The following is a 56,756-nucleotide window of genomic DNA, read 5'->3' as shown; positions in this document are numbered from 1 at the left end:
ATGCCAGCACTAGAGTGAAGGGTAGGAGGAAATGGCAACTGCATGCCATTTTGAGGGAAATGCCACTGAAAGAAGGCTAGGATCTCAGGTCAATTAGAAGAGTCTGGCTTTGAATGAGTAAAACATTTGTAAATTACTAAAAATAAAAATCAGTGATTTTCCAAATTAATATAAATGAAAGAATTTGCTATTGCCAAGTTTTACCAATAGTTTGGATAGTTTACTGCCTCTTGGAGAGAGAAACATTTAACTTCCTGTGATCATGGCAATGAATATACACTATTTGTATACTATGAAAAAATTATTTTAAAATCATGTCATCTAATAAGCATAACTGGATCAGTGCATATACATTAGCTGCTTTCTAACCAATAATGATCACTACACTGGCACAATTGATATTTTAACTTAGAGGGACTAAATAACAATAGTACAAACCATGTATATTTTCAGTTAAAATATACATGGTATATTTCCTGGTAGCTCAGCTGGTAAAGAATCTGCCTGCAATGCAGGAGACCCTGGTTTGATTCCTTGGTTGGGAAGATCCCCTGGAGAAGGGATGGGCTACCTACTCCAGTATTCTTGGGCTTCGCTGGTGGTTCAAACGGTAAAGAATCTGTGTGCAATGCAAGAGACCTGGCTTCAATCCCTGGGTTGGGAAGATCCCCTGGAGGAGGGCATGGCAATCCACTCCAGTATTCTTGCCTGGAGAATCCCCATGGACAGAGGAGCCTGGTGGGCTACAGTCCATGCGGTCGCAAAGAGTTGGACACGACTGAGTGACAAAGCACAGCACAGCTTCCAAACAGAAGAAGGGTTTGGTTAATAGTTATTCTTAGTGACCATTTCCTAAACTCAACATTTTCACACCCAGACTCTATGGCTGCCCTCTGCCTTACCTCTCTGCCACCTATCTTCTTGTTCAGTCCGGAAGCTGGAGAGCCTCTCTGACCCCTGCCCATCTTTTTAATCCTCAACATGTGGTCACTATGGCTGGTAAATTTTGGGAAAAAATGACTCTGAACTGCATTCTGCCATATTGTTCCCATTATGTTTTCCTGACTCCGCATCTCATAATTTTTCACCTGGGCAATTCTAATACCTCATGACTGGTCCCCATCCTCTAGCCTCTTCTCACTCTGGTTCTTTTTCTACATTCATTCATTTATCCATTCAAGAAATATGGGCTGAGTGGTGGCAACCAAAAAAATCCTCTGCCCAAGTGGAGCACACATTCATGCAAAGGGAGACAGATGTAATAACTTGGTAAGGAATGGAAGGCCAATATACAGGGCCTTGTTGTTAACTGTGAAAATATTGGCCTTCACTCTGAAGGCCAATAAACGAGGACCCAATGGAAGGCTATGTGCAAAGGTGACCTGACTTAGTTTTAAAAGGCTCGTTCTTTACTGGGTGGGTAATAAACTAGGGGTGGCAAGCAAGGGTTGAAAGAGAGAGATGGCTTAGGAGGCTCTGGTGATCATCTAGATGATAATAATTCAGATGAGATGGCTTGGACCAGGGTGACAGCAACAGAAGCGGGAAGTGGTGTCAGATCCTGGATATATGTCAAAGTTGAAACCAGTGAGGTTTACTATTGATAACAGATTGGATGTGAGGCCCGAGAGAAAAAGAAGCATCCCTGATGATAGCTCCAAAGTGCCCAGCCTGGAAGGACGGAGTTGCATGAACTGAGACGGGGAGGGCTACAGAAGAAGCAGACTTGGGGAGGAATATCAGGAGCCCAGTTTTGGAAGTGATAAATGTGAAATAATGATCAGACATCTCAACGAGGATGCTGAGAAAGGAGCTGGATAACTAGGCCTTGGGCTCAATGGGGAGATCTGGGCTAGAAATATACAATTGAGAGTTGCTGGTAAATAGATGGATGTACTCATCAAGAAGTGAATGTAGACAGAGAGGAGCAGGGGGCTGAAGTCTGAGTCCTGGGACTTAATAGCATGAACAGGCTGGGCAAGAGGGGACCCAAACAGGAAACACAAAGAGCAATCAGTGAAGTAGGAAAAAGTCTAGTCTAGTCTGGTCCAGGGGTGTGGAGCCCAGTGAAGGAAGTGTTTCTAGGAGACCGGAGAGGTCAAGTCACATAAGGATTGTGAATTAACCATTCAAGTTAGTAATTCTAGATGTTACTCAGCGTCACTTGGGGTGTTTATCAGAGCAGTTTTGGTGGAGCGGAGGGCAGGGGAAGCCTGGCTGGACTGAATGTTAAGGAGAGGACAAGAAGAGGAATTGGTGACATTGAGTGGGACAACTTTTTCAAGGTGTTTTGTAAGGAAGAGAGAAATGGGAAAGGAGCTGGAAAGAGAAGTGGGGTCAGAGAGGGTTTCTCAAAGGAACCCTCCCACGCCATTGGTGGGAATGGAAATTGGCGCAGCCACTGTGGAAAACAGCAGGGAGGTTCCTAAAAATAGTTGCCATATGATCCAGTAATCCCACTCCTGGGCCTATATCAGCAGAAAACTCTAACTCAAAAAGATACATGCAGGGAATTCCCTCCAGTGGTTAGGGCTCCAAGCTTCCACTGCAGGGGGCACAGATCCCGTCCTTGAATGGGGAACTAAGATCCTGCTTGCTGTGTGGAAAAAAGATACATGCACCCTTCCCTCCATGTCTGTACTACTTATAGTAGCCAAGGTATGGAAGCAACCTAAATGTCTATCAACAGATGAATGAATAAAGAGTATGTGGTCTATACATACAATGGAATACTACTCAGCCATACAAGAGAATGAAATAATGCCATTTTCAGCAACATGGATGGGCCTGGAGATGATCATACTAAGGGAAGTAAGTCAGAGAAAGACAAATATATGGTATCATTTATAAGTGAAATCTAAAAAAACGATACAAATGAACTTTTTTATGAAACAGAAATAGACTCACAGACATAGAAAGCAAATTTATGATTACCAAAGGGGAGCTGGAAGGAGGGATAAATTCAGGATTTGGGAGTAACATATACACACTACTACATACAAAGCAAATGAGAAACAACAAGGATTTACTACATAGTGTAGGGAACTGTATTCAATATCTTGTAATAACCTATAATGCAAAAGAAGCTGAAAAGGAATAGTCTATATGTATAACTGTACATCAGAAACTAAGACCACATTGTAAATTAATTATACTCCAATAAAAATTAAATTTAAAAAAAGATACTTTCTCAGGATAGGAGGTATCACAGGATGTTTGTAGGCTAATAGCAATGATGTAGTAGACAGATAATGTTTGTTAATATAGGCAAGAGGGGGAGAATTTCTGGAGCTTTGTCTTTGGGTAGAAAGGAGGGGGTGTGATGTGGTGCAGACGAGGAGGGCTGACTTTAGGGAGGAGAACCCTCAGTTCATTGGTGGTGGCATGAGAAAGGCAGGTACGTGGGCAGTGCTGGCAGGTGGGTAGATGTGGTGATGGGAGCTCAGTGGGGGAAGTCCCTTTTGATGGTTTCAGTTTTCTCAGCAACATTGTCATTGACATTAATTTTCTAAAATGTAGGTCTGCTTATGCCCCTCCATGGAATCAAAGCCTTTGCTAGCTTCCTATTTACGGTAAGGTGCAGCTGTCTTGGCTCCTGGTAACCACGGTCTTACTCTAACTCCTCTGGAGCCCCTGCCCTCAACCGTTACCTGTGTTGTGCTCTCCTGGGCTGTGTTTCCTGAGCTCACCAAACTGCTTCATGCTCCAGATCTTCGCACCTGCTGCTCCCTCCACCTGGGGGGCCCTTCTGCTTTCTCACCTGATGAGCCTCTACTCCTCTTTTAAAATCGAACTGAAATGCCCGATCCTTTCGGAAGCAGTCAGTGTCTCTCCCCTGCACTTCACGCTCTGAGTTCTCCGTAGTGCCTGATCACCAATTGTCGCCAAACAGGTTTGTGCTCAGTTACATATTCTCTCAGCACTTTATTTGGACTGACTTTTGTCTCCTCATTAGAGGTGCGGTATTTCAGATCCCTCCAACACCAAGCGCAGAGCCTTGTGCATGAAACAAAACCAACACAGCCAGACCGAGAGACAGAAACAGACAGACAGTAGAGCATAGAACCACCAACTGCCAAATCTCCCTTGTGGGTTACTGAAGGTATTGTTTCTGGTGTTCGGTGTAGTCCATGTGCCCTGGACGGCACAACTGCTAGAGTAAAGGACAGGACTCAGTCTATCGGATGAAACAAAAATCAGCAAGAATGTTTTGATGTCGGAAACTGGAAGTCCAGCCAGACACTGCCATGGCCGGTTGCCCAGACACGGTCACGCCCATCTCCGTAGGACAGCCATGGAAACTCTGCATCCGGGCAGCCAAGAAACAGGAAACCTCTAATGCTGGGGCCAGCCTGCTGCCCCAGCCCTGGATCTGGGTGTGGCTTGAAGCAGCGATGCTGTCTGTTTGAAAATTAACTAGCAGCACTCTCACACTCACCGATAGAAGTGACCATTGTCAGAACCCTTTAAAAATAGGTTTACTGCTTTTCTTGAAAAGTGAAAGTCATGAAAGTAATACAGGATCATTTTACTTCCCAAATACAGAAATGTGTTAATAGGAGAAGAAAGACACTTATAATGCTGCCTCCCAGAAAAAAAAAAAAAAAAATCACAGCCAACATATTGATGTTCATCATTTTTTCTGAAATTTTTCTCTGTGTATAAAGCTCCATAATTTTCATAATTCTATTTATTTAAAAAATAAAATGGAATCATAAATACATAGTTCTGTAGCTTTCCATTGTTCCTTTTTTGAGTCAAAGAATATTAATCTACAGCAACATTGTAAAAGCTGATAGTAGTCCATTGTATGGATGGACCATAACTTATTTGGTAAATTCTCTTTCTGCGTGTGTGTGCTTAGTCGCTCAGTCCTGTCCAACTCTTTGCAATCCCATGGACAGTAGCCCACCAGGCTTCTCGGCCCCTTTCTAGGGACAGTTAGATTCCTTCCTCTGTTTTCATTGTTAGAGCTGTAGAGAGGAGTTGAGAGCATGGACCCTGGAGTCTGCTTGGATTTTTTTATTTTTTTTTAACTTTTTGCTGGTTGACTTTCCACTTGGTGCCAGGCACAGAGTTATGGGGTGTCAGGAAGGTTCTCATGTGGCTTGAATAGTAAAGAAGGAGATCCTTTTAACTTCCTTTTTGGCATTCTGCTGTTTTGATATTAAAGAATGGAGCTGCTTCTGCTGGCTACTGCCCGTGAAGTCTTGAGGTGGGGAGCTGGGGGAAGGGGAGGGGTGGGGCAGGGCTCTTAGTGCCTAGAGCCTTGGAAGGAAGCCCAGTGGCTGGCAGTGGCCACTCTGGATGGGGGCCTGGTGTTGGTTTTGTTGGGCTGGCCACCAGGCTGCTGCTTCCTCATGGTTTTCCAAGCCAGGTCACAGGTGACCATGCCGCTGGATGCTGGGGGACTGAGGACTTCAACACTGTGGCCATGAATAGGGGTGTGGACTTCTTGAAAAAGAAGGTGGCCCATCAGTGCCCGAGTCGACCTTGAGGGGACTGGGGTGGTAGGGGCTGCTGTCCGCAGGGTACTGGGCACCTCTGCAAAAGCTGTTACTGAAAGTGAAACCCAGGGAGCCCTTGTTGTCATGGGTGGCCACCAGCCGAGCTGCTGGAGGGGCTGGCTGCCTTGCTCTTGCTTGTGGGCTGGTGGGAACCTCGACAGAAACCCATGGTCACGGCTGGCAGGGATGAGGGCACTTGATGATGGAGCTCGTTTGCAGAGGAGACCATGAGTGGCCACTCCGTGACCCAGACGTAGGGCTGCCTGCCCAGATTGAATCCCTAGAGCCACTTATTAGCTTTGGGACCTCTTGGCACTCAGCCTTCCTCTCACTAAAACAGGAATAACAATAGTATGCACTGTTATCATAGGGCTGTTGTAAGGATCCAATGAGTTAATGTATGTCCTGGATATAGAACAGTTTCTGGTACATAGTCAATTGCTGATGTGTTAGCTATTTTTATTATTATTATTGAGATGGTATTGAGATGAACACTCCTATCTATATCCTTGGAAACATTATTTTCTTATGTTACATTTCTGGAAGTGGAAATTCTGGGTCAAAAATTAGGTATATGTTAAACTTTCATACTTGTCATCCACCTGCCCTCCAGAAATGTACCAACTGATTGGGAGTAAAGATGAGGGTCTGAAGGAGAATTTTTAATTTTAACTGTATATTTCTGTATTAATTGAAGTTTCATCAGAAGGTACTCATGCATTACTTGTACATATACTTTTAAATAGTTTGCTCTCTTACCAACATATCTTTAAAAGAACACATATGATCTCATCCTCACCAACACTGAGCATGTCAGTTCTTTGTCAGTGTCAGCCTTTTAAATCTTCGCCAACATGATAGATGAAAATGTTATCTCATAATTTGTATCTCTTGCTCATTTTTCATATATTTGGGGAGAAATAGTTATGTTGCATATATTATGAAACTTAATTATGCCATTTGAGTCAATGACTCTACATCTGAGAAGTAAAATCAAGACATTATTAAAAAAATAAAATACATTTTTAAAAATTAAAAAAAGAAAATTGATGTGATACCCACAGATTTATGTAACAATGATTACCATATTATTATTTATAAGACTAGAGAATGGTTAAATAAATTATAAAGTATGGTATCATCTATGTGATGCTATGTCATGCAGTCATTTAAAAAATCATGTTTGAGAAGAGTTTGTAGGATATTATTTTATAATAAATAGGGGGAGAGAAAAATCACATTAAAAATACAAAGAAAAAAAGCATGAGAAGGAAATACATTAAATTGTTAGCAATACTTCTTTGGGGGTGATAGAACCTTAGGTAATTTTTTTCTCAATTTCTTTTTTTTTAACTTTTCTGTATTTTCCATATTTTTAATGGGTATGTTCTCACTCTTGTAATTTAAAAAAGGATCCCTTGCCTTGAATAATTACAAACTTGCATTTCTAGGGGATGCTGTGAATATTTAGGGGCAGAGAATATATAGGAAATCTCCATACTTTCTGGTTAATTTGCCAGGAACCTAAAACTGCTCTAAAAAATGGGATCTATTAAAACAAACAAACAAAACAGGCATTTTTCTTTCCCAGACATACATTTCTGGACACCAGGCAGGAAAAGCCCCACTAGAGAAGCAAATTCAGCCACCAACACAAGCACAGAACTCAGGCCTCATAAGATCACTCCAAAGTTATATAGGATTTTATAACTAGGAAGGGCGAAATGCGGGCGAGGTTGAATTTCAAGTAAATAACAGACATAAGAAAGAAGCTCCGTGTCATTTCTTTTCAGTTGAAGTGTTTGAGGTCATGGGCACCAGCCGAAAAGTCAGTGTCTGGGGTATTCTCAACTACACAGATCACCTCCTGACCTGAGAACCTTTCTCCCTGTGAGTTTGTGCCCTTCCGCAGAATCGCTCTTGAGATCTCCCAAAGCTCTTCCCCAAGAGGACAAAGGGGAAGAGCTGCCCACACGGTGGGCTAGGGTGAGACCAGCAGCTCACAGGCTATGTCTCTCCTTCTGTGATGTGTCCACACTTGCGGAACAGCAAACACTTCTGACAAACACCAGCAGGGCCACTGAGAACCAGTCAATAAAACAACGTTGGCCATGGGGAGTCCTTAGATAAGAGGCACCATGTGAAGCCCAAAAGATACTGACTCGTTCTCTTCCCTGTGACTGATGCTCAGCCCAAGGTTTATATGAGGTTTATTGTTATTTCCTTGATAATGTTCCTACCAAGTTTGGGTTGGGAAAATGTAGTGTTTGTCTTTGCAGGATTTTGTTCATTCACTTCCTAGACTCAGTTGGATTTCGACTGGACCAGCCTAGTAGATCACTGCCCCAAGATGCTTGGAGAAATATGGAAGGAAGTGCCTTATCCTGAAACAGCCTCTCCTGAGCAGATTATCATGAGATCTAAGGGCCCACCACCAATGCTTCATAATAATGATCACTTAATCACACGTTTATATACAAATGCATTTTTGCCTGACCTATAGTATTTCTGAACAGCTTTCCATCCAAGTCCTTAGCAGGCTCAGCAAGCTTTAGCTGCTACCTAAGACCTGTGCTAGGTGGTATATCTCAAGGACATACAGCGTTTTTATGTTCTACTAAGGTGTTTTCACATATGACCTCACCTCTGCTTCCTCTTCTTGGGGCCCCCTGCGTTAGTCTCCTGTGGCTGTGGGCAGGAGCAGAGGCGCCCGTTCATCTCCGGTCCAGCCCTGAGTAGCTCTCCCTGCTGCTCTGGCCGATAGTGGAAATGGTGAGAGGAGGTCAGACTGACGGCCCAGTAGGCACAGCCCTGACCATTGACAGACTGAGATATAATCACTTCAGAAGCCCTGGTGGTCCGTGTGACTTGTGCTTATGAATTATGGAATCATCTACTGGTGCTGGATCCACCAGCTCTCATGCAAGTTAACTTTGCCTCTTTCCTTAGTTTCTTTGTCTGTGAAATGGCGTTGATAACAATGCCATTTCCTAGCGGTTTGGTGAGGATTGCAGATGTTAACACATGCCCAGTGCCTGAACTTGTACTCTCCAGCACTGATAATAGGTGTTTCTTAAATTGAAGCTTCCTTTCCCCCTAGGGCAGGTCTGGGAGGCCCTATAGTCTTAGCACTTTAGCACTGGAATGGGCTTAGGGATGCTCTGGCACAGTGAGTGTTTCCAGACTTTTAGATTTCAATCATTAATAAAGTAATAATTAAAAAAAGGATCAGCCTGAGAGTTGCTGACACTTTATTTGCAGGTAAGGGCACAAAAAATAAGTGTACAAAGACTTAAATCTACTCTCATTTTATTTCATTAAAAAAGAATCGTAACCACCCTGTTTTTAAAAAAGAGGACTGGCATAATATCCAGCTTCATTAAAAAAACACACACACACAACTCTTTACATTGTCTTTTCTGAAAATCAGTGAAAACATCACTGACGATCTGTGATCATCAAGCCAGGCCTTTGCTTTTGGATGAGGCCACTGAAGCCCAGAGACGTGGCATGACATGCCCAAGGTTACACAGTGGCTGCCATGTGTCAGTGCTGTCTAGAACAACACAGCTCAGCGGGAGAGTCCCTTTCTTGTGGCTGAGATGGGTGCGCTGAGCTGACAGTCAGTAGGTCTGGGCTCCACTCCCAGCCATTTGCCCTCAAGCCACATTTTCTGCCTTGTCTGCTTCTCTAAAATAGGGATGGTCATCACCCCCTCACTCAAGACTGTCTGAGTATCTAATGAAAGAAGAGCTTGGAGGGACTGCTTGGAGGGACCTTCCTGGTGGTCCAGTGGTTAAGACTTCGCTTTCTAATGCAGGGTGTGTGGGTTCGATCCATGGTTGGGAAGCTGAGATCCCACATGCCTCGGGGCCAAAAAACCAAACCATAAAGCAGAAGCAATGTCTTAACAAACTCTAGACTTCCACATCAACAAATCTTAAAAAAAATGAAAAAACAAACCCGCTTGGAGATGCATTCCAGGGTATTAGAGAATGAGGTATTAGGAGTGAAAAGTTTCAGGGTCTGTGATTTGCTTAAAAGTGTTTCAGCCAACAAAAGGAGATGAAGCAAATACAGCAACATGTGAACAATAATTAATCTAGGTGAAGGGTGTATAGATGGGTATAGTTACCCTTATCTCTACACTTTTCTGAATACTTGAAATTTTTCATAGCAAGCATTCCATAGTCATCCAAAAAAGTACTCGAGCAAGGTAAACAGAAGAGACGGTGTTACTCACGGAGAAGATGCCGTCGGGGAGGTCCAGTCCTAGGCTCTTCAGCCAGGTGGGGTTCACCATCCAAGGAGCTGCAGCAGCCCACCCTTTACCAGCCTTGGGCACAGAGCCATGGTCAGGAAGTGATTTTGGTTTCCCTGCTTCCTCCCCAGGCAGGCCTGGTGCCTGTGGCTGGGTGAGGGAAGCCTCCCACCTCTTCTCAGTGCAAGGCACTATCTGACAGACCCAGCTCCGAAGCAGCCAAAGCAGCCGCAGGCACTGGGGACAGTGGGGGCTGCCTAGCACAGCCAACCAGTGTGGGGGGGCAGGAGGGGCTGATGAATATGCAGATAGAGGCCGGAGCTGGTTGGCTGCCCCCTGCCATCTCCCATTCCCACCCCAACTCAGATGCGCAGAAGAGCCAGCTCAGAGAGGACCTTCTTGAAACGCCATCTCTTCTGCTGTTGCCTAAGGATCCAGAGAGCCTCTTGAAATTTTGAGACTGAATTATCCAGCTTCTCCCATTACATAGCGCTCCCGACCTCTGCTTCCAGATTCTCCAGGGAGTCAGCACCAAAGGGATCATTTTTCTCCCTGTCCCTCAAGTTTCTTGAGGATATGGAAACCAGCTCAGCACCAAAAACATGGCATCTCAGCTCTGCAGGAAAGCTATGTGACTTCTCCCTCCAGCAGAGGTCTGGAAACCATAGGGGAGGTCATTTGCTGGGCCCAAAGCCCCCTTCTCTGGCAGAGCTGGGGAGAACTCACTCACCAAATCACTTCCCTGAAACATCACTTGAATTTTAGCAACTTCTCCTTTAGTTTGGGAAGTAAAGTGAATGTTGTGAAACACAGCAATGAAAATCGATGAGCTTAAAGCTCAATTCACCATGGATAAGTCGTCAAAACATAATGTTGAGTGAAAGACTTAAGTCACAGAATGATACAAGTACTGTGATTCCATTTATACTGCATTTAAAAATAGACCAAAATGTCTAGATTATTGCTGAGTACTTATCCATCCATTATTTTTAATTACAAATGAATGAAGAGATAGATGGATGGAATCTGGGTATCATGAGACTACAAAGAGAATATAGATACAGTCTCTATGGACCCCAGGCTCTAGCCGCATCTACCATCTGGTAAATATTAGGAAAAATGTAAGAAAGGATGTGAGTGTGAAGTTCAGGCCACACTTATGAATACTGGAGGATTTCAGTTAAAGAAAAATTAGACTGTGTGTATTATTTAGGCTGAGCTGCCCTCTTTGTGGGGCTTCCCAAGTAGCACAGTGGTAAAGAATCTGCCTGTTGATGCAGGAAGACATAGGTTCGATTGCAAAGACCCAACACAACTGAGCATGCACGCACATGTCCTCTCTGCAGTGGTTTTCTTTTTTTTTTTTAATTAACTGAGCCATTTATTCTTCCTAGAAATACATATTTTTTTCTTGTACAATTTGAAAGTAGATACATTTTTCCTCAGTCTAAAGAGCCAAAAACATGTGTACAGTTTAGGACACATGCATACTGAAACTGCGATGAAAACAAGGAGATGGTTAATATATAGTCCAGTATAGCAGGGGTTAACTCTGGGATGACCAGCAAGGAGGGTCACACAGGGCTTTGTCATTTCTTAAGCTGCATGGTGAGCATGGGTATTCTTTTTTATTCCTTTCCTTTAAATCACACACATGTATTTTATATGCCATTTTGAATATATATTTTACCATAAAAATTTAAAAATTTTCTTAGGACCCCTGCCATAAACACAAGTTTGTGAACTTGTAGTCATCAACTCCTGTCCCAATAGATGATGCTGTGTCCTGGGAGGCTTTAAATACAGAAGGTGTAAGCTGATTGGGGTGGACCTTGGGCTCCATGGGAGCTTATATGAGAATTTCAAGAAAATTAGTTTCTAGCTTTATCCTGTGAGATAAACTTTGCATGTTACCACACACATGTGTACACACACATGTACACTCCTACATGTGTGCAGTATCTGATACTGTAACATCTAATTAACTTGGGTGACGACTGAAACACCAGGAGAAATGCTTTGCCACCTTGTCCAGGCCTGAGCTTCTAAACTGTCAATGAGAATCTCAAAAACTAATTATTGAAAACTGCAAAAATTAAGTAGCTATTAAGAAATATTAACAGCTACCCCTGCAGAAGATTGCCACGACTCCTGATTACTGTTTTTGGATTCTTTTTTGTTTTGTTTTTGGATTCCTCAGCTGCATCCATCAGTGTTGTCAGCATGGCAGTATGGATTCATTCTACTTGTATTTATTGAGTACCTATGGAATACCAGAGGCGGCATCCTGTGCAGAGCATTCGGGAAAACACAGTCAACTCTTTCCTCCTGCTACTCTTCCCAGTTGAGGAGACAGACAGGTAAAAATGTCATTACAATGCAATGTAGAGACACAGGCACATGCTTTGGAAAAACGGAAAAGATGTTAATTTTGCTACATGGGATTCGGAAGGGATTCAAAAGGTATTTAGAGGATGATTAGGAGTGCCTAGGAAAAGGCAATGGCACCCCACTCCAGTACTCTTGCCTGGAAAATCCCATGGACAGAGGAGCGTGGTAGGCTGCAGTCCATGGGGTCACTAAGAGTCGGCCATGACTGAGTGACTTTGCTTTCCCTTTTCACTTTCATGCATTGGAGAAGGAAATGGCAACCCATTCTGGTGTTCTTGCCTGGAGAATCCCAGGGACGGGGGAGCCTGGTGGGCTGCCGTCTATGGGGTTGCACAGAGTCGGACACGACTGAAGTGACGCAGCAGCAGCAGCAGCAGCAGCAGGGGAACAGGAGTTGGGAACAGCCCAGGCAAAGATGTGAAGGAGTGAAATAAAGCTATTAAAGCTCAGAAGCTGTGAGAATGGGGGTGGGCAAGTAGGAAGAGGATTACAGTATAGCCAGTCAGTTCAGTTCAGTCGCTCAGTCGTGTCTGACTCCTTTGGACCCCCTGAATCGCAGCACGCCAGGCCTCCCTGTCCATCACCAACTCCTGGAGTTCACTCAGACTCATGTCCATCGAGTCAGTGATGCCATCCAGCCATCCATCCTCTGTCATCCCCTTTTCCTCCTGCCCCCAATCCCTCCCAGCATCAGAGTCTTTTCCAATGAGTCAATTCTTTGCATGAAGTGGCCAAAGTACTGGAGTTTCAGCTTTAGCATCATTTCCTCCAAAGAACACCCAGGACTGATCTCCTTTAGAATGGACTGGTTGGATCTCCTTGCAGTCCAAGGAACTCTCAAGAGTCTTCTCCAACACCACAGTTCAAAAACATCAATTCTTCGGCACTCAGCCTTCTTCACAGTCCAACTCTCACATCCATACATGACCACTGGAAAAACCATAGCCTTGACTAGACGGACTTTTGATGGCAAAGTAATGTCTCTGCTTTTCAGTATGCTATCTAGGTTGGTCATAACTCTCCTTCCAAGGAGTTGGAGCCCACAAAAATAAAATCTGACACTGTTTCCACTGTTTCCCCATCTATTTCCCATGAAGTGAAGGGACCGGATGCCATGATCTTCGTTTTCTGGATGTTGAGCTTTAAGCCAACTTTTTCACTCTCCTCTTTCACTTTCATCAAGAGGCCTTTTAGTTCCTCTTCACTTTCTGCCATAAGGGTGGTGTCATCTGCATATCTGAGGTTATTGATGTTTCTCCCGGCAATCTTGATTCCAGCTTGCGTTTCTTCCAGTCCAGCGTTTCTCATGATGTACTCTGCATATAAGTTAAATAAGCAGGGTGACAATATACAGCCTTGACGTACTCTTTTTCCTATTTGGAACCAGTCTGTTGTTCCATGTCCAGTTCTAACTGTTGCTTCCTGACCTGCATACAGGTTTCTCAAGAGGCAGGTCAGGTGGTCTGGTATTCCCATCTCTTTCAGAATTTTCCACAGTTTATTGTGATCCACAGAGTCAAAGGCTTTGGCATAGTCAATAAAGCGGAAATAGATGTTTTTCTGGAACTCTCTTGCTTTTTCCATGATCCAGCGGATGTTGGCAATTTGATCTTTGGTTCCTCTGCCTTTTCTAAAACCAGCTTGAGCATCAGGAAGTTCATGGTTCACGTATTGCTTAAGCCTGGCTTGGAGGATTTTGAGCAGTACTTTACTAGCATGTGAGATGAGTGCAATTGTGTGGTACTTTGAGCATTCTTTGGCATTGCCTTTCTTTGGGATTGGAATGAAAACTGACCTTTTCCAGTCCTGTGGCCACTGCTGAGTTTTCCAAATTTGCTGGCATATTGAGTGCAGCACTTTCACAGCATCATCTTTCAGGATTTGAAATAGCTCAACTGGAATTCCATCACCTCCACTAGCTTTGTTCGTAGTGGTGCTTTCTAAGGCCCACTTGACTTCACATTCCAGGATGTCTTCTCTAGGTGAGTGATCACACCATTGTGATTATCTGGGTCATGAAGATCATTTTTGTACAGTTCTTCTGTGTATTCTTGCCACCTCTTCTTAATATCATCTGCTTTTCTTAGGTCTATTTCTGTCCTTTATTGACCCCATCTCTGCATGAAATGTTCCCTTGGTATCTCTAATTTTCTTGAAGAGATTTCTAGTCGTTCCCATTCTGTTGTTTTCCTCTATTTCTTTGCATTGATCGCTGAGGAAGGCTTTCTTATCTCTTCTTGCTATTCTTTGGAACTCTGCATGCAGATGATTTTATCTTTCCTTTTCACTTCTCTTCTTTTCACAGCTATTTGTAAGGCCTCCCCAGACAGCCATCTTTCTTTTTTGGATTTCTTTTCCATGGGGATAGTCTTGATCCCTGTCTTCTGTACACAATGTCACGAACCTTGGTCCATAGTTCATCAGGCACTCTATCTATCAGATCTGGTCCCTTAAATCTATTTCTCACTTCCACTGTATAATCATAAGGGATTTGATTTAGGCCATACCTGAATGGTCTAGTGGTTTCTCCTACTTTCTTCAATTTAAGTCTGAATTTGGCAATAAGGAGTTCATGATCTGAGCCACAGTCAGCTCCTGGTCTTGTTTTTGCTGACTGTATAGAGCTTCTCCATCTGTAGGTGCAAAGAATATAATCAATCTGATTTAGGTATTGACCATCTGGTAATGTCCGTGTGTAGAGTCTTCTCTTGTGTTGTTGGAAGAGGGTGTTTGCTATGACCAGTGCGTTCTCTTGGCAAAACTCTATTAGCCTTTGCCCTGCTTCATTCCGTACTCCAAGGCCAAATTTGCCTGTTACTCCAGGTGTTTCTTGACTTCCTACTTTTGCATTCCAGTCCCCTATAATGAAAAGGACACCTTTTTTGGGTGTTAGTTCTAAAAGGTCTTGTAGGTCTTCATAGAACCATTCAATTTCAGCTTCTTTAGCATTACTGGTTGGGGCATAGACTTGGATTACTGTGATATTGAATGGTTTCCCTTGGAAACGAACAGAGATCATTCTGTCGTTTTTGAGATTGCATCCAAGTACTGCATTTCGGACTCTTTTGTGGACCACGATGGCTACTCCATTTCTTCTAAGGGATTCCTGCCCGCAGTAGTAGATATAATGGTCATCTGAGTTAAATTCACCCATTCCAGTCCATTTTAGTTCGCTGATTCCTAGAATGTCGTGCCATCTCCTGTTCGGATTAGAGCAGAGAGGATTTCCAGCAAATTTGGAAAACTCAGCAGTGGCCACAGGACTGGAAAAGGTCAGTTTTCATTCCAATCCCAAAGAAAGGCAATGCCAAAGAATGCTCAAAGTACCACACAATTGCACTCATCTCACATGCTAGTAAAGTACTGCTCAAAATCCTCCAAGCCAGGCTTCAGCAATACGTGAACCGTGAACTTCCTGATGCTCAAGCTGGTTTTAGAAAAGGCAGAGGAACCAAAGATCAAATTGCCAACATCCGCTGGATCATGGAAAAAGCAAGAGAGTTCCAGAAAAACATCTATTTCCGCTTTATTGACTGTGCCAAAGCCTTTGACTCTGTGGATCACAATAAACTGTGGAAAATTCTGAAAGAGATGGGAATACCAGACCACCTGACCTGCCTCTTGAGAAACCTGTATGCAGGTCAGGAAGCAACAGTTAGAACTGGACATGGAACAACAGACTGGTTCCAAATAGGAAAAGGAGTACGTCAAGGCTGTATATTGTCACCCTGCTTATTTAACTTATATGCAGAGTACATCATGAGAAATGCTGGACTGGAAGAAACGCAAGCTGGAATCAAGATTGCCGGGAGAAACATCAATAACCTCAGATATGCAGATGACACCACCCTTATGGCAGAAAGTGAAGAGGAACTAAAAGGCCTCTTGATGAAAGTGAAAGAGGAGAGTGAAAAAGTTGGCTTAAAGCTCAACATCCAGAAAACGAAGATCATGGCATCCGGTCCCATCACTTCATGGGAAATAGATGGGGAAACAGTGGAAACAGTGTCAGATTTTATTTTTGTGGGCTCCAAAATCACTGCAGATGGTGACTGCAGCCATGAAAGTAAAAGATGCTTACTCCTTGGAAGGAGAGTTATGACTAACCTAGATACTGAAAAGCAGAGACATAACTTTGCCAACAAAGGTTCGTCTAGTCAAGGCTATGGTTTTTCCTGTGGTCATGTATGGATGTGAGAGTTGGACTGTGAAGAAGTCTGAGCGCCGAAGAATTGATGCTTTTGAACTGTGGTGTTGGAGAACACTCTTGAGAGTCCCTTGGACTGCAAGGAGATCCAACCAGTCCATTCTGAAGGAGATCAGCCCTGGGATTTCTTTGGAGGGAATGATGCTAAAGCTGAAACTCCAGTACTTTGGCCACCTCATGTGAAGAGTTGACTCATTGGAAAAGACTGTGATGCTGGGAGGGATTGGGGGCAGGAGGAGAAGGGGACGACAGAGGATGAGATGGATGGCATCACTGACTCAATGGACATGAGTCTGAGTGAACTCCAGGAGTTGGTGATGGACAGGGAGGCCTGGCGTGCTGCGATTCATGGGGTGGCAAAGAGTCGGACACGACTGAGTGACTGAACTGAACTGAACTGAGAGAGGATTACTATATACCCAGAGGCCAGATCAAACTGAAGAGTTTGGACTTTATCCCACTGATAGGGAGATGCACCTATGGACTTTAAGCAGGGAAATGACAGGATTAGATTTGCATTTCAAAGACATCTTTGACACAGGTGTGGAGAATGAGTTAAGAGAATTGGGAGTGGCCTCTTGGGTCCTTTCAGGAAGCTTTTTAAAATAATGCAGTTGAAGGATCAGAGAAGGCAATGGCACCCCACTCCAGTACTCTTGCCTGGAAAACCCCATGGACGGAGGAGCCTGGTAGGCTGCAGTCCATGGGGTCACTAAGAGTCCTACACGACTGAACGACTTCACTTTCACTTCTCACTTTCATGCATTGGAGAAGGAAATGGCAACCCACTCCAGTGTTCTTGCCTGGAGAATCCCAAGGACGGGGGAGCCTGGTGGGCTGCCGTCTATGGGGTCGCACAGAGTCGGACACGACTGAAGCAACTTCGCAGCAGCAGCAGCAGGTGAAGGATGCTGAGGACTTGATCGGGGCAGTGGCAGGGCAAGGATGTTTTCTCTATTTCAAGTTGGGGCTTCTGCTGACCCCTCCAGAATTCCAGTGGAAGTGCTTTCAGGGTTTGCATCATTGAAGGCACCAGAAAGTTTCTAAGGACCAGGCAAGAGGACTCAACTAAAGAAACCCACATGAGTAGGCATCAAGTGGCTCATTCATTCATTCTTTTTTTTTTTACATCCATTCATTCTTAATTCAACCAGAAGCCTATAGAACACCTTTTCTATTAGGAAAGTGAACTATGAAAGTGAATACTCAGGAGCCTGGGGCTTTAAGGGGAGGAGAAGCTAAAGAATAGAGGGAGTGCCATGTGCTTTCACTTTGAAGCAGGGCAGTCCAATTCAGCCCAGAAATTTTTACTGCACATCTAAACTATCACAATCTCTGTTCTAGGTGCTGGGGATACATTATAGTTCAAAAACAAACAAACATATAGAGAAATCTGACTTGTGGTTACCAGAGGAAGGGGGATTGGACTTCCAGTTACAAGTAAGTACTAGGGATGCAATGTACAATATGATAAATTATGTTGTATGTTATTAATATATATGAATGTTTTAAAGAGAGTAACTGGTAAGAGTTCTCATCACAAGAAAAACATTTTTTTTTAATTTCTTTAATTTTGTATCTATATGAGATGATTTGTTGTTCAGTTGCTAAGTCATGTCCGACTCCTTGAGACACCATGGACTGCAGCACTCCAGACTTCCCTGTCCTTCACTATTTCCCAGAGTTTGCTCAAACTCATGTCCATTGAGTCAGTGAGTGATGCTATCTAACCATCTCATCCACTGCTGTGTTCTTATCCTCCTGCCCTCAATCTGTCCAGTATCAGGGTCTTTCCCAAAGAGTTGGCTCTTGCACCAGGTGTCTAAAGTATTGGAGCTTCAGCATCAGTCATTCCAATGAATATTTGGGGTTGATTTCCTTTAGGATTGACTGGTTTGATCTCCTTGCAGTCCAGGGACTCTCAACAGTCTTCTCCAGCACCACAATTGGAGAGCCTCAGCCCTCTTTATGGTTCAACTCCCACAACTGTACATGACTCCTGGAAAAACTATAGCATTAACTAGATAGACCTTTATCCGCAAAGCATGTCTCTGCTTTTCAATAGGCTGTCTAGGTTTGTCATCGCTTTTATTCCAAGAAGCAAGTGTCTCTTAATTTCATGGCTGCAATCACCGTCTGCAGTGACTTTGGAGACTTTATTAAGTCTGTCACGGTTTCCATTTTTTCCTCATCTATTTGCCATAACGTGATAGGAATGGATTGCCAAGATCTTAGTTTTTTGAATGCTGAGATGATGCTCGCTAAACTTTTGTGATAATCACTTGATGAGATGCATAAATCTCATCAAGTTACGCTATCTTAAATTTATACAGTGCTGCTGCTGTGTCGCTTCAGTCGTGTCCGACTCTGTACGACCCCATAGACGGCAGCCCACCAGGTTCTGCCGTCCCTCGGATTCTCCACGCAAGAACACTGGAGTGGCTTGCCATTTCCTTCTCCAATGCATGACAATGAAAAGTGAAAGTGAAGTCGCTCAGTCGTGTCCGACTCTTAGTGACCCCATGGACTGCAGCCCACCAGGCTCCTCCGTCCATGGGATTTTCCAGGCAAGCGTACTGGAGTGGGTTGCCATTGCCTTCTCCGTATACAGTGCTACAAGTCAATAATATTTCAACAAAAACTGTAATTTTAATAAATGGCCGGAGATAAAAGAAGTGAACAAGATAGCCCAGGTTCCTAATCTCATGGAGTTTATATTCTAGGGGTAGAATGACAAATGAACAGCCTCCAAAACGCGCAAGAGGTATGGGGAACAACCAGCTTAGCTGGAGAGAGTTTGAGAAGGGACGATGAGGAGAAAAGGATGCAGAAGAAGGCTTGGTGAACATCTTCAGGTCAGTTAACGGGCAATGGGAGCCCTTTAGAGGTTCCTCGGTGCTCCGTTTCTTTGTTCCGGGGTTAAGGAGCGAGCGAAGTGATTTTTTTTTTTTTTTCCTGGTCTATCTTTGAGGAACCTGAGGCTTAGGGAAGCAACGTCACCTGCCCAAGTCCACACAAAGTGTAAGATCGCACAGGCACGTCAGCCAAGGTTCGAGTCCGAAGAAGCCCACGCCACCTTCCGCTTTTTGACCCCCGGGAATGCAGGGGAGGAATGGCGCGGTGCCCTGTGTGGGGGGGTGTCCCAAGAGAGATGGGCGCCCAGTTTATCCGAACGCTCCGCGGAGAGATACGGGGAGGGTGGGACCCCGGGGCGGGGGCGATCTGTCGCCGAACGGTCTCAGGAGCCTTCGGGAGGCCCGGCCTGAGCCGCAACAGGCCCCCCCGTTCAGTCCGCCAGTGGTTCGGTCCGGACAGCCATCCGCCCCTCTCCCCGAGCAGCGGGTGCCGCGGCCCGCCCCGCTTCCGGTTGCTGCCGGGCCCGATATCCGGTGTCCGCCCGCCCTCGGCTCCGCCGCCGTGATGCTGTCCCGGTCCCGCTGTGCGTCCCGGGCGTTCAGCCGCTCGCTGTCCGCCTTCCAGAAGGTACGGTCCGACCGAGCCGAGACCCCCGGCGGCTGAGAAAGTCGCCGGCGGGCAGACAGGGGTGGCGTGGGGACGACAAGGGGCGTGGTGCCCCGGCCAGGCCGGGCACCAAGGGCACCGGGACGCGGAGGCCGCCGCCGCGGAGCTGGGCGGCCCGGAGCCGCTGTCGCCTCCGGGGGCGTCTTGTGGAGCCTAGTGGCCGGGGTCTTTCCCGCGGCCGCAGGCGCCGCGGCCCCTGCCCGACCCCACCCTCAGTCCGCGCGGTCCGAGGAGCCGCCCAGAACCGCGCCCGCCCGGGCACCAGACTCTCTTAGAGCTCGGGGGCGGGGGGCGCCGCGGAAGCCCCCGACTGGATCCGGGGGCCTCTTTTCTAATCTGTTAAAAAGCCAGTGGGTTATCACTCCGTGGGGGAAGGCTGAGATAGTCTGGCGGGCCCGGCGTCCCGCCCGCGTTCTTGCTGTAGCCTTTGCCTTTGGGAGGAGGCCCGAGGTTCACCTGTCACCAGTCCCGGGGGCAGCTTTAAGTCTGTACTTGAAAAAGCTGTTTCTTCCCTCACTTTTCGTCTCGGGTGACCGACATCTTCTTTCTCAACAGGGGAACTGCCCTCTAGTGAGACGTTCCCTGCCTGGTAAGTTCTGCCCTTTTGCCGTCCCCTAAAAATGCTCTCTCCTCCTCCTGGGCAGAGCCGCGTGTGAGGAAATCGGGTGCCTGTGTTTCTCCGCCTCGTGTTCAGAGAGAGAGAGAGAGAGAGAGGAGCGAAACAAAAGACTCTTATTTTTTTAAAAAAATTATTGATGTATTTGGCTGCACCGGGTCTTAGTTGAGGCACTTGGGAATCTAGTTCCCCGACCAGGGATGGAACGGGGATCGCCGCCCCCCATCCTCGCCACCCGCCACCCACCCTCCACGCCCCGCATTGGTTGGAAGTACTGAGTCCTAGCCACTGGAAGCCACCCCAAATGCTATTTAGTAACAGCTGCCGTTTGTTCATTTAGCACATAGTTACTCAGTATCTACTCAGTGTCAGGCACCTGTGCTGCTAGGCACTCACAAGGGATACAGCAGTGAAGGGGGGGCGGGGGGTGGAGTGGGTTTCTCACCCTCCGGAAGCTTACAACCTAGTTAGGGAAAGAAAGTATGTAAATTGCTCAACAAATGGACTCTCATGAATGCTGAAAAGGAAACAAATGAAGCTGGACACTGAAGCTGTGACCCAGAGGATGTGATAGGACAGGGGCCATCCAGATGAAGAGCAGGAGAAGGAAAGGGAATGACATGTATAAAGTCCTTGAGGAATGAAAGCGCTCATCAGTATTTTGGAACTAGCAAAAGAGGTGATTTGGCCAGAGCATTTTGGTTGAGGGAGAGAGTGGTATGAGATAGAAGATGGCCGAAAGATGAGTGGAAAGAATTCAGGTTTTTATCCCAATAATTTTTTATATGCCTGGCATAAATATTCGTTGAATGAGTTGATTTTCTTATGGGCATTCTGTGTGCCAAGTATTGTTTTGAGTGCTTTCTGTGCATTTTTTTCAGTTACTCATCAAGAAACAGTAAAATAAATATTCTCTATTTTACAAATGTATGACTCAAGGCTAAGAGAGGTTAAGTGCCTTGACCAAGGTCACTCTGCCAACTATTGGTCAAGCCGGGTCTGCTCCTCAGCCTGAACTCCTACCCAGTCATATTATCATTTACTCATGCTGCTGATGCTGCCAAGTCGCTTCAGTCGTGTCCGACTCTTAGTGACCTCATAGACGGCAGCCCACCAGGCTCCCCCATCCCTGGGATTCTCCAGGCAAGAACACTGGAGTGGGTTGCCATTTCCTCCTCCAATGCACGAAAGTGAAAAGTCAAAGTGAAGTCACTCAGTCATGTCCGACTCTTAGTGACCCCATGGACTGCAGCCTACCAGGCTCCTGCATCCATGGGATTTTCCAGGCAAGAGTACTGGAGTAGGGTGCCATTGCCTTCTCCAATCATTTACTCATAATGAATAGATTATTTGTTGAATTCTTACTACATGCCAGACAGTATGCTAGGTGGCAGGGATAGAGGTGGTCTCTACCCTCCAGGAGGGTACATAAGTACCCTTAATTACATAAGTACATAATTACATTGTGATTACTGTGAAAGAGAAGTAGGGGGTGGGATGATATAGCCAGGCTTGGGAGGGTGGAGAGTGAGGTGGCACTATCAGTAAAGGCTTCCCCAGAGAAGTGACATTTATGCCAAGTCTTGGAGAATATATAGGAGTTGGCCAAGAGAACGATATTCTAGGCAAAGGGAATGGCTTATGCAAAGTTTTCAGACAGGAAGAGACATGACCAGTCATAGAAATGGAAAAGAAGCTTGTCTGGAAGGGCTGGACAGGAATGTGTAAAGTTTTTGGACTTGATCCTTAGAGTCATGAGATCATAAGAACCTAGCACAGTGTTAGCTCATAGGGGACTCTCAGTAATAAACTCTTTACCTTGGAATTTTGAAAAATGTCAGTAAACATTTTCTCCATTTTATAGACTGGCAGGACAATGGGAAGAGACTTGTTCTTGGTTTTTGTGCTGTGGTTCAGGGCTTCTCCTTGGGCTAGTCACTTAACCTCCAAAAGCCCTCCTTATATATGAAATGAGAATAATGGCAATGGTCATTCCACTTGAGGGAGTGTTAGATGAAAATCAAAATGAGGTCATTATGTGAAAGCTTTTTATAAATTCTAAAGCACTGTATAAATGAAACTTGCTGTAGGATAAACTCTAAAGTGGAATTAGAGTTCCAAAAATCAGTATGGGCTGCTTGCTTGCTGCAAGCTCATACATGCTGTGTTTGGGATTTGTACTATAGTTGTTGGCTGTTGGACATAAAGAGGTGACTTACGTGACTGAAACCTCGAGGATGTTTGTGGGAAGCTGGGACAAGAGAGAATTGTCTTCCAGTTGGTATTTCCTATGCCCATGGTTCAACAAGAGTTGTTTTTGATCTGAAAAAAACAAGACACATGAAAGAATATAATCAGGTGAAGCAGATAGAGTAATTAGTTGTCTGTTGCGGCAGTGCGGTTATTTGTAATAAGGACAATTGGTGGAGCAGAAAGCAGCTCTCACCTTGTTAAGTGCGACCAGAATGGAAGGTCTCGGCAAGAGTGGGAAGGCAGTAAACGGAAAGGAGGTGTGATAGTTTGCTTGAGCAAGCTGAAGACCTAGGGCCTGAAGCAGCCTAGTCTTTGCTGTTGGGATTCAGGCAACAAGACTTCCAGCTCAGTGCATTTTAAGTAACCAGGGAAACAAACTCTGGCCAAACGTTCCACTGCTTCACTAGGCTGTGTGTAGTCACAGGATAAGCTATCATGTGTCTCCTTCAGGCTTCAGTTGTATTTGAAAACTTGGGAAGTAGAGGCATTCTATCATGAAAACATACAGGGATAATGAAAGTTTATGAATTTCGAGATAAATAAGATGATAGAATTCTCCCCTTTCTTCCTCAGACCCATTCCCCACAGTCTCACATACCCGTTGTTCTCTGCCATTACGATTACTATGGTGGAAAAGTTTAAGAGACAGGACTGTGTGATACAGATTATATTATTGCCTGCTGTTGATCCTGCTCTCTCTGAGTTAGGGGGTGAACAACTTCTTCTCCATTCCCAGCAGGTATCCTGTATGAGATAAAGAGTTGTTGGTTAAGAGTTGTTTTGTTTCTTGCAGGGATCTCCTTATGTCAGGGACCAGGTTACCCTGACAGCAGGAAGACTGTGTAAGTATCACTGGGGAGCACAGATATGTGGACCCGGGGTATTGAAGACACCAGTTTGACCATCTGCTTTCTTTCCTGTCTTTCAAGCCTAGTAATCAAGCTGGTTATATTGAGTCCCTCGACCTGACCTTGATGTTAATTTATGATACGAGCCTGAGCTTCAGCCCCATGTGAAGTATTGGACCAGGAGTGTGTCAGGACCAGGTGTTCAGATTATAGTGAAAGTGGAGCTGGAATCCTCTTTTTATGGGAATTGATAGAAGGGTGCTCCTAAATATTCTGGTTGGATACAAGTGAAGCTGAAGGACTGGAGGTTATGTTTATTGTGGAGGTTAAGAGCATCCTTTTGGTTGCATAGTTACACATTTTAGAAACAGTAAAAGCAAGAGACTAGTCATTTAAGTCCTGGGACTTTGACTAGTGTAGAGGGAATGAATGCTACTGTTGCATAATGCAAAATTTGGAGAGAGGCCACCCATGTGTGTTTCAGATTAACTTCTGCTTATGAATGTTGCTTAATGCTACTTTGCTTCCAAATATTTTCAGGGTGGTAGTAAGAGGATGCTCTTTAGTTTCCTGTTGAGCAGCCGTCAAGCTATTTTTCTCTATAGGTGGAATCTTCAAAATGAAGGGTCAGCAGATTGCTCCTTCTTCACTGTGCATTACACTGTCAATTTGACATTCATAAGTCTTTGAACTGTGTGTACCTTTTGATCTAGCAATCCCATTTCTAGGAATCTGTACTGAACTCCTAGTGTACCTGTGTTTCTCAGAATGGTCAAACAGCAATGGATTGGTTAGGCTATGCTATGTTATATGTTCATTCTATAAGTGGGAAAAAGCAGATTATAAAATTATTCCTTTTGTATTGTATGGTATAGTCCCATTGTAAATGTTCTTTTTGCTCTTTCTAAGTTTACTACTGTTAACATCTAATACTTTTGAAAATTAAAAATTATTTAGGGAGTGTCAAACTGTGTTTCTCATCTATAGTTTAAATGAAAATTAGAGCGACCACAAATCCTATGCAATAAATAAAACAAATAACTATTTGAAAGTAAATTATTTTAAAAACCCTTAAACTTTGAATGATGAGGATCACAGATTAGGGTATTACTCTAACCTAGTAACTGTTTTTGTATTGTATTTTGTCTTTTTTCTGTGAATAAGGTACCTGTTTTACTAAAAAACTTTTATTGTAAAACTATGGTTTTATGTTTTTATTTAATAGGTTACACATTTACATGGTTGAAAAGTAAAAAGAGTGTGCATGAGAAGATTTTATCCTGATCTCCTGTGCTACTACGTTCCTATTCCCAGAGATAGCCGATGTGCCAGGTTCTGGGTGTCCTCAGAGAGCAGTCTCTGCATTGACACATTACCCGTTAGTTCTTGCCCATGTACGTGTACCTATACATGGTTGGAAACTTTTATGCAGAACACTTTGTGTTCTATATTTTTTTTAATAACATATTTTCCCTTGATTTTACACAGAACTTAAAAATACCAAAGGCAACTTAAATCTGTTTCACTTTTTATTGTAAAGGTGCTCGTTGTAGAATATTCAGACAGTCCTGAAGTCCAAATCACTCTTCCAAAATGTGTGTATGTGACAGATAACCACAGATAACATATATATCAACGTTTTCCTGTCTCCAGTGGTAACCAGTGGTTCATGGCTTTATGCATACAAAGTCATATCATTCTCCAGGTTACATTATTTCAAGTTAGTGTCATATCAGAGAATACCTTGCTCTTTTGCGGTTCCTCTTGAATGAGTCCAGAGTGGACTGATGTGCTGCTTTCTGGCAGGAGAACAGGAGATTATGAGGTTTTCAGTGGGGTTTGTTTGTTTTGTTTTGTTTATTTTGCATATAACACCTTGTTTTACTTTCATCTTGCTGTCTTATCTAAATCTATAGTCACATAAACAGAAATTCTGTTTTACGAGGCAAAGTACCCTGAGGGCACACAGTTTTATCTTACATGGATTTAGTTAAGAAAAAACCTAATCAGGAAGCTGAGTCCTTTTGTGATTATGCAAAGGACCAGGACGCTGTCTTTTTCTTCAAAGATGCAAATGTAAGTCTGTTCTGGAAGAGCTGGCATTTCACTGCAGCGCATTTCACTCACCCAAGGGCCTCACTGTTTGAGGCAGCCAAGTAATCCAGGCTTTACTCTAGACCTGCTGAGTCAGGGTCTCTGGGAATGGGGCCTAGACAGGTATGCTTTGAAAAAGTTCCCCAGGTAACAGTGATGGCCACTCCTAGTCAAGAATCACTGGTTTAAAGGGAGGTGAAAGAATCTAAAAAGTGGGTATTTGTATAACAAACTCACTTTGCTGTACAGCAGAAACCTAACATTGTAAATCAACTATACTCCAATAAAAATTAATTAAAAATAAAGGGAAGGTGATTCTCATGCCTTATCTAGACTAAAATGTGAGTGATTCACCTGTTAAAGGAGTTTACTTTTATGTTTGTTTTGTAGCATTAACAGCAGTAATATCTTCAGCGTTCGCTTCTTTAGAACTACAGCTGTGTGCAGTAAGTACCTTCAGCTCCCTGCATTCTTGGGAATGGAATTTTAATGAGAAGAATAGCAATTGACTGAATTTAATGGCAGAAAAAAAAGGAGAAATATGGACTGCGTGATTTCCCCCCCCTCCCCTTTTTTCCTAGAGGATGATGTGATTACAGTCAAAACCCCAGCATTTGCAGAATCTGTCACAGAGGGGGATGTCAGGTGGGAGAAAGGTAAGATTTACTGCCTTCTCACTTGTTAAGTTTAAATACTTTTGAAAAGTCCCCTTTACTCCCCTCACCTCCATGATAATCAGTGGAACCTGTGGCTCCACTCTTCCTTACATGCAGTGTACTTTCCCCTGGCCTGTAGGAAGGGGGTCCTGTAACACCTGCCAAAGGGGATTTTGTGGCTAGTTTTCTTGTTACGCACTGCTCACCCCTAACAGGTAGCCTTTGACTGTCTTTTCAGCTGTTGGAGACACAGTTGCAGAAGATGAAGTGGTTTGTGAGATTGAAACTGACAAGGTAGGCTTGCCCTATTGGTGCCATCTTTTCATGGTCTCCCCTTGGTGTCTTAACCTAATGAAAGGAACAGGGACTTAGTTGTTGTTTGAAGATAATTGTTAGCTGCCTCAGTAAAATTGTTGGAATAGCTCAGTAAAAAGAAAAAAGAAAAGCATTTAACGTTTAATTTTAGATTGTTCTAGGTGTATGTACTATGTACTTTAGTATTGTAGCTTTTGTGTGTGTATACATGAACTGTTTCCAGTTGTTTTTTATGTATCACTTGGCAACACACTAACTGAATCTTGCTTTAATGTTTCTGAGAAAGGACAGACAAGGTGCATCTTCACAGTAGCATTGATTACTCTTATTCTGAAAGTGTGGCCTTGATGTTTATGCAGGGTCTTGTATATCTGTGTTGCATCTCTTGTGACTCATTTGCGATTCTATACAATTAATTTTCTAATGCTGAGTAAAAATTTGGACTCTTTCTCCATCTGTCTTCCTTTTGAAGACCTCTGTGCAGGTTCCGTCACCAGCAAATGGCGTGATTGAAGCTCTTTTGGTACCTGATGGGGGAAAAGTAGAAGGAGGCACTCCTCTTTTCACACTCAGGAAAACTGGCGGTAAAGAAGTTCTCCTGGTTGTCAAGGTCTCCAGTGTTCCCCCTTGGAATTGGGGCTGAGCATAATATACTAATTCCTTGATACATCAAGTACCATTTTGCATTCCCTCTACCTTTAGTGAGGCAGTAAGAGGAGAGAGATATATGTATAGTGTGAACTTTAAATGTCAAGTTTTAGAAGAAAAGGGTATTAAGAAAATAAACCTCACAGTAGTGTTCTTTTTGGTGCTGGACCTTTTCTTAAATAGGAAGGAAGAAGATTCTAGAGAGAGTGTTTTTTTTTCCTGTCCCCTTCCCCGACCCTGGCAGCAGAGTCACATGGGGGCTTTAAAAATAATACAAATGCCCCGATTCTGAGGCCAAGGGATTCTGATATATTAAATCTGGGGTTTTCAGATCCTGGTTATCTATCATAGTTTTTGTTATTGTCTTTAACACTCTCCAAGTGATTCTGATACATAGCCAGGGCTGGGAGCCACTATTCTAAAGTGAGAAGAAGCAGTGTTTCATCATGTCTATTGAGAATTTTGGAGTAGTTTTTTCACATCTGTTCTGTCACAACATTTTTTAGGGAGGGTTGAATTTTTCTTGGGAAGAAAGAAGAAATAAGGAAATGAATTTATATTGGATCTTATAGTCAGTGTATTAGAGATTAGGGAAGAAAACTTTTGATTCTTAGTTAAATGCTGTAACTACTAAAGTCTATTTCATGGTTAAGGTAGTTAAGCAGAAAGATTGTAGATGGCCTCATTATGTTTGATCAGGTTAAGATCAGAAGCCCAGAATGGAAAGAACATACAGTAGAAGACTAGGGAATAAGATTGATTCTTCTAGTTGGAGAATTTCATCTTCTGACCATTCCTTAAGAGGCTGTTCTTCTGATTTACATATAAACCCAGATGGTGATATCCAAATGGGTAAAATAAAAAAATATTTAAAGTTGTGAATTTCATTGCTTGACCACCTCATTGGTTTCTGAGAGGTATTCTAGATAAAATGCTTTGAACTCTTAAGTCAAAATGTGTCCTTGATTATTTAAGCGTTTATTTTTTAATAGTTGAGTTTACCACATGTGATGTTAAAATAGGAGACATAGGAGATAATCAGTATTACTGTAACTGGAAAGTTGTTGCTTTTATGTGTGTGTTTCAACATCTTAAATTGCTGGGGTTTTTTTGCTTTGAAGTCTTTTACCATTGACTTAGGTGCTTTGAAAGTACTGGCTGAATTTGATGACTAATAGATATTTATGCAATCAGGAAGGCAGGTGAATTCAGCCAGTTATCTTATGTAGGACATTTAGGAGTCCTGGGGAAAGAACATTGCCTTAAATCACTCTGTGTATCTCATAGCCTTACATGTATGGAAGGTACTCAGGAAGCATTTGTTAACTGATGAGAGAGCGAGCTTTTGCTGCTAAATTCTACTTAGTATCTGCAGTTTGGTTGCTTTCCATTCCACATAGTGCCAATGGCATCTATTTTTCTTGTTTTCCAGCTGCTCCTGCTAAGGCCACGCCAGCTGCAGCTCCTGCTGCCGCAGCCCCAAAAGCAGAACCCACAGTGTCTGCCGTTCCTCCTCCCCCTGCAGCCCCTATACCCACCCAGATGCCACCTGTGCCCTCGCCCTCACAGCCGCTCACTAGCAAACCAGGTAAGCCTCTGCCTCCCACTTGTCTTTCTATGGAGACCATCTCATCTAACGCCACATTCCCTCAGAGGGCAAAGTCTAAGACTAATTATGGCTCTGGACAGGTTTCATTGGCTGCATTGTAGAAGAAACTTTAGACTTTGTATCAGAAGACCTGAGTTTGCATCTCAGCTTTCTGTGTATAGCTGTGTGACCTTAGACTAGTTATTTAACTTCTCTGACCAGATTGTTCATTTGTGAAGTAGGAGTGATACTAATATATCTCAGCATACCTTGAAGCTTAAGTGACAAGTGCAGTGTGAAAGCACGGGCATATACTCGAGTAAATGTTTCTCATTGTCTGATGCAGTGTACCCGCTCTTCATTTACAGTGTCTGCTGTAAAACCCACCGCTGCCCCTCCAAGAGCTGAGGCAGGAGCTGGTATAGGTCTGCGTTCAGAGCATCGGGTAAGCCTCTAAGGACCACTTTCAAGAAAGAAGCCGAGGAGCAGTGTTGAGATTAATAAAATATGGGTATGCTCTGCCTGCCTTTGAGTGGCCTGCAGCTGATTCTCTTGGCCTGGCAAGGAAATTCATTTTAGGAAGTGACTTGTTCATTCACATGACCGTCAAATGAAAAGAGTAGAACTGGAGGTCTTCTGAACACTTGTCCACTGGTTTTTTCCCACTCTGTCATGCTACCATTGAAGTGCTGTGCATGAGAAAGGTGCATGCAGGGGATGGTAGCCTAGTAACGCTTCTCCTCCCTCCCACACTTCAGAGAGGTGGTTTAGCGAACTCTATTCCTGTTCTTCCGGGATGCTTAGCTGAGGGCTGCCCAGTGGCAGTCAGGGGCAGACATAAAACCTCAAGGAAGTATGGTCAAGAGTGTGGGTTCCTCTGCCTGAGAATACCTCATAAAAATACGATAGCCTGAAAAATGTGTTGCTTCTGAGTTTCCATTCCAGAAGTAGCTATTCTCATGCAAGTCTTTATCACCAGAAATTGCCTTGTCTATAATGACTCTTGGGCTGGCTAGCCCTACACCACACTCTTCCTTTCCATAAACTGGTTTTGGTTTATAAACCAAACCATTTCCTGGGCCTTTATTCTTCATCAGACTTCAGGGCACATTGGAGTGAATAGTTTTTATCTGTATTTCCTTGTTTTTGCTCAGAGGAGCAAGCCACCACAGGAAAGAGGAAGCCTGGATCTCTTCCTGTATTTAGATACTACAGTCCTTAATTATCCCCTCCCAGCAAGCCCAGTGCTCCTGCAGACTAAGTGGGAGGGCTAGGCCCAAAGACACCAGGTTGTCAATACTTGGCCCACTCTCCCTTTCAGGAGAAGATGAACAGGATGCGGCAGCGCATCGCCCAGCGTCTGAAGGAGGCCCAGAACACCTGCGCGATGCTCACCACTTTCAATGAGATTGACATGAGGTGAGAGCTCTAGTCCTCCTCCTCCCTGTGCTCTTTTTCTTGCAGAACACTTGAACTTGCCCAAAACTAACTTAACAGGAAAGAAGGACTTCTTTGCACTGTTTCTTGACTTACACAGAGTGACCCACTGGTTTCATTCTCTGATTGACTTTCCTAATACTATGCCTGCCTCCTCTGTGACTTAAAAAACTTAGCCTTGTGGATTTATACCTGAATCTTGTGATTTCTGATAAATGAGGCTGGTAATAGTCTTAAAGTCTAATGACCACTGTTAACAAGTAGAGATAGGGGAGTCAGGCCAACAAGGCTCCCCTTCAGGATGGAGAATCATTTGATAGCACGCCCAGAGTCAGGGGGTCATACCCTGCTTCCTTCTCACTGTAACTGCTCCTTATGTGTGTTCCTAAGCGACTCAGGATTGAGTGGGTAGAAAGGCATAGGCTTTTCATATCTTTCACCTTTCTCAACTTCAGTAATGAAATGGGAAGCAAGTTTTGCTTTTAAAGGTAAAAACCTCAGAATATTAACCAAAGGTGCTGATTCAGTAAGCCCATCTCTATAGTGAGCTAATTGTTGACTCACTTTTCTTCTGCACAACTTTGTTTACAGGTGTAGGGAAGAGATTGTAGTTAACAGACGGTTTTTGAGTGCTTGTCCACAAGATATTACGCTATATTTTGGTGGGATGCAAAGATGAGTGATAAAGAACCCTTAGCCTGGAGCTACCATCTTGTTGGATAAATGCAAAATACAATCTAGAAAAACAAGTATCTAGAAAAATACAAAAAGTGTGAGGTGGAGGAGAGAATGAGATTGTTTGTTTTTGAGGTGGAGGTAGGAGTCAGAAAAGGGTTCCTGGAGAAAAGATATTTAAGGGGCATTAACAATTCACATTTTGATGTAATGGAGGAAGGTCATTCCAGAAGATGTTAACAGTATGGACCTGGCACAGATAGGAAAGGACAGGACACACCTGAGAAACAATCACTGTGAGGAAGATGTGTAGGAAAGAATGGTAAAGAAAGTTGCATCCATATTTCAGAATGTTTTAAGGGCCAGGGTAAGAGTTCATATCTAATACAGGAAGTAAAGTCATCAAGTCTTTAGGCCATCTCTTGGCTTCTTTTTATCCCAAGTGCTTAGTCTGCTAATCTGCATTTCACTAGGGTAAATGGTTTCCTTTGGAAAGGGTCTGAAAAATGTAGAGAGGGAGATGGTTTAGTGACAGCATGCTGTAGCATTGCTCAGAGTAGGGTTCTGTGGTCCATTTCACTGGATGTCATCCATTCTTTTGTGAAGCTTCCCCAAAAGACTAGATGTCATCCAAGCCAAAGATTTCTCTTGTATCCATAGGATGTAGGGAAGGACCTTGACTAATGAATCACAAAGGCTGCAGCTTATGTTTCAGTGCATTAGGGCCAAATTGTACACGAATTGGATTTTGAAATTCTACCCAATTCCTTAAGACAAAACATGTAAATATTTGTGGCCTTGAAAGATGCAGTTGGCCCAACAGCTTTGATTGGAAAGTAAGTACAGTAGTTGGATCTCCTTTCAGCAGCTAATCGAGGTGTCACTTAATGATGGCCTGGGGTCCCTCTGCAGTCAGTAATCTGGTTTAGATTGAGTGCCCTTTGGGTCTTGTGCTGATCAGCTAACCCATAAGGGGCCTTTCTGAGACCTCCTCCTCTCCCCTGTTGTCCCAGCCTCTGCCTCCAAGGACAGAACTCTGAAATAGAAACTACTTAATGACCAGACAATAGCATTTGGGCAGTTTTGAGAGCAGAGATGTTTATCGCTTCTCTTTCCCTCTTCTGCAGCTCTTGTGTCTTGGGAACCAGTAATGTCTTTAGGGTGGTAATCCTAGCACTAAATGTAGTTAGACTCAGGAAAACAAACATTTTAAACCCAATCAGTCCCCCTAGGAAAACTTCCGTTTTAAAAAGCAAGAGGTCTAAAGAGGGGAGTTAAAGTTATACCATCTTATCTTTCGTGCTAATGTCAGATTAAGCCATTAGAGGGAGAAAGAGAAAACTGAGCATTTGGGCCTGAGATAAAGTTAAATTCAATTTCCATCATGCAACTGTCTTCCCATAAATACGGAGATTTCTGCAGCAAAATGATGGGAAAGCCATTTCCCTCTAACTCCAGTACATGTGTTGTATGTTCGTGAAAAACCAGCCCCAAAAGAACAAAGACTGGTCACACTGCAAAGGTTTCCCAGTAGCCTTGCTGCTTATACTTTAAAAAGCTTAGGTCCACACATGTTTCTAATTACCAAGGAAACTATGTCCATTAAATTAATTTTAAGGGCAAGAACTGTGTATTATCTATGTCTTGGTGTCTTGCATTGACCACCATGTGTGGTGGGTGTTAGTGCCCATTTGAAGGAACCAAGCAGATGGAACTGCTCACTCTGGGGAGATGCATGAATACACTGACTTCCTCATGAGCCTAACACAACACTGGATTGTATCCATCCATAGGTAGTCAAGACTGCTTTTGCTCACATGAAACCTGTGCACCTGTGTGGTTTGGGGTTTTATTTGTTTTCATTTGTTATGAATGTCACAAGAAAGTCATAATTAGGTTTGGTGGTATTTTGAAAATAAACAAATATTTAATGAAAAAGTTAGTCGCTCAGTCATGTCCAACTCTTTGTGACCCCAAGGACTGTAGCTTGCCAATCTCCTCAGTCCATGGACTTCTCCAGGCAAGAATACTGAAGTGGGTTGCCATGCCCTTATCCAGGGGATCTTCTCAACCAAAGGATTGAACTTGGGTATCCTGAATTGCAGGCAGATTCTTTACCATCTGAACCACCAGGGAAGCCTGTTTAATAAACAGAATGGTGCTTATTTTATGGACTTTATGCTTTTAAGAAAAAAAAAAAAAACCAAAACTATTTTCAGAGTAGATAGCTCATGAATTCAGTGTAGCTAGAAGTCACTTTCTTGTCCAGGGTGAAGCTGTTGATGTGCTCTATGAACTCATTCATTTTGTCTGTCACAAAATCTCTGACTTCTGGAGCATTAAAACATCCTTACATAGAGTGGATCTGATTCCCTTGGATCCAGGTTTTTAAAGGAATGAAGTAATTGTGTTAACCTCTAGTGGACTATTTCAAAACTTGAACTTAGATGGTCCAGAATAAGGGAAAACTTTACCCAGTTGTATGCCTGGAGTTAGAAACTAGTGTGAAAGTCAGAATTGAGGCTTCTTTTGTGGTCAGTTTGTTTTGTAATGTGTTCTTGCAGTAATATCCAGGAGATGCGGGCTCGGCACAAAGATGCTTTTCTGAAGAAACATAACCTCAAACTAGGCTTCATGTCAGCATTTGTGAAGGCCTCAGCCTTTGCCTTGCAGGAGCAGCCTGTGGTAAATGCAGGTGAGTTTGTCGTGGCCAGAATCAACAGAGGTCCTGGAGGTATGTGTGTAAATACAGAAATTCTCCCCCACTCTCAAGACACAAAGACAATGGTCCTCCAACTGAGGCTTCTTATTTCAGATGTATGAGTACTTGAGTACCTTTCTTAGGGATTTCTGGACTGACCTTCCTGAATGGGCATCAAGAGTGCTTCCTCCCCACCAGCTGGACAGAACAGGTTCCCTTCCCAGTGCAGAGCTTGGCAGCTGCTCTGGCGACAGGCAGTTCTGAGCCAGTCCATTTCTCCAAGTTTCTCATGTCAGTGTGGAAACTCATGTTGCGGCTGGTGCCCACCCTCCCACAAGCCCTGTTATCTTGGGACCTGACTTCTATACTTGGCATAGCTCCAGGGTGACCTTTGATTTCTGGTCAGTGGACTTCATTGGAAGGCCTTGGGTTTGGCCCCTCTTTTGTGGGCTTGATGCTCATTTTCCTTACTTTTTCCTCACCTACATCGTTGAAATGTTGACTTAACAAGCAGTTCTCTTCTCCACTGAGACAATTCTCTGTGTCCTTGGAAGATTAGAGAACATTGGGTACTTTTGCAACCCTTAGTGTTCAGGGTCCCGAAAGGTCTAGAAATAGAAGTCCTAATCCCTTCTACCAAGTGGTGCGCCCTCAGGTAGGGGAAGGGCTTCGTTTCATCCAAATGTGAAACCTCTGTACTTCTTCCATTCTTACGCTTCCTGATGACTCTTTCCATCTCTTCTGCCTGCCCATACATGCAGGCATTTCTCAGAGTTCCCTTGGCCTCTTTCTCACTTTATATGCTTTTCCGGGGTGTCTTATCTACAAAACAACATAGAATTCCTATGGAAAAGATTCTCAAGCCTGTATTTTCTCATGAGCACCAGACCTAAATTCTTAGCTATTGGTTTGCTCTCTTAGGCTAGCATATTAAAGACAGACCACACCGCTTCCTACTGAGTCTTCTGGAAAGAGGCTTCCCTCGCTCCTTGTTGCGAGTCAGCAGCAGAATGGGCAACATCCCCCCACTTCCACTTCCTTTACTAACTTGCCCTTTCTGGGGGGCACTTTTAAACCTGCCATTAGCTGAGAGAGGGCTGGAGTAGAGCTGGTGAACGAGAACTTGGGCACACACTTACCCTGTGTTAGCCCGTGTACCGATCCTTCTCAGGGCTGCCGAGGAGACGGATGCTCCTGTGCTTAGTCAGGACACTTGGGAGAAGTTAAGCTTGGTTAGAGTGGGAGTAAGAGGGGTGCCAGCTGCCACTTGTAATGCAGCGGTTTTTGTGCTGGCTGGTCAGTCCACACCGTATGAAGCATCTCGGACTTTTACTCTATTAATGCAAATGTTCCCTCACTAGCCTTGGCCTGGGGAGTTGTATGTAACGTGTGTCTTCTCTCTCATAGTGATTGACGACGCAACCAAAGAGGTGGTGTATAGGGATTATATTGACATCAGCGTTGCGGTGGCCACCCCTCGGGTATGTTGGAGCAAGAAGTGGGGAGCTCTGGTCTTTGACTCTTACCCATTTGAAGAAGCAGACCTCTTGAGAGACTTTTTTCTGTACTTTCGTTTTTCTAGAAGGGAGTTGTTTGAAGAATAAACCTGTTTTTGACCATACCACATTCTTCTAGCTTTTGCAAGTCTAAATATTTTAGAGTACGTTAATCACGTTGAGTAAGATACTCTGGGGCGGGGAGACCTTTGGCTTGAATCAAGAGAATTGTAACTATAATGGGTACTATTAATTTACACCTGAAAAGAACTTTTTACTCTCATCAGGGTCTGGTTGTTCCCGTCATCAGGAATGTGGAAACAATGAATTATGCCGATATTGAGCGAACCATCAGTGAACTGGGAGAGAAGGTAAAATGGAAGGGTGTGTGTGAGCTGCAGGGCAGGTCAGGGAAGAGAGCCTGGGGAGGCTGGGCCAGTGAGCGGTGCTCAGGGAGCTAGAGCCTCTCCCTTTGTTGTGAAAGGAGGACATGGCCCCTGAGAACGGCAGTCACGTGCGAGAGCTGAAGTACGGCTCTGGTGGAGCTTATGGTGCTCTTGTGAGTGAAGATCTCATCTCATCCAGTTAAACCTGCTCGGAAAAGGAAAGGTCCCGGAGTCCTTTCCTCCGGCCTGTAACTAGTCACAGGCATCTATCTCAGTTAAAGCTAGAACTTGGACCGTTGATCTCAGATGTGAGCCTTCTGGACTTCCTTTAGGTGGAGGAAGCTGAGTTGACATTACCTTTCAATTATAAAATCTGTTTTTAGGCCCGGAAGAATGAACTTGCCATTGAAGATATGGATGGTGGTACTTTTACCATCAGCAATGGAGGTGTTTTTGGCTCGCTCTTTGGAACACCCATCATCAACCCCCCTCAGTCTGCCATCCTGGGCATGCATGCCATCGTTGATAGACCAGTGGTCATGGGAGGCAAGGTAGGAACCATCACCATTAATGTCCCAGCAGCTACATGATGAGGTGAGGGAAGTCTTAACTAAATGCTCCTTAAAGATTCGCTGTAATTTCAGGCATAAGTTGAATCTCTTCATTTCTAATTAATAGCTAAGGCATTGGTTCTCAATTGTGTGTGGAACAGCAGCACCTGGGAACTTGTTGGAAATGCAAACTCTTGGCCCCTTCCCAGACCTAGTAAAGCAGAGAGTACAGATGGTTCTGAGGCACGTGAAGGTTTGAGCACCATGGAGCTGAGAAAGCTTGCTCCTTCATCTGGGACTAGTCCGCAGGCTTCCTTCCCTAGGTAGTGTGGGGGTCCGTCGAAGGCGTGGTCCTTGCCTCGGGAAGTGGAGGGCAGCAGTGCAGAGCCACCGCCAGCCTGCCCGCTTGTCGTGACGAGGCTTTGAGCTTTCCTGGGAATCAGGGAATGAGGCCAGAGGGTCTTGAGCTGGCCCCGCGAGCTATGCTGGTAGGAAAATATTTTCTGGGACCCCTGTGTTTAGAACCTGTTGAAGTCCCTAACTCCTTGAATCCCAAAATTGTAGATATCTGCTGAAAATGCTCATATACCCAACCTTGCATAGAGTTTCAGAGAATTTGTGGACCCCAAGTTAAAAAAAATTATTATATCTTTAAAGAAAAAACTGCAGGTGGCCAAAGTTGAAGAGGAACTTTTCCTTGTAGATGGCAGACAAGTGAGAGGGCAGAGCATGGTTTTTATTTAAAGACAGTTGTAAGGAGACTCCTGTTTTCTTGGGTTAAGCTTTTTGTTTTTGAGTATGTGAGTTTTGCACTCAGGGTCTGGCTTGGTCTTTGAACACATTGTATCTAGAACCAACAAAGCAAAGTAGGAAAGTCTCTGGACCTGGGGACTTACCTGTGGGCTGTGCTTAGTCATCTTCCCCCTTCATTAGGGCTTTCTCTGCCCCACTGCAAACCTGTTGACCTCTCTTCTCTGTAGGTGGAGGTGCGGCCCATGATGTACGTGGCCCTGACGTATGATCACCGGCTGATTGACGGCAGAGAGGCTGTGACTTTCCTCCGCAAAATCAAGGCAGCGGTAGAGGATCCCAGAGTCCTCCTACTGGACCTTTAGGAGGAAGCCTTGTGCCCTACACATCAACCATGCAGGAACTGAAAACCGGTCTTCTCCCTGTCCCCTCACAGGCCCCAGGTTAGCCTGGTGACAGGCACAGGCTGTTGGCCTCAAGCAAGGAAACGAGGGCACTATGTAACCAGCAGTCGCAGGTCTCTCTTGGTGTTCCTGCCAGGCTCTCTCCCTCTCTGCACCCTCTCCTACGCGCAAATATCTGATTTCCTTAGGCTTGAGGGAGAGAGAGAGCCTTAATGGATGCTCCTTATTATTCCTGCCTTTCCTCCCATTAGCCCTCCACAGAGATGATTTCGCTTTCTTCCTGTCCAGTACACTATAGGGAACCTGCCGGGGACCATGTGATTAAGTTTCTATCTTTTGAACGTCTGTTCTCCAGAGACGCCTAGGAGGGTGCTCTGCCTCCCAGGCTCGGAGTAGCCTCTGTCCTGGCTGTGCACGTCCTCACTCCATTCCACCCGTGTGGAGGTACCACAGGCCACGGGGTGCTGCTTTGCTTAAGTGGCACCTGCATTCTCAGCTGTCATTGTCTAAAAGCTGCCTCTTCTACGCCTTCCAGGAAGCACATGCTGGGGGATCTGGAGGGGCAGAGCCGGGGAGTCGGCAGCGTTGAGGTGGGAGAGGGCAGATTCTGAGGTCATGTGTTATTAACGAGACTGGAGCAGAGCCCAGGCCTGCCCTCACACTCTCCGTCATAACTCTGCACCACGAAGACCCATTTTGGCCCAAGCACACACAGCTGTGGTGGTGCCGACCTTTCCCGGCTGCTAGGAGCAGTTTCTCCCATCTTGTCCTCACTTAGATGCTAGCACTTCTTGGTAGGGAGACAGAGCGTGTCCCAACCTCAGGCTCGCACGACTCCTGGTAGAGATTGGCGTGAAGGTGACTTCCTGTGGACTGGCTCGGATTATCTCGAGCTTTTAAATTCCGTTGGTATAAACCTGTGGGTTGCAGAGGTGGTTCTGTTCCTTCCTGTGTCAGTGCCCTTCGGGAGTGGAGCCTTGGCTCTTCCTCCATAGAACACAGGTCTGGTGCAGGATGGATTGTGGTGGAAACCAGCCCAAGATGCTTGTACACAGTTGGGAAAAAGGCCAGTGTCACCTCGGAGGTACTGCCTTGGGTCTGGGCACCGACATTGGAATTCTTCAGAGCATGGTTAAATGCACACATCTTGTCAGGAGAGTTACTGGGCTTCATCACATTGTATCCAACTGCATCCAGGCCTGAGGCTGCTGACCCTTGACAACCCGGAGCCACTTACTTAGTGTGGAATGACCATTTATATCTTGAGTGAAGAAGCAAGGCCTGGGGGTTGAGGGGGGAGGGGTGGGACCCAGTACTGAGTGCCTGCAGCAGCTACTACGTCTCACTATTCAGAACGTAACTAAAATATTTAAAAACTGATTTTAAATGCAAATTAAAGGGCAAATGTTCGCAAACAGTGTTTCTGCTTCTGTAGTTCTTTTGAGGTTGTACTGATGAAGAAAAACTTGTCCCCCCCTGCTTGAGGCCCCTTCAAATGCCAACATTTACATTTTGGTGGGGCCCCATGTTATTTCTGGGGTGGACTGGGGAGAGTATTGGAGCGACTCATAATTTCATATTTTGCAGTTGATGGCCATGTGGGTACCCAGATGCTCAAGGTTAGTCAGAACAGATGAGGGTAGGTCCTCCTCGGGGCAGTGGTCTGTGAGGGCCAGCGGATGGGGCTGAGAGCTGATCTGTGTGGCGTACGTGTGACAGTGCTTGGTAGTGTCCAGGCTGAAGCAGCCTGGCTGTTGCCCGCGCAGTCCCCGCCTGCTGACCTTGCTCACAGTGGTACCATCTTCATATGAAGTTCTGTCACAGGGACAGAGTGGCTCCTAGAGAGCGGAACTAGAGCTGGTAGGGAGAAGAAACTTGGGTTCAAGGAAAGAATTTTAGAATGATCAGGTCTGGGGCATGGAGCTACAAGCCTTCATGTCTTTAGCAAACCTACAAAGGAGGAATATTTAGCCCCGTTTTTATCAAATAGAGACAGACTGTAAGCCCCGCTGGGACCACAGTTCTAAACCCAAGGCCTAGCAGAGTGCCAGATGTGCAGTGCTTATTGCATGAATGAGGCCCAGAAGTTCAGAGGCAACTGGCACTTCGTAGGGTGCTTGGAGGTTCTGGCCTGACAGGGACTGTAGTAGAAGGAACAGACTTGGAACAGACTCCACCAGGCTCTGGCCAGGTCCTCTAATTTACCTCCCTGAGTTCCAGCCTTCTCAGGAGCCACCATGTGTTCAAGGGGTCTCTGTGAGGATGGACCCCTACCCGCAAGCACCATGATCCTCTTTGAAGACTTTCCTGTTTTATGTCCCACAGAGCACAGTGTCCCCTACATGCTGGGACTTTTCTGTGGGTTCACAGCTGCTCTGTGGGGTATAGGCTGGCATGCTATTCACTACCAGCCCTACTTCCTCCTTCCTAGCAGGTTCCAAACACACTCGGTTATCATGGAGCTCCTCTGGGGGAACCCTCCTTTATTCCCATTCTAGCAGGGCCCCTCTCATTGCGTTGATGAGGCAAGGACACCAGAGGTAAGAGCAGGCTTTATTGGAGTGATGGTGCAGGAGGTGGGCAAGCCCCAGGGAGAGCCAGCACCTCCCTGTGTCCTTTGCCTCAGACTCATCCCAAGGACCTCCCCACAGCACAGGTCCCCAGCCCTTCACAGCCAGGACTGGAGGGTGGTGTCAGAGATGCCCCCTGGTGGTGATGGAGATTCAGGCGAGAAGGGGTTGAGGGCAGAGGTCTATGGAAGTTTCTGTCTTGGATGCCACACCCCAGTGACGGTGAGTCCTGAGAGGAAGAAGAGGGCCCCTAAATCTGGGAAGGGAATTATCTTTGGGGGTAACTACTTATGCTAGCTCTTCAGAGACCAGAAACTTCTTGCTTCTGGCTAGAAGCTTGGGCAATCATTCTGGGTGTTGCGTGGTTTCATTTCAAAAGGAAATTAAGTCACAGTGGGCAGTGGATTGAGTGGACCCTCAACACTGAAATGCAAAATGGTAAACAGGACAAATGTCCAAGGGAATCCTAGTGGAGACAACTTTCCTTCAAGCGGCTTCAGGCTGGTGACAGAATCATGGTCCCCCAGCTCAGACCCACGGGCCAGGGTTTGTTTGTTTCCACATGGGTGGGCCAGCTGGGGAAGGGAGCCCTTTATTCTGTTTTCAAAACTTCTGTAAGTGGCAGAGCTGTGCCTTCCCCTCTTTCTCCCCCTCCCTCCTTATCCTTATTTTCCTCCCCTTCTTTCCTTTTGCTCTCAAAGGTCTGTAATTACAAGATACGCGGCATGGTCAGGAGGGGGTGGGTTGTCCTGTCCCTCCCGCTCCACCCCATATCCGCTACAGACTTCTTCCCTGCTTCAGGAGGGGGTGGGTTGTCCTGTCCCTCCCGCTCCACCCCATATCCGCTACAGACTTCTTCCCTGCTTCCCCGCCTCCCCCACCCCCATCCCCTGGGGAAGTAGCCTTTGGTAGAAGGGGCACACTGGTTGTGCGGCTAAGATGACCAGCTAGGACAGCCCTGGTTTGGAGCCAGGAAGCCAGGGGACTAGTAACCTGAGATGAGTCTCCAGAGCCATCCTGAGTGGGGCACATGTCAGATCACGAGTCAAGATTTCTCGGCTCAGCAGGTGGTGGTCAGTAGCTCAGAGCTAATGCCAAGGAAGGCACCTTTTAACAGGGCAGGTCCGAGTTCAAGGTACAGGATGTAGACACAGAAGGTGACTGTTGACTGATGAGCGGAGGATGGACAGGCGGAGATGTTCAAGCTGCCTAACAGGCTGAGATCTCTGCCCCTCAGCACCGACTAGAAAGCATTTCTCCAAGAGGTGGCTGGGGGAGTCCACAAGGCCCTTCCTGGTCAGTGGTGATGAGACTTCTGAGGCCCAAGGGTGGGGTCCTGACCAGGAAAGGCAAGCTGCCTTGCATTCTTTGCCTGCGGGCCACTGCTGGGAGATGGCAGGCAAAGAGACATGAGGAGATCCAGACCAGTCCAGCCACTCCCTTTGCCGACGCCATGCCCTCCTACCCCCCTAGTTTGCTCCACTGGATGGAACTGAAAAAGGGGTGGGCCTTGAGCTCGTGGACGCCGCCTCCTCCAGCGCCCAGGCGCCGGGCAGGGTCGAACTGCAGGAGCTGTGGAGAAAAGCCCAGTCAGCCCTGGACAGGCTGGCCAGGGCCCCGGAACCCCGTGTTACCCTGGTGTGGGGGGGGCAGGGGGTGGACATTGGTGTTTGGCCGCCGAGGTATAGAAATTTGTTGGTCCTGTGACCCTCCTGCACCCGTGCCGGACACCTAGCACATGGGGTGGCTTGTTCACACACAGGGCTCTGCCCTCCCTTCTGTCCACCCTCAGGCCAAGAAGGCGCCACCGGGAGGCCACCTGCACCTCACCTCAGTCAGCAGGGAGGCCGCCGGGCCACTGAGCCACTCGGGCAGCTGCAGCTGGGTGTGGGGCTGGATTCCTGAGGGGTGGCTCTGGGACAGCGCCTGGGAAGACACGGGGAGGCGGCCCCCAGGAGTCTGTACACTCCAGTGGCGCCCGAGATTTTATGTCTTCCCCCTGTGTCACACCTCACGGGCACGGCCATGACTCCGTCGCCTTCTGCTTTGGATCTGCTGCCTGCCGGGCTGAGGAGGGTGCCTGCACCTGTGATCCCTAGTTTCCGCAACAACCTTCAAAGTAAGCAATTGGCACCCCCATTTTAAGGGCAAGAAGCAGGTCGACGGATTTGTTCTGAGTTCAGGGTTTGAACCCAGGCCCCTGTGGCTCCAAGCTTGCCAGAAGCACTGGTCTTGGGTTGCCATCGGGGCAAGCACTCTATCAGGAATAGCACTGAAACCTGTCTCCTTACAGAAAGCAAATCTCCATGGGTGGCTCCTTTGCCATGGCATGCTCCTGCCAGGGTCAAGGCAGGGCTGTGGTGGGAGAAGAAGGCAGGACCTATCTGTGTTCCAGAAGGGCGCAGCTGTGGGGGAGCAGAGGGGTGTGTCTGGAGCTCAGGAAGACAGGCAAGAAGCCACCTGGAGGAAGGCCAGGAGCCCTGAGCTGGAGGGGTGGGAGGGCCCTGGCTAATAGGAGAGAACCACTCTGGGCGGCTGTTTGCAGCCAGGGCTCTCAGAGGCCCTGGCCTCGGGACCAAAGCAGGAGGGAGCCAGGAGAGACCAGTCAGCTCTGAACTTCCAGTTATACCGCATCCACTCAGGGCACTTCCTGCTTAAATGGAGCTTGGCCTCTCCCTGCTGCCTGACTTAACCAGCCCCAGGTGCAGCACTGAGCTCATGGGGGAGGACAGAGAGCTGAGCGCACCACCCTGAGCAAGCTCTGGGTCGACCCAGGCTGGACAGGGAAGCTGCTGGCCTGGGATGATGGAAACCCTCTCTCTGGTCTTCCAGCCAAAGTCTGGGGCCCACAGCTCTGAAGGGTGTGGATGGGGGGGACGTGGTGTGAGCAGTGGGGAGAGGAGGCCTGTGGGGGATGATCTGAGGAAGAGGGCTGTGTCACACTCAGCCTCCCTCCAGAGCCAGGCCCAGGCGCCCTCTTCCAGGAACCTTCCTTGAGCACCTCAGCTTGACTCTCCCTCATCTAAGTTGACAGTCTCCCTAGCTATCGCCACTTGCCTGACGAGGGTCAGGGTGCAAAGTGTGGCCAAGGCCTGGGTGGGAATCGCTTCCTCCTTCTCTCACAGTCTCCGAGCTGGGGCAGAGGGGGCCTGTGCCGACAAGACATTGGGCCCAATGGCCAGGTCTTGAGCAATCAGGTAGGCTCAGCCCCCAACACTGACTGTTGGACTAACCCCAGCCCATCCTATGCTCAGTGACACCCGCCAGGCTCCACACCCTGCCCACACAGAGCTCACCGTCCCGGTCAGCAGTTCATACAGGAGAGACCCAAAGCTCCACCAGTCGCAGGCTTCGGTCAGCTCCGAAATCCCACCGACCTCTGCGGGAGCCAGAACAGTCCTCAGTCTCGCTGAGAGGGCAGGTCTCCCCTCAACCCCTTCCCCCCACCCCCACCCCCAGGATGGGCCTGTTGCCTCTCTCATCCTCAGTCCCCCGGTCCACCCCACACACAGACTCTCAGGGGCTGCCCCGCCTCTCCCTTCTTGCCTGGGGCACTGTAGAGGTTGTGCGAAGCCTCCCTGCAACACTGGGGCTCCACCTCTGACCACTGGCCAAAATACGTGAGCCGGATGTGGCCTTGTCATGCCGTGTGTGTTCAGGGAGGAGCCAGAGGGGATGAGAACTGCAGTTAGTCATCTTGGAGCCTTGGACATAGGGCAGGGGACCTCAGGAGCCAGTGGGCCGTGCTGGGCAGAGGTTCCCTAGGGGCTCGGCCCCCTGAGGCCCCCGGGACAACCTGGTCGTCAAAGGAGCGGCTGCCCCAGAGCTCAGGGTGGGGAAAGGGTCTGCTTTCCAAGCTTAACCACAGCTGGCCAGCTTGGCTGAGGCCTTCCAGAAAAGGCAGGGGACGCGGGTGGCCCAGGGGAACAGTCAGGTACCGTCCGCCTCCTCTGGGCTCTGGGGAAATCTTGAGGCTGTGGGGGCCTCCCTCCTGAGGGGTGGCGTGGGGTTAGGGCCCACTCACCTGCCCCCAGCACCCCCACCCCCGCCTGGGGCTCCTACCGGCCTGGTCCAGGAGCAGATTCCGGGGATTGAGGTCCCGGCACAGCACCCCTTGCTGGTGCAGTGCCTCCAGGGCCAGCAGCGTCTCGGCCGCCCACTGCCTCACCTGCTCCTCCTTCAGACTCCAGGCGCCCCCGCCGGACACTGGGCTGGCCCCTCCAGAGGCCGAGGGGCGGCTCGGGCCTCTGCCTCGGCTGCAGCCCCCCAGCACCCGGCCAGCCCCAGCCTGAACCCAAGGGAGCCCCCACGGGGGCGCGGGCTCTGAGCTCCGGCCAGGCCCTCGCCCGGCGTGGGAGTGCAGGCAGCCACCTGGGGCCTTTGGAAGGTCCCAGAAACGGGCAGTGCTTGTCCTGGCTGAGGCTTCATCCCCAGCCTCTCTCTGGGCTTTAACGGACGCCACCCCTCTGGCTGGGGTGAGGCTCTGAGAAGTCCACGGAGGCTCCAGAGGGATTCCGTCCCGCAGGTGGGTGTGTCCCAGGGGCACCGAGCTGGTCCCGAGGCTGAGGTGGGAGTTTAGCGGAGCCTTCATCCTCTCCAGACTGGAGCCAGACCCGGTCCCAGACTGCTGGGGGCACGGCTGGGAGAGCAGGTGGGACCAGAGCGTACCTCCTGGGCCAAGCAGAGGGAGCCGCAAGCGTGGGGACAGGAGAGGAAATGAGTGTGAACGTGTCTGTCCCACGCCTGCTCCCCCTCTGTCATAGGCACAGATCCTCTGCCTTCAGGTCCTCACTCGGCTCCCTCCCCTCCCGAAGCCCAGGATGCCCTCTCTCCTCCTCTCCACCCATCCATGATGGGGCCCCAGCCTCACAAAATAGGTGTTTAACCCCTAAGGAGATGTAAATTATTCTCTAATGTCCTTGGTCTAGGTGGCGGGTTCTCCAGTGTCTGATATATATTTGTCAAAGGGAGAATCCTGGAGAAGGGCATGGCAACCCACTCCAGTGTTCTTGCCTGGAGAATCCCATGGACAGAGGAGCCTGGAGGGCTGCAGTCCACGGGGTTACAAAGAGTCGGACACGACTGAGCGACTAAGCACAGTGCAAAGGGAGAATAGTGTCATGAATTTAATTAAGTAAAATAAAAGAAGGCTAGGCATTGGATCTGTGATGACTATATGTCATGATCCAGAGAGATGTACCTCATTGAAAACAAACAAACAAAAAATCCTAGCTGATCAATCAATATCTGCTGTGGCCCAGTTCCTGTCCTTCCAGCTTTGGCACCGTCATTGAATGCGGCCACTCAGAGGGGTGGGCACAGACTAGAAAAGTGAAAAGAGCCAAGACTGGGGGAGATGGTGACAAAGGGGACACCTGCATACATGCCCTCCTTCACCCAAGATGCGAACGTCCTCCCTGGATGTCCCCTGCCTCCTGGCATCACTGAGAAGCCCACAGCAGGCTAGTCCTGCCTTCACCCTCCAGGAAGGCTGGGCCTGTGGCTGGGTAACGAGCTCCGAATTTTAAAGGGATGAGACAGGACAACCTCCCGAAGGCCTGAGGAGCTGACGGGGCCCCCAGGGCCCACTCACCTTTCACGTGCTCCAGGTGCAGGAAGATGGAGTCCTCAGTCACAAAGTACCGCAGCAGCTGGGTCATGTAGGGGACGCCGTGCGGGATGATGGTCAGCCGCTCCTGGCTCGTCACGTGGCACCTGGACAGGCCCTGAGGAGGGGGCAGGCCAGGCAGATCAGCTGGGGACTGGCCAGAGGCCACTCTGCTCTTCAGGGGCAACCAGATGAAGTGTGGGAGCCCCTCTGAGGAGCAGCTGCCTCCCCCCAGTTTGTGTCCTGACCCTCAACCCTCTTTCCACCATGGAAGGCAGGCCCTCCCCTCCCTGTCTGGGCCAAGGGTAAGGCAGTATATGTGTGTGTGTTTCTGGGAAGTCGGGCACATGCCCGGGGTGCAGAACTAGCAGCTGTGGGATCTGGAGGGAATGTGGGCTTCTCATACAGGTTCTGGGTAGAGGTTCCCCAGAGGGCAGGGGTTTCCAAGAACTCCAAGAAGGTCCCAAGGGGAAGGAGGAATGGCAGGGGGTGGGGTGGCACCTGCCTTCACCACGAAGGTCCCTCCAGTCGCTAGGTCCTGGACCAGCTGTACCTGCAGAGGTCCAGGAGGCACTAGTCAAGGCACAAGTTAGTTCCCGGGGCTCCACGCCCCTACCCCCCGCCCCCCCAGGCCCCACGCTCCTCCACCCAGGCTAGGCAGGGACGTCAGGCTTTGGTGGTACAGAGTATATCCCCTCCTCCACCAACATGACATTGAACCTATCCGATTCATCCACCCTCGTTAGACCTGCAGGTCTTATCAGGTACCACCTCCTCCAGGGAGGCTTCCCAACCTCAGATCAGGCCAGGACTCCTAATCTGTCTGCAGTGCTCTCTGGGCTCACCCCCAGCACACTGTGTGTGATTTCCTATTGTTCCACTGGGCTGTGAGCTCCAAGAGCGCAGGGATCATGCTGTCCAGCTCTGTATTCCCAGAGCCCTGCACCTCACAGGGAAGTAGTCAGAGCTTTCCACACATGAGATGAATGGTCCATTCCATAGGATCTGAGTGTGTCATGGCTGGAAGGGACCTCAGGGCCAGTCACCTTCTCTCAACTCTTATTTTACAGGTGAAGAAGCCAAGGCTCTGAGAATGTGGCCCCAATAGTGCCCCAAACCACATGGGCTTGGCGTGCTCCTTCAGGTCACACCCCCTGCCCCCGACTCCCAGTGCTGTGATGGTCTTTTTCTGTTTTTAAATGGTCTTTTTCTCTGGACTCTGGCAAGCAACCTATTCCTTCTCCTGTTGGTTTTGTTTGGAGGCAGTGGTCTGCCAATTGCTGGGTCAGAGCCTTGTTTGGAGCTGGGCCCTAGACTCATCTTCATTATGGGCAGGGTGAACCCCAGCCATAGGAGAGGACCTGTCGGGGCAGAAAGGTGGACGATTCAGCCCAGACAGGGGGGCACGTGAGGGCAAGACCCGCACCCTGGGTCATAGCAGTACCTGCTTCAGAAGGCCATTAAGAGGATGCTGTTGAGTCAGACAACTCAAGTATGGCGGCAGCTCGAGCCTGCTGTATAACATGCTCTCTATAGTCTTTGCTGATGACTATTAATATCAGCACAGGGAAACTTGTGTATAGTATTACTGTACAGTACTACTCTGTATAGTATTACTATAGTATAGTAGAGTATTATACTGTATACTGTATAGTACTACTCTGTGCTAAGGGCCTTATCTAGTTTACTTCATTTTATTCTTAAAGCCCTACCAGGTGAGTATTTCTGTGCTGCTCTGCTGTGCTCAGTCGTGTCTGACTCTCTGAGACCCGCCAGGCTCCTCTGTCCATGCGATTCTCCAGGCAAGAAGACTGGAGTGGGTTGCCATTTCCTCCTCCAGGAGATCTTCCCGACCCAGGGACCAAACCCACATCTTTTTCGTCTCCTGCATTGGCAGGCGAATTCTTTACCACTGTGCCACCTGGGCGGCCCCAAGTATTACTAGTGACTCATTTCATTGATGAAGAAATCGAGGTTCAGAGAGGTAACGTTGCCTGCGGTCCCACAGAGCCGGGATGCGAATTCAGATGGGCTGACCCAGGAGCCTTGAAGACATAACTGAAAACAGGGGCACAGCTAGGCGACCTGGCACATGCCTTCCCCTCTGGGCCTCAGTTTCCCTGTCATCAGTGAGATAAGGTGGTGGATTCTGAGGGCTGGGGCATCAGGAGTGAGGTACCCCTTATGACCACTAGAGGTCTCTCCTCCAACAGCCGGAGATGGAGTCCAGCCTGGTCCCCGCTCCTCTGCCCAGTGAGTTTGAAAGAGAGAACTTTGGGGTCATTAAGGATAACACGGTTTCCCACAAGTGCTGACACCCCGGATAATTCCCCACTGCCTCTTGCCAAGTGGGATTCCCCACCACCTTGTCCTGGGCAAGGCTTCTCGTTTACAGATTCAGAAAAAATAGAAACCAGCAGGGAGGGTCAGGGAGGCCAGAAACAAAATTTGATCAGTACACTGAAACAGTGTGTTAAAAAAGAAAAGAAAAAATACATACACACACACACAAGAATCAAGAAATAATTAGGCCAAACCATCGATGCTGATTATCTTGGAATGAGGTAGTATGGTGGACAACATTGTTGTCATTGCTGTTTCTGGCCCCACTGAATGGCTTGCGGGATCTTAGTTCTCCAACCAGGCATCAAACCTGTGCCCCTCTGCAGTGGAACTGCAGAGTCCTAACCACTGGACAAACAGGAAATTTCCATTTACTGTTTCAAACTCTTTTCTTTTACATCATATTTCAAAAGGGTAGCAAAGGGGGCATCTCCCCCCACCATTAAACCAAGCTAACAAAACAAAAAAAAAAACCCCTTCCTCTTTTGTTCTGTGCTATGGGAGACAGAGCACTGGTTTGTCACTTGACCTCTATGAGCCTCAGTTACATTGTCTGTAAAACAATGATTAAAATGCGGCACTTCCCAGGAGGACTTTCTGCTGTGACAGAAATATTGTCTATTTGTCCAATATAGAAGCCATGAACCACAGGTAGCTATCAAGCCTTTGAAATATAGTGGGCGCCACTGAGAGAATATTTAATTTTTATTAAAACTGCACTTCCCTGGTGGTCCAATGGTTACAACTCTGTGCTTGCACTGTGGAAGGTGTGAATTGAATCCCCACTCGGGGAGGTTCTGCATATCATGTGGTGTTAGCCAAAAAAAAATTTTTTAATAGTATTATGGGCTTCCCAGGTGGCACTAGTGGTAAAGAACCAGCCTGCCAATACAGGAGGCCTAAGAGACTTGGGTTCAGTCCCTGGGTTGGGAAGATCCCCTGGAGGAGGGCATGGCAACCCACTCCAGTACTCTTGCCTGGAGAACCCCATGGACAGAGGAGCCTGGCGGGCTACAGTCCATGGAGTTGCCAACAGTCGGACTGTGGCTGGTGACTGCTATATCTCACTGTATAGTATAACCCTTCCTCCCCCGCAGGGAGACTGAGTGGGTTTAATGCAGCAGCTGTGCCAACTACAATGGGCCTTACAGATGCCAGGTGAGATTGCTATCCAGAAAGTTTAAGGCAGTTCTGAGTGCCAGCTCCCATCTTTTTAAAAAAGGAAGTCTCTTTTTAAAAAAATAAAACGCACTGAGCTCTCGGGATGTGTGGACAATTAAAACTTTGGTAAAACACATTAACCCTTTATTTTAAAATGTCCACAGTGTCAAGGCCAGGAGGACTCCCTCCTGGAGCAAACGAATCCAGAAGTTTCAAATAGGTTCTCAAGCACGAAGGTCCCCAGGGGCTGTTCATGTGTGCCAGTGGGCAGGACAGGAAAGGGCAGGCCAAGCGCCTCATTAAAGCGGGCAGCCCTTCATCTGCCCAGGGTTGACCAGCAGGAATGTGAGCCTGCATTTCCAGATCCTCTCATTGCTCAGGAAAAGTAGGAAACTTGGACTTTCTCTATGAAACCTGCCAATTTTTAAATACTGATAAACAGTAACAATTTTAAAAACACCCTCATGTTTGAGCCAAAAACACAGAAGGGATTTGGCTGTCCTCTTTCTTCTCCATCCCTGCCTCAGGGCCTAGCTCCCTGACGAAGCTCAGCAAATAGCCAGTGTTGTCTCCTAAGCCCCCAAGGCTCCCTGAGAGCAGACCCTGGGCATCCTGGCCAGCTGCCCACCTAGTCCCTGACCCACCACCTCACTGTTCTCTGCCGCCCCCTACCCCTGCAGGTATCTCTTCTGGCCCTGAGGAAACCCTCTTCAGCCCCATGAACCCTCACAGTGGGACTTCTCTGGGGGCTCTCAAGGCTTCCTGAGTGGGGCCCTTTGCTGCCCTGAGACTGGGGGCTGCTGCAGACTGGCACTGCTCTGCCAACAACAAGCCCTGGTCTGTCTGGGCACAGCTATGGAATGAAAGACAGTGACATCCATCCGGGCGTGGCTGCAGGGACCTGGGCCCAGTGGCCCCAACATCTCTCCTAATTCGGGAGACTCATTTTCCTGGCTTGCGAATGACACAGGAAAAGGCCACAGGATTTTAGGAGGGATGAGGAGTGGCTAAGTTGAGTGCCCATGAAAGGGTAATAAAGGAAAAAAGAGGGCACTTGTAAGACAGAATGGTTGGGCTTGGCCTGAATCTGTTTTTCCCATATGTACAGGCCTTGGAACACAGGATTCCAAAAATGCTTTGCACATGTGTGTCTGGGGTTAAACAAATTCAAATTCGGGGAATTCTGTCATAGACCTCCCTCTTGGAGATTCACTGTGTACATTTGCATCCTTAAAGCCTGAAACTTCCTAGAATTAAAGCAATGAAGTAATGTAACTTTAACTCACTGTTTCTAAAGCTTATTTGACCCAGAACCCCTCTCTCCATAACACCATTGGTTCAGTGGGATCCCACACGGGCAAACAGTGGTGGCTGTCGCCTCCTTGGCCTGCCCGTGGGGGCGGCTGAGCCACGTGGACGAACGCGGTGGGCGGGAAGGGCTGGGCAGATGGAAGCTGGCTGGGCCTTGGCTGACAGACCGGGCGCCTGCTCCAGGGACTGGGGAGCAGCCGCTGGAGCGAGGCCAGGGATGGTAAGCCTGCTTCCTGCTGACCCACTCTTGTCATCAGCCTTCAGCCATCGAACTTGTATCAAATGCTTTAGCGTGTGCCAGGCCTTTCCCAAAAATTATTTCACTTTAATTCCCACATCCCCCTGGGTGGGAGGGTGCGGGTGGGTGGGAGGATCCCTTCCCCACTTCCAGAGGAGGAAACTGGTGCCCAGAGAGGGCAAAGAACTTGCCTGGGGCCATGTGGTACCCGTCCAGACAGCACTTCATCCTCCGCGGCGTATGAAGGAGCACACACCAGTCCTCTTTTCTCTGCTGGCTCCCACACCCGCCCGAATCCCCCATGAGTGTCTTAAATGACAGATGCCTGGGTTCAACCCTAGAAATTCTCACTCGGTGAGTTTGGGATGGGGCCCAGGCATCTGTGTGGTTAGGAAGCTCCCCCAGGTGATTCTGATGAACGGTTCAGTTTGAAAAAAAAAAAATAAAAACACTTAAGCAAATACTCCAGCTATCTCTGGGTCCAGGCGGAGAGCAATTGATTATTGGCTCAAACCTCATTTGACTCAACCTGTCTGTCCTTCTGCTGAGTGTCCAGGTCCAGTTTGCACTGTCGACTCCTGTCTGCCCTGAATTAAGGGAGCCAATCCCGGATGGGGGGGACCGCGGGAGAAGCCAGGAGACAGAGGGCAGAGCTGCCAAGGCCCTGGACAAGGCAGGTTTCTAGCGATGAGCACATTCCTGCCCCAGGAACTTCTGGGCTGGGCTTGGCAGGGGAGATTCTTGGCTGCAGCACCTGGAGGAAGCGGGAACTGGGGGCACACAAGGCAGCGCAGGCTGGCGGGGTGCCCCTGTGGCTGCTGTCCTGAACTGCTGAGGGAGCGGCTCTGTGTCTGAGCCGGAGGGTCTGTGGGGAGGCACTGTCTGCCTCTGTGGCTTCCTCACTTTTTCCTTTCCGGGGCTGGTGTGTGCTGGGCTGCAGGAGGGGTGGGGCATCCCTGGACCCGGCTGCCCTTCTCCGCTTGAACCCCCTGATGCCTTTCTAGCACTGGCCACTCCTGGTCACACATGCTGTGTCCTCCCACACCTTGGGCGTCGCTCGCTCACCTTCTCGATGACCCCGACCACCTTGCAGCCCCTCAGCTGCTCCAGGGCAGAGCTCAGCGTGCGGATGGGCCGGAGCCTCAGGCTGCTGAAACCCTGCGGTAGCGGGAGAGAGCCCCACGGCGGCCTCAGGGTCACGGCCTCCTCACCCGGCGGAGGGCAGGGCTTGGCTTGCCAGGAGACCAGTGGCCACAGAGGGCAGGACAGGGGTACGGGCAGACCCCCACCTCACAGAGACAGACCCAGCCTCGGTCCAGGGTGGCCAGGCCACCCTCTCAGCTCAGCCCCAACCCGGGCTTCCTCCCAGGCCCAAGGAATCTTCCGAAACCCCCTCTCAAAAGCGGCATCCACAGGAGGCAGATGGGCCCAGGGTTGGGGAATTAACCCGGGCAACAGGCTTCAAAGACCAAGGCAGGCCCAGGTGCCTGCACTGGGGGAAGCATCTTAAAAGGTGCACCAGACCTAGAAGGAGTGTGTATGAGCACACCTAGGGGTTGAGGAGTGGGTGTGCATTCTCAACCCTCTCTGAGGGGCCCGCTGGGTCAGGATGTGGGGAGAAGATTTGTGCACATTTGTATATGCACGTATTCACATGTGTGTATATGCACGTGGGTATTCATGTCTGTGTATATGCATGTGGGTATTCATGTCTGCTCCAAACACTCACGGCAGCCCAGCCGAAAAGCACTCTGGGAGCCTGAGTGTGTACACAGGTGAGCGTGAGTATGGGCTGTGTGGGAGGGTGAGGAGCTGCCTCTGTGTGTGTGTCTCCTCTGTGAGGGTGCGAGACTGGACTGGAGATGATTCACCAAGTGTTAGAATGTGAATGAGCTATGGAGAGTGTGGGAGAGAGAGGGAGGAAGCCAGGAGGAGGAGGGCAGGGTGGCAGCCCCAGGACACGCGCCAGCCTGCCTGTGCTCTCCATCGTCTGCCCCGCCAGGGATGGCAAGACGACAGCTCCCTGGCCTGGCGAGTGGGGGCCTTAGCTCTCTTCCCCCAGAGCCCTCAGGCCTCTGGGGGCTCCTCACCTCATCAGGGCTGGCTCTGCTGCCCAGCGTCCTCTGCAGGTGGCAATTAAAGATCTCCTCCGCCCGCCGCAGGTACTTGGTTATCTTCAGCTTGACAGCCTCACACCTCTCCTTGTTGGGGTCAACTGTGGGGAGAAGGGGTCAAGAGGACCCCGCCAGCCATGGGAGGAGGTGGGGGTTTGGGCTCCCATTGCCCATGCTCTGCCCTCCACAGGAGGGCAAGGCCTATTTCTGAGGCTGGTCAGTGGATTCTGGCCCTGCATCTGTTCTTGGGTCCTCTTCTGGGTGGGAGACCAGCAGGGGAGGAGGACAAAGGATGGTGGCGGGAGAGCCTGGGAGCCGGGGAGGCCCCTTGGACCACAGCACCTTACAGTTGGCGCCCACCACCTCCTGGCCACGGTCACAGCCTGGGAAGGGATGGAATGGAGTTTTCCTGTCTGTTTTTTCAGGAAGAAAGAGAAGTCCCCTAGAGAGCACACCTTCTGCTATCTTTGATGCCCAGTATGAAAGAGGCCAGAACAGGCATTGGGCCTGGAGGGTAAAGGTGTTCATGGGACAGGCATGAAGCCAGCTGTTGAGAGGCATCATCAGTGCAGGGACTGGAGGCGTGAACTGGGGCCTGACTCTTACCCCCAGGCTGGCCATCAAGGCCCTCGAGTGTCTCCAACTGGCCTCAGGGCCCGCCTCTCCCACAACTTGGAAATGCCTGCCTTTGCCCTGAACAGGCCTCCCCTCTTACCTTCAGGCCTTTGCCTGTGTTCTCTGCCTGTCCCCTCTCTCTCCCCCTCCAGGCTCTTCAGATGGACAGCATTCTTCAGTGCTCAGATTAGGGTTTTGACTTTTAGAAAATGCCCTTTGCCAGGCTTGCCTGGCCTCAGTCTCCTTCTTCCCTCCCTTTACTTCCTCCCCATTGTCCTTGCCACCTGGGACTTTAATTGTCCATCATCAACTCATCAATCTTCTGCCATTAGAATGCAAGTACCCAGAGGGCAGGACCCTAGCCCAGCTCTAGGGGCAGGAGGGATTAGTGGGCCAAGCTCACAGCCTTTGGAGCCTAAATTGTTCAAATCTCAGCTTTGTCACTTGATAGCTGTGGAGTCTTAAGCAATCTATTTAACTGCCCTGTGCCTCAATTTCCTCATCTGGAAAATAGGAATAAAAGTCATTCTTGTATATTTGGAAGTACATGCCAGAACATACACAGTGGTTTGTATTACTGTGAATCAGAAATGAATTGATACAGGTAAAGCCCTTAGACCAGCGCCTAGTGTAAAGGAACTGCTTTATAAGTGAAGGCTATTATTATCAATACTACTGTCCTTCTCATAGGTCCTACAGGGCCAGCGCAGAGCCCTGCTCACCCAGCACAGATGGACAGATGATGGGATGGGCCCTTCCTCGGCCCCTGCCCAGCCCCAGCCTCACCGTGCATGCCTCGGAGGAGAACGTCCACGCCGTTCTGGTAGTGGTTGAAGGCGGCCTCGTAGTCCTCACTGACGTCACGCTCCAGGGCCAGCCGGATCTGAGAGGCTGCGTCCACCAGGTAGTCATGCTTAGTCATGTCAGGTGCTCCCGGAGCCACCCGGTTGCGAATCTGCTCCAGATACACTCGAGCCTGGGACCGTGCTCGAGAGCAGGGTTCGGGCTCTGGGCCAGGGTCAGGAGGGCACTCACAGGCCACCAGGCTCATGGCTGCCCTTAGTCAGGGACCTGGAATGAGCAGAGGCATTAGGAAGAACCCAGTTGGGGACAATGTCCCATCTGTACCCTGGTTTCTTCCACTCAGTATTGTGGAGACTGATACTCACCTCCAAGGGCTGGAGGGATCAGAGCTAATGGGGGTAATATCCCTCACTAAGCCAGATCTTTCCTAAGTTGTGGTCATAACAGAATAAAAACATGCTTTGGGCTCTGAGTTGTTTTTACGATTCTTTCCATTCAAATTCAGTTCAACAAGTATTTCTGGGGCATCTACTATGTGCTGAGTATCGGAGAGAGCTAAAGATATTCGTGATTCAGAGCTGCCTTCAAAGGGCCTCTGCACATTAAACATATGCAGGTCACCATACTTTGAGGCTGAAGCAAAAGCCTGGGCCCCAAAAGCCATTCCTTATACTGTGCCCTGTCCATCCCTCCCTCCTCCTCCCATGGGAATCTCACTTATCCTTCAGGGTTCGGCTCCATGGTTCCTCCCTGAACAGGAGGGATTGCCCCGGCTTTATTTCATTTTCCTTGGTCCCAAGATCAGTGAGGACCCCCAAGGAGCCAGGCGGAGAGCTGGGCACAGGGCTTGGCCTTAAAGACTGAAGGCAAATGAAATGACTGACTGGCAGATTCAGTACCACTCTGGATGGAATTAGATGAATGAGGTCAGAGCCCAACCAGCCCTAGGGAGGGGATGGCTCTGTCCCCCTGGTTCTGCTCTGAGAAGTCCAGGAGACCACGTGGCCTCCAAGGACCGGACAGCAGCTCCACCCTGAGCAGCAAATGATACAAGTGGCCACCAGGGTTAGAGCAGTGGCGGAAGGAAAGGAAAGAGCTCAGAGAGAGGCCAGAAAGCTGCCTCTATCCTTCACTGCAGCCTCTGCACCTTTGGTCTCTCAGGCCTCATTGGGAAAGGGCAGGGCCCAAACCCCAGGTCATTTCTACTTCTGTGGAGAGAGGGAAGAGAGAACAGGATGGGGAATGGGGCGGGGAGGAAAACCCACATTTCCAAGCCAACGGGCAGCTGAGCCCCGGCCAGGATGCGGCCAGAAGGTGGAGGAGGGGAAGAAGGGAAGCCTCGCCCTTCCCATTCGGCCCAGTCACCAGGGCAGGCAGCTCGGAGGCCTGTGATCAGAGGCACCCAGGTCGGCAGTGTGTGCTGTTCTGAGTCAGGGCCTAGCTTCAGGGTCCACCCGCCGAGCCAGGTCCTCCCAGGCAGAGCTGCAAAGCTGCGTCTGGACTCAGAAAGACGTGTATCCAGCCCGCGAGTCCTCTGCACGCAAGGTGCACCGCCCAGTGAGGGTCGCCAAGGAAGGGGACTGGGGGAATGAGAGGTGAGGGCATCCTCTCCTGGGGAAGAGGGGATGGAGGAGGAGCCAGGCTAACACCGTACCTGCCCGAGCCAGGAGCTCGGTCCGCGCGGCCGGACTCAGCCCTGCGGCCACCTACCCTTCGCCCCTGGACATAGCACCGCGGGCGGCTGCTTTCCGCCCTCCTCCCAGGTGCAGGGGTCTGGCGGATGCAGCCTGGTCATTGGTTGCAGATGAGCTCATCCGCTAGCGTTAGAATAAACCACCAATCAGCGCCCGGCTCGGCTTGTGCGCGCTCTTAAAGCAGCAGCGCCGGAAAAGCGGAGCTATGAGAGAGGGCAGGCGGAGGGGATGGGAATGGGCAGGGAATGCGATGGGGATGGGGATGGGGATGAGGGTGGAGATGGAGCTGGGGACGGGCGGGTGGGGTAGGAGCTGCGGAGAGTGGAGGTCCAGACTCTCTCAAGGATGCGGAAGGAGTTGCTTCGGAAGTTTAGGCCGAATAAAAGCACACGCGCCACTTTGGGGACTTTTCTCCTTCGTTATTTCATGCATTTATTCAACTACTTGAATATGGTTGAAGATGGTGACTGCAGCCATGAAATTAAAAGACTCTTACTCCTTGGAAGAAAAGTTATGACCAACCTGCTGCTGCTGCTGCTAAGTCGCTTCAGTCGTGTCCGACTCTGTGCGACCCCATAGACGGCAGCCCACCAGGTTCCGCCGTCCCTGGCATTCTCCAGGCAAGAACACTGGAGTGGGTTGCCTTTTCCTTCTCCAATGCATGAAAGTGAAAAGTGAAAGTGAAGCCGCTCAGTCGTGTCCGACTCTTCGAGACCCCATGAACTGCAGCCTACCAGGCTCCTCCGTCTATGGGATTTTCCAGGCAAGAGTACTGGAGTGGGGTGCCACTGCCTTCTCCGTATGACCAACCTAGACAGCATATTAAAAAGCAGAGACATTACTTTGCCAACAAAGGTCCATCTAGTCAAGGCTATGGTTTTTCCAGTAGTCGTGTATGGATGTGAGAGTTGCACTATGAAGAAAGCTGAGCGCCCAAGAATTGATGCTTTTGAACTATGGTGTTGGAGAAAACTCTTGAGAGTCCCTTGGAC

At 48.1% G+C, this 56,756-nt stretch overlaps 2 protein-coding genes across 8 annotated transcripts; one reads left to right on the top strand and one right to left on the bottom strand.

Annotated features, from left to right (window-relative positions):
- Nucleotides 1–19,711: 19,711 nt before the first annotated feature.
- On the top strand, nt 19,712–38,721 carry DLST (dihydrolipoamide S-succinyltransferase). Its single transcript, XM_006053876.4, has 15 exons — nt 19,712–19,849; nt 20,444–20,477; nt 23,551–23,599; nt 26,090–26,145; nt 26,281–26,355; nt 26,594–26,649; nt 27,143–27,254; nt 28,751–28,906; nt 29,275–29,351; nt 30,228–30,325; nt 33,583–33,713; nt 35,127–35,200; nt 35,503–35,586; nt 35,985–36,152; nt 37,133–38,721. Exons 1-15 carry the CDS (start codon nt 19,787–19,789, stop codon nt 37,265–37,267), a joined length of 1,368 nt encoding a protein of 455 aa, XP_006053938.2. The 5' UTR covers nt 19,712–19,786; the 3' UTR covers nt 37,268–38,721.
- A 1,126-nt stretch (nt 38,722–39,847) lies between these two features.
- On the bottom strand, nt 39,848–55,882 carry RPS6KL1 (ribosomal protein S6 kinase like 1). Of its 7 annotated transcripts, XR_006542628.2 has the most exons (12): nt 55,725–55,875; nt 54,053–54,337; nt 52,628–52,752; nt 51,603–51,695; nt 45,990–46,037; nt 45,470–45,602; nt 43,939–44,547; nt 43,423–43,512; nt 43,173–43,255; nt 41,707–41,802; nt 40,870–41,448; nt 39,848–40,105 (listed from the first exon to the last, which is right to left on the bottom strand). XR_006542628.2 is itself a non-coding variant. In XM_044924733.2 (11 exons), the coding sequence occupies exons 2-11, from the start codon at nt 54,315–54,317 to the stop codon at nt 41,338–41,340; spliced, it is 1,653 nt and encodes a 550-aa protein (XP_044780668.2). In that variant the 5' UTR covers nt 54,318–54,337; nt 55,781–55,882; the 3' UTR covers nt 39,848–41,337. The 7 variants fall into 7 exon arrangements, 5 of the variants coding, with proteins under 5 accessions (XP_044780668.2, XP_006053939.4, XP_006053941.4 ...); XM_044924733.2 differs by having other exon boundaries at nt 39,848–41,448; nt 55,781–55,882; XM_006053877.4 differs by having other exon boundaries at nt 39,848–41,448.
- Between the last annotated feature and the right edge of the window lie 874 nt (nt 55,883–56,756).

This window comes from Bubalus bubalis, chromosome 11 (assembly GCF_019923935.1).
Source record: "Bubalus bubalis isolate 160015118507 breed Murrah chromosome 11, NDDB_SH_1, whole genome shotgun sequence".
NCBI classification, from domain to species: Eukaryota; Metazoa; Chordata; class Mammalia; order Artiodactyla; family Bovidae; genus Bubalus; species Bubalus bubalis.
The sequence above is the reverse complement of the archived record's forward strand: the minus strand, read 5'-3'. Positions and strand labels throughout refer to the sequence as shown.

Bases quoted from the DNA above. Each gene is read 5' to 3' on its own strand.
- DLST (XM_006053876.4), top strand. From the start codon at position 19,787: ATGCTGTCCCGGTCCCGCTGTGCGTCCCGGGCGTTCAGCCGCTCGCTG. The intron at 28,907-29,274 runs GTAAGCCTCTGC...CTTCATTTACAG, and splicing joins GCCGCTCACTAGCAAACCAG to TGTCTGCTGTAAAACCCACC. The intron at 29,352-30,227 runs GTAAGCCTCTAA...TCTCCCTTTCAG, and splicing joins GTCTGCGTTCAGAGCATCGG to GAGAAGATGAACAGGATGCG.
- RPS6KL1 (XM_044924733.2), bottom strand. From the start codon at position 54,317: ATGAGCCTGGTGGCCTGTGAGTGCCCTCCTGACCCTGGCCCAGAGCCC. The intron at 46,038-51,602 runs GTGAGCGAGCGA...GGACCTCTGCAG, and splicing joins TGGTCGGGGTCATCGAGAAG to GTACAGCTGGTCCAGGACCT. The intron at 41,803-43,172 runs GTGAGCTCTGTG...GTGTCTTCCCAG, and splicing joins ATGAACTGCTGACCGGGACG to GCGCTGTCCCAGAGCCACCC.